The sequence below is a fragment of the Myxine glutinosa genome, unplaced genomic scaffold, assembly GCF_964187855.1.
Source record: "Myxine glutinosa unplaced genomic scaffold, kmMyxGlut1.1 SCAFFOLD_2793, whole genome shotgun sequence".
NCBI lineage: Eukaryota > Metazoa > Chordata > Myxini > Myxiniformes > Myxinidae > Myxine > Myxine glutinosa.
Window position 1 is genome coordinate 1 of NW_027618887.1, and position 58,278 is coordinate 58,278.

The 58,278-nt window shown below is 43.3% G+C and overlaps 1 protein-coding gene across 1 annotated transcript; it reads left to right on the forward strand.

Moving 5' to 3' along the window:
* Positions 1-1,910: 1,910 nt before the first annotated feature.
* On the forward strand, positions 1,911-53,176 carry LOC137424763 (excitatory amino acid transporter 5). The gene is given in 14 exon segments (XM_078769495.1): positions 1,911-2,045; positions 13,884-13,963; positions 23,316-23,531; positions 24,272-24,314; positions 24,437-24,650; positions 33,927-33,955; positions 33,957-34,002; positions 34,005-34,026; positions 34,151-34,254; positions 34,257-34,386; positions 41,059-41,253; positions 43,068-43,202; positions 43,478-43,580; positions 52,915-53,176. Coding segments are annotated over 14 exon segments (1,689 nt in total). The 3' UTR covers positions 53,152-53,176.
* Positions 53,177-58,278: the final 5,102 nt, after the last annotated feature.

The following is a 58,278-nucleotide window of genomic DNA, read 5'->3' on the forward strand; positions in this document are numbered from 1 at the left end:
AGTAGCGCGCTGATTCGACGATTCGCGTGCCCTCCCCCTCCCCCCTCCACTTCCCCTCCCCCCTCCTCCTCTCCTCCCTCTCCCCCCTCCCCCTCCCCCTTCTCCTCCCCTTCCCTCCTCTTCTCCCTCCGTTTATACACGGAATGCTGGGTACTTCCCCCTCCTCTTCTCCCCCTCCCCCCTCTCCTCCCCTCCCCTCCCCCGCCCGGCAATGCCGGGTACTCCCCCCCCCTCTTCTCCCCTCCCCCCTCCCACTCCCCCCCCTCCCTCCCCCTCCCCCTCCCCCATCCACCCTCCCCCCTCTCCTCGCCTCACCCCCTTCTCTCCCCTCCCCCCTCTTCTCTCCTCCCACCCCTCTTCTCCCCCTCCCCCCCCTCTTCTCCCCTCCCCCCTCCCCTCTTCTCCCCTCCCCCCTCCCCCATCACCCTCCCCCTCCCCTTGCCTCCCCCCTTCTCCTCCCCTCCCCCCTCTTCTCTCCTCCCCCCTCTTCTCCTCCTCCCCCCCCTACCCCCCCTCTTCTCCCCTCCCCCCCCTCCTCCCCTCTCTTCTCTCCTCCCCCCCCCCCTACCCCCCCTCTTCTCCCCTCCCCCCCCCTCCTCCCCTCCCCCCCGTTCCCCTCCCCATCCCCTTCTCCTCCCCCCGCCCGCAATGCCGGGTACTTCTGCTAGTGTGTGTGTGTATATGTGTATATGTGTGTATGTGTGTGTGTGTGTGTGTGTGTGTGTGTGTGTGTGTGTGTGTGTGTGTGTGTGTGTGTGTATGTATATATATATATTATATATATATATATATATATATATATATATATATATATAATATATATATATATATATATATATATTATATATATATATATATATATATATATATATATATATATATATATATATATATATATATATATATATATATATATATATATATATATACATTCATATTCATTGTTTATGCCCCACAGTTCTTGTCTCTACTCTTTCCCCCCTCCCACCCCACGTAAATGTAAGCGATAAACTGATAGGATGGATGAATGTGTTGATGGAGCACAGGCATGATGGACTGAATGTCCTCCCCGTGCATTAAATTTACTTCTATTGGGTTTGTCTCTTACTCCTGTGTTAATGAATTTTATCTGCGCTTACCAGTTTTGTAAGCTTTTCAGTGCTCAGGTCAATCCATAAATTTTGAGATATTTCGTACTGCAGCTACCTGTCTGTTTGTGAATCGTGAAATTACCTTCCACCTGTTTTACACCAGCCTACAGCCTACATTTCTGCTTTTATTCCCCCAGTCCGCAAAAAAAAAAACAAAAAAAAAAAACACAACACATGGAAATTAACTGCAGTAAATTACAAACGTCCCTCATGGTTTCTACTCTGCATCACTCACAATAATACTCCAATTTTAAAACCATGAAGTTGAAGCTGCGCACCTGGTGGATGAATTTTCCAGATGGCTCCTTGTCGGTATTAAAGATATGAATTATCACCAAGGAGAGCTGGAAATGAAAGGAAGAACCATGTTGGTGTTTAGATTTGATGTTTATGATTTGAAGACATATTTGTTTTTCATATTGAAGCCTTTATTCAGGCCTTATCAGCAAGTAAAATACAATGCAGGTTTCTACAATAAGAAGAATCCAATAAAACAATTGGATGGAACTAAAAATAGACTTTGAGAAATTTGCCACTGTGAATGTTTGTGAAAGTAGTCAGAGAGGTATTTGAGATTCTATTGTAAAGAATTGAGCCACGAGTGACACTGAAATCACCTTTGGCCAGTCGCTGTGTCCGAGCCGATAATAAGCTTAGCAGATAAAAACGTCCAGCTGCAATGCACTTTAGGGGAAACCACTTCATGCATCGAGCCCTCACACTTCCTGAGAAATACAGTGGGATGTGTTGCTATTGAGTATGGAGTGGAGTCAGATACGGAGCAGACTGTTGGAAGGATGGAGGAAGAACGGGCTGCTGGTACTCTCTGTTTTGTCTGTTGTACTGGGATGCTTGTTGGGATTCTTCTTGAGAGGACACAAACTTACAGAGCAGGTAAACACATTTTATAATTTGCTAAAATTCAAATCTATATGTCGTTTTTCTCTTTTATGCAGAAATGGAAACAAAAAGGTTGTAATGTAGGCCAGTGTACAACAGGTGAAAGGCTATAATGGGATGAGCGTTGATAACAAGCAGGATGATTAAAATGTGAAAACATCATCAAATGGAAGACCAAATACTACATTGGAGTCATCAGAAGGAACCCGAAGAAGCAAAGAGCAAAGATGGAGCCATCAGGAGGAACCTGGTTAGGATTCGAGTTTTAGATATTCAGGGAGAAGTGCCACAAAGATTTACATCTCTAAGGAGGTGCAAATGAAGACTTGTGTATGAATCTCCTGCTAATATAACGAGCATCTGTAGATTATTGGACTATTGGTCCCTTGGTTTGCCTCATTAACTCGTCGGTCCGCACAGCGGGAGACCGGGAATTTTTGTCTCGTTTTTTTCAATGTCTCATTTTGTCTCTCTCTCATTTTTGTTTTTAATACTTACAAATACGCACTGAAAAATAGAAATAGGTGCTCACTTACCATGAAAACAAAATATCAAAAGTGAAAATGACAACTAGATATCTGTGATAAAGAAGCAACAACCAAGGGTAAGACGGCCCTGCTCCACTTCCCTCCTTCCGCGATCCAAAGATGGCCATATTTTTGGTCCACCATTATAACCTTGAACTTCAACATTTAGGGATCGAGTGTAAATTAAGAAAATGTTTCATCTGCAATCTATCCATAAAACTCAACATCGTGAAAATCGGAGGAAAAGTTATGAACAAAAAGGTGTTTTTTGTTAATGAGGTCACAATCCCCAAAAAAGGAGGTGAAGGACACTTGATCCGATCAAGAATTTCGGTCCGATCAGACAAACAAACCTAAGTCGAGTTATGGTAAAAAAAAAAATTTAAATGTCTATAATTACATCATGACCTTGAAAATTAGGTCAAGGTCAAAAAATTATGTCAACACACGTACTTTATATTCCCATTATATATTGATGTAAAATCGCATTCCAAAAGTCCAAGTCGGCTCCGAGATACAGCTTTGACATTGGCAGAAAAAAGGAATGGAAAAACTTCCTAAATGGTGGGTAGGTAGTCCTAGGGGACTATGAAACTCTGAGGTGCTATTAAAAATCGGGGGCACTAATTGTAGAAAAACTCGACAACAGGTACACGCCCCCTCCTACCTTCTAAGGGGAGGCTTAAAAAAGAACCCATAACATTAAGTGTTTTAGGATTTAAGATACCTGTGAGCTCCTTCACAAAAAGCCTTCTTCGTGTTGTTGTTGGGTGACCGACAGTGGCATCTGGTAGGGTTGTTCCACACAGGTATTATTGCACATATGCATGATCATACTGAGCAAGTGACCAGTGACCACTCTCCATCTTGCCAGTAAGACCCTGCACAGCCGAGCTTCCACCTGCCCTGGTGGACCTTATTGGAGTCCATGATGGCATGGACTTCAGAAGTGTTGGAGCTTCCACAGTGTGTAGTCTGTACTTCAGATCCAGACCTGTTACAGGTCTCCTGTGTGTCAGGGGGTCGATGTTCAATTCCTGTGCAGGGGCCTTGCTGATGCATAGAGCCCAACGTTGCATATCGTCCCGCTTCTTAAGGTGCAAGGTACTTGCAGGCATCCATGCACATGGAGCATACTCTATTGTGCTCTCTCTCTATAGCTGGATAACCACTGGACCAGCTTACCGGAAACAATCCAGCTTGTCCAGCGAAACCTTGTGCCTTATTCCATCAAATGCAGCTTTGCTGTCAAGTGCCACAATTCTACCCTCTTGACATCAGTTTAGACCAAACATCCACTCATGACTCAGGTATATGAGTAAATCTGGGGCCAAATGACAAGGATGGAAGACAAACTGATTGTAACTGATGAGGTCATTTCCAATGAGATTCTTCCTCTGTGCAGTGCTGATAACTCTATCCATAACCTTGCTAATGCAGCTTAGGAGACTGATGGGCCTGTAATTGTCTGGGACAGAGCATGAGTTCTTCTTCCACACTGCTACTATATTGGCTATCTTCCAGGGGAGGGAAGTGGCCATGGTTAGAGTAGAAACGGAACATGGGTTTGGCAAGAGATGTGGAAAAGCTGATGCACTCTCTTTGAGAACTCGATATCCAATTCCAAACGTTCCGGATGCCTTGTTTATTTCTAGGTTCTGTAATATCCATCTACTGTCAAGAGGCCGGAACTTCATAGTGTCCGTGTGAGTGTTGGTGCAAGCTGTAAGATCAAGAAGGTCATTTTCCGCGTAATCAAATGTACACTTTAATCATAATGCAACATGATCACAGAGGATATCCGCTTTTTCCTGAGAGATGGTGAAGGTCTGACCATCCTTCTCAAGTTTGGGATACGAAAATGTCATCTTTTCATATATCCTCTTCACTTCCCACCATCTATCATGGGGTTTGTTTACTCCATTGGTCATACGATCTTTTGTCCTCCGCAAATGTTGTCATTTAGCTTCCTTCTCCACTTTCTGATTGTTCTACCTTGCCCCTATCAGAGCCTTGTGGGAAACAGCACATGGTCTCTCACTGCAATTGTTATACACAGCCAGACAGCTTTGTCAGCCATTTGGCTAGCTTCACTAAACAATAGGATATCGGTCGGTAGAATAGTAACGTCAGGATCTCCAGTGTTTAGGGGTTCATTCCATGCCCTGCTATGCAGATGCTGATTGAAGGATTCCCAGCTTGCTTTTTGTCATACCATAATGGTATGGTTTACCCAAGACTGGTGGCTTTTGTAGATAATCTCCACTGAGCTATGGTCATATGTTCAAATGTTGGCCTTCACACTTGCAGTGTAATAAGCAGCAGAGTCAACGATGACCAAATCCAGTAGATTATCACCACAGATAGACTCTTTCACCAAATGGTCAACGCCATGCATCAGACAAAGGTTGTAGCATGCAATTCCAGCTCTATCAGTTGTGGACTTGCTGCCTAGCCATTACTGGTGATGCACATTGAAATCACCAAGGATCATCGCACGATCTAAACCAGTGGTTTGGGTGACAGAATCCAGATTTTCAGACAAGTAATCACTAAGACGACAGGCAGTTCCAAACAGGGAGCCAGAGCGATACACAGCGCCGATTAGTAGGTATACCTTAGAGATTAGTAGGTATACCCAGTGCCGATCAGTAGTGTCCCACAGGGTTTGAATACCGCTCCTGACACCACTTGTCAGGGTATCAGAAAGTTCGTATCCCACTCCTGATCACCACTTGTAGTATCGCCGGTGATTAAGATCACGGGCGGCAGATAGCCGAACAGTTTTAACTCCGAGGCGGTCAAGCCGAAAATTTACGATCAGTCTGTCGTGCATGGGCGAAGGAAACCAGGGTGCTTACCTGCACAGACGAAAGCCATGGGGTTTATTCCTCGAACCCATAAACACAGACACAAGACAAGGAAATTCAACAATACGACAATGAAAAATGCCACAATAAGAAATTTAATAAAGGTAAGACAATAAAAATGAATGCTGAGGTAAAACTATAAATCTAACTCAAGGGACCCTCCACACTGACACAAATATGGACAAGGGGAAAGATAAAAGAAAATAAATGTTCTTAGTCATCCGACACTCAGCTCCGGCCTCAATGAGGACTTTTGGATGCTTGGTGGTCGTTGAATGGATCCGGTCAGTCGGCGAAAGGACCGAGCATTGACACGTCCACAATGGTGCCGGTCAACCACGCGAGCACCCCAAGACGCGAAGCGGCAGCAAGACCTCCTCCTCTCTCACGCCTCGCTATAAAGCACAGCGCAGCTACAGCTCACCCAAAGAGCACCACAGCTCACCCAAAGAGCACCACAGATCAACCACACCTCCTTCCACTTTTATTCCAAGGGGCACAAAGGCTCCGAAATTCGCTCCACCAGCAGCCACGGGCACAAAGCAGCCGTCCGCCAGTGCAACCAGGACAAAAAAAGAGGGAGAGGGAGAGAGAGAGAGATCCCATGTCTCCACGACCAATGATGAAGCTCGGAGCGTGGCTTGTCCGTTACGATACCTTCAAGGTGGAGTTTCGTCTCTTCAGGAATGTTCGGATTACGTCGGCCGTGGTGGGTGGGGTTTAGCCCAATGTTGAATGTGCTGGATTTCCGTTGGCAACATGTCGGTGTTGTTGGTTAATGGAGCTGAATTTTGATGGCCAGCCGTGTGAACGTAAAAACGTAGGGGGTTGATCACAGGGGAAGCACACACTGGGGAAATTATCCTTAAACCCTACCTAATTAGCATGTCTTCACCCCGTGTGAAGAACACATAAGCAACCTTAAGCTCAGTTTCCCTGCGTATGTACATCAAAGTGTCTCATACGCATCCACCGTCCATGCTAATACTACACAACCCTATCTCCACTATGGTATGTCATCACCTACCCCCACAAACGTACCAGTATCAAACAAGCCCGGCCACGCCGATGTTAGACTTTCGGTCTTGTTTCATTAAGATGCTTAGGATTCGACCAGGTGAACTTGTCCTCTTTGAAAATTAATTGTTTACGACTCTCACATGATCCATCAGGCTGATAGGATAGCCTAGGCCTTAGAGTTATGCGCACCTATCAGTGGGATACAAACCATAAACTGTTCAGTCTGGTGGATACAAACCATAAACAAACCATAAACTGTTCAGTCTGGTGGAAACAAACCATAAACAAACCATAAACTGTTCAGTCTGGTGGAGGTATGTGCTCTTCCGAGTGCTATTATAGTTTCTATATGTGCTCGCAAATTGTGTAAATGGCAAAAATTGTAACTGGGTGCTGAGGGAAAATATATATGAATGTTAACAGAGAAGGCCACCTGAATAAAAATGCCTTGGGGTAACTTCGGCTCGAGTTGGAGACATAAATGAAAAACCAGGCTAAAAGGAAGAAAAATATAATGGTTAAGTAAGAGAGTGCAATTAAGAAAAATATATGACTTTTAAAACAGGAGACATGCTTGACTGAACACAGACGAGCAAAAGCAAATGCGGAATTGGTCTGGGAGACAGAAATAAGCTTCAGTTTAATAACATCGCTTTCAACAGAGAATATAATACATGAACAAAGTCCAATAATGGGATTGAATTTTTTATAAGGGAGAAATGAAAGTTTTCTGAGTAATGATGAAGGCATGGCCATGAGCAAACGTTAATTATTTTAACATTCATAATTAAAATTATGAAATAAAAGAGGCTAAGAAACGAGCTCATAAGGAGGTGAGCGAACACCCAAAGAGGTTATAATGAGTGTGATGGAAGCAGGCAGGAAGTTCTAAGTCAGAGAAAACTTTACAGCCATGGTTTATCCATTATTCTTTCGGTTTTAAGAAAATAAGTAAAGAGTAAAATTAATTTTGCTAAATTGCTCAGGTTTTATTTTGGTTAACAACTACCTGCTGTAGTACATAAACTAACGATACATTTTTACAGGTTTTTCTCATTTTCATCTATAGGAACCTCAAAGGTAGTGGTCAGAATTTTTAGGGTCAGATGCCCTAAAACTGTCAAAATGAAATAACAATTGTCTCCGACACATGGCATTAAAAAACGAGGGTAGCAATCACCTCCACAAAAGCTTAAATGGAGATTACTCAGCAATTAATGTAAAATTGCTGATTCCTTTTATCGATTCATCCTTGTCACTCATCCAACCTATCCACCAATTTCGTACGAATCTGTCCATAAGTTTTTGAGATATCGAGCTATCTATCGTGCTATTTCGCCCTATCACGCAATGGTGAAAAATCATTAAAAAAATTAAATGATCTGGATTCAAATCTTCATAGACATTGAAACAATTCTTCCTTGTCACAGCCCCAACCTGTACACCAAGTATCGTCTGAATCCGTCCACAAGTTTTTGAGGTATCCTGTTCACAGACAAACAGACACACACACACACACACACACACACACACACACACACACACACACACACACACACACACACAAACAGGAGTGAAAACATAACCTCCACCCACATTCGGCGTAGGTAATAACCACATGCAGAATGGGAACCAGAGAAGTGAAAGAAGAATAAACATGGAAAATAAATATAAGTTCAATCTCAAATAAATTGTCTTTCACTTCGACAATTGCCAAAAGTAAAAAAAGATGAAACAGGTGAACATTGTCAAAGGAAAAGATCAATATGAGAGAAATCCGTCATGAATTTTCACAATTGAAGTGAATCACAAGTGAATTTTAATTATTTTAGACATAATTATTATCAAGCATCTGCCATGATAAATAATGTGGTGGATTAACAAAAGAAGGAAAAACTGCTTAACTAAAGCTTTCTCACCACAATAAACCGTAAATCCCAAAGAGATCCGAAAATTCATCCACTCGTACTGTATACAACAAAGCACCAGAAAATGCAAATATATATAAATATACATACAGTCACGTGAAAAAGTAAGTACACCCCATGTAAAGTTTTGACTTTTTCAACATATTTCAACATACAGCTATTTGATCTTCATTTCAACAATATTGATAGATAAAGGTGATATAATATAACAAATATCATGAAACATTTACATTTTGTAGTCCATTGTATAATTTAAATAAACATAAATGCAAATTTCGCATGTGGAAAAAGTAAGTACACCCTTGGCTCTAATAGGTGGTATTGCCCCCTTTGGCAGAAACAACCTCAAGTAGGCGTTTCTTATAACTGTCTACCAGTCTCTGACATCGACTGGGAGAAATTTTTGCCCACTCCTCCATGCAGAATTCTTTCAGCTGTGCGATGTTTGAGGGGTTTCTTGCATGCACAGCTCGTTTCAAATCCCCCCCACAACATCTCGATGGGATTTAGATCCGGGCTTTGACTTGGCCATCCCAGAACCCTCCATTTCTTTCTTTTCAGCCATTCCTTGGTGGATTTACTGGTATGTTTAGGGTCATTGTCATATTGCAAGGTCCACCTTCGGTTGAGCTTCAACTTTCCGACAGATGGCCTCACATTATCCTCAAGCACCCTCTGGTACAATGAAGAATTCATGGTGGATTCTGTGATGGTGAGCTGCCCAGGCCCTGATGCAGCAATGCTGCCCCAAACCATAATATTTCCACCACCAAGCTTTACAGTTGGTATCAGGTTCTTGTGGTCAAATGCTGTCTTTGGTTTTCACCAAACTTGTCTTCTGGTACAGTGGCCAAATAGCTCTACCTTTGACTCATCTGTCCAGAGCACATTGCTCCAGAAGTGCTGGTCTTTGCCTATGTGTTCATTGGCAAACTTTAGTCTTGCCCTAATGTTCTTTCTGGACAGCAAAGGTTTCCTCCTGGCACACCTCTCATGTATATCAATTGTGTGCAGCCTCTTTCTAATGGTAGACTCATGCACTTTGACATCAACAGTGGCAAGAGCTACCTGAAGGTCCTGTGATGATATTCTGGGGTTCTTAGAGACTTCTTTCAGCATCTTGCGGTCTGCTCTCGGGCTGAACTTGCTGGGGCGGCCTGCCCTGAACAAGTTGGCAGTTGTTTGGAATCTTCTCCACTTGTAGATGATCTTCCGGACAGTCGAATGATTGATTTCAAATTGTTTGGAGATCTTTTTAAATCCCTTCCCAGACTCGTAGGCATCTATAGCCTTCTTTCTGAAGGCCTCAGAGAGCTCTTTTGGTCTTGGCATGGTGACGCCGCACACTTCAACAACAAAGAACAAACCAAACTAAATGTCTGAGGTTTAAATAAGACAGGTTCCTCCAAGATCCTCTCTAACGATGTTGTAATCATTTGCACCTGAGCTGGTGCACCTGATTCTAATTTTAGGTATTTGAAGTAGTGATAAATGTATGGGTGTACTTACTTTTTCCACATGCGAAATTTGCATTTATGTTTATTTAAATTATACAATGGACTACAAAATGTAAATGTTTCATGATATTTGTTATACTAGGGCATGCCCGTACTATATCTATATCTAAAATTATATCCCCCCCCTCTATTTACATGAAATGGTTTGGTCCAAAGCGAACGGCTTGCGAGTGGTGACAATCCCCCCCCTCTATTTACATGCAATGGTTTGGGCATGCCCGTACTATATATATGCCCGTACTATATATCTATCTAAAATTATATCCCCCCCCCTCTATTTACATGAAATGGTTTGGTCCATTCGCAACGCCAAAGCGAACGGCGAACGGCTTGCGAGTACAGTGACAATCCCCCCCCTCTATTTACATGAATGGTTTGGTCCATTCGCAACGACCACAGAACCCCCCCCCTCTATTTACATGCAATGGTTTGGTCCAAAGCGAACGGCTTCCGGAGTTTGGTAAAGAAATCGCCATCGCGTGCACAAACGCGCAGGAAAGCGAATGAATCGCAAATTCGTTTTTATTAGTTGTAAAACATAGTTTAACGCCAACATAGTTTGCAAACGTGAAATAAATGAATACGCTCTCAAATGTGCCATCCGAGGCAGAGTGTGCCCGCCACGTTCGGCACACGCGATCGTTCGCTGCTCTCTGATTGGTTGAATCGTTTTTTGGACATAGCTCGGTAAGTAATTGTCCGATTAATATGAAACCTTGAAAAGGCACATCCTCGGGTCCCCAGCAATATACCTGGCAAGTGAAAAGTATATCGGACCCGTGGTTGTCGAGAAACAGCGGTCACAGACAAACGTACAAACGTACAGACAGAGATTACTGGAATTATAGATAGATTATATCACCTTTATCTATCAATATTGTTGAAATGAAGATCAAATAGCTGTATGTTGAAATATGTTGAAAAAGTCAAAACTTTACATGGGGTGTACTTACTTTTTCACGTGACTGTACATATACTCTCACAGACAATGAAACTTTATCAGTTTCATTTTGATGAACATGCTTTACCACTGGTTTCTGTTATGCATCTCCACCATGAGCCTTGACACAGTTTTACCAAAATAATATCTCATAATATATTATTTACAAAGGGCGAAATTGGCTCGTTATTAACGCACAGGTTGTAAACCTGGTGCGTTATAGCGTTTGCCTGGGAATTTCTGTCGCTCCAAAAGTGAAGCTCCAACAGTGTAGACGTTTCTGTCGCTCAGATGTGTAAACATGACGTCATCAAATCTATATTTATAGGATAGGTTATAGGAGATATATATGTTATAGGATAGGAATATAGGACCCAAATGACCCAGAGGACCCAAATGACCCAGAGGACCCAAATGACCCAGAGGACCAAAATGACCCAGAGGACCCAAATGACCCAGAGGACCCAAATGACCCAGAGGACCCAAATGACCCAGAGGACCCAAATGACCCAGAGGACCCAAATGACCCAGAGGACCCAAATGACCCAGAGGACCCAAATGACCCAGAGGACCCAGAGGACCCAAATGACCCAGAGGACCCAAATGACCCAGAGGACCCAGAGGACCCAAATGACCCAGAGGACCCAAATGACCCAGAGGACCCAGAGGACCCAGAGGACCCAAATGACCCAGAGGACCCAAATGACCCAGAGGACCCAAATGACCCAGAGGACCCAAATGACCCAGAGGACCCAGAGGACCCAGAGGACCCAGAGGACCCAAATGACCCAGAGGACCCAAATGACCCAGAGGACCCAAATGACCCAGAGGACCCAAATGACCCAGAGGACCCAAATGACCCAGAGGACCCAAATGACCCAGAGGACCCAAATGACCCAGAGGACCCAAATGACCCAGAGGACCCAAATGACCCAGAGGACCCAAATGACCCAGAGGACCCAAATGACCCAGAGGACCCAAATGACCCAAATGACCCAGAGGACCCAAATGACCCAAATGACCCAGAGGACCCAAATGACCCAGAGGACCCAAATGACCCAGAGGACCCAAATGACCCAGAGGACCCAAATGACCCAGAGGACCCAAATGACCCAAATGACCCAAATGACCCAGAGGACCCAAATGACCCAGAGGACCCAAATGACCCAGAGGACCCAAATGACCCAGAGGACCCAAATGACCCAGAGGACCCAAATTCTATGTATGTTTCTATGATGATGTATGTTTTGGTGAAAGTACATAATGTGAATACTAGTAGCAATTTTACAAAAACCATGGCATAATTTCAAATCTTGACCCGAGATGATAATTATGCTACATCATAATTTCCATGTGCCAACCTGGGCGGAATCCAAGTGGATTCACTTGACTTGTTTCCCATATCAATTAAATGTGAACTGCAAATGAGGTAACAACAACATTCAAAATTAATAATGGATAAGGAGGTGTAAGGGTGGGAATGAAAAAGCAGATCAATTTCGCAAAGGTAAACAATAAATTCAACAACTTGTATTAGAGGAGTTTCTGAAATTAATTATCATCGAGTTTGTTCCTTGGGCTGTCAGGACAGCTGAGAGGTAGACAGGTAGTGTATACCTACCTGCCTTTAATCAGTCGTCTGGATTATTTTTTGGCGTGGATAGAAGATCCGCCATCCTGGTGCTTCGCTAGCAGAAGGGTGCTGCATCCGAGTGTTGGGTGTACCTTCGGAAGTATGCATTTAAAGGTGTGTTCCACCTGCTGGCATTCGCTGGTGAAAGCGAAACAACACATGGTACCTTTCAAAAAGAGTATGCCATTGTGTGCTGGTATGTCGACCAAATTCCAAATTCCTGCCCCAGCTAGTCGAACGTTACTCCACCCCCAACTTTGGCTGGACCCCCAAGAAAATAGTGGCCGTTAAATATAAGAAGTATTTACATTTATAATATCATTTATAAGAACTAATTTATAATATCTTACTATAATTCACCAAATGTCCATCCGTCTGTCTGTCTGTCCATCCATCTGTCTGTTCGAAAGTACCGCAAAAACGGCTGAACCGATCGCAACGATATTTTGGGTGGGTAATCCTGGGATGTCCTGGAGTAAAATAGGCTATATTGTTTTTCCAATTTCAGCTTTGGCCTCCAGCATTTTCAGGTTTGGATTCCCGCATAACGTTATTTTCCTGGGTGCCGCACAACTGGCTGCACCGATCAGACTCGGTCGGACAAAGACCTTTTATAAGGACATGGGTTGAATCCCTGCTTGAGAGAATGCCAACTCCCTCCCCGCCATCACGGCCGTCTCTCCAACTCACAATCCCACGAGATATGTGGAAAGGACGACTCAAAACCAATTATCTTCTTTTTGATTCGTATATAAACATCATTAAAAGTAAATAATGACCTCGGCCAAAGTTCAAACGATGTGGGTTTAATCTATACATGAGAGAATTCCACATAGCTATTTGGGCGGTGTATAAGCCAACAGATCGCTGTCTCCATCGATCTTGCCGAGGTCGTAACACATATCGGCTCAAAATCCTTTTAACTGTTGACTTGGTAGTTTTTACAATGAAGGAAACATTAACAATGTTGTTAAAAGTTTATTTTGTGATTAATTTGTGATTGGAGTTATGTTGTTTGGAATGAAAAAAGAGATATCGAGTTCAAGTAAATGACGACATGCCGTGATGGTTTCTACTTTCTAAACGTGAACTTGGCGGATCGCCAAATGCAGATTCGCCACGGTCCCACGATCGATGTTTCCATACGTGAACATACCCGTTTGTTTGCGAACGGGTACGTTTTTCATGGAAGTCCTTCACGAACTTGCTGTCCATATCTGATGTGCGACTGAAGGTGCTATAGGAATGTGGAATGTATTGGTTTCATGCTTTAGCATTCGCGGTATCTGCATTGCCTGTTTGCTTCTGGCCTCCCACCCGTGCGTAGCTCGGGTATCTCACTCGTCTATTTAATTACACATGTCTAAAAAAAACATTGTGTGTGATGTGATTCACAGGAGATTAACTATTTATTATTTCCTGGAGAGCTGCTCATGAGACTTCTGACAATGCTCATTCTACCTCTGATCATTTCCAGGTGTGCAAATTCTCTCACTGCTCTTTTTCTTTCTTTCATATGCAGCACAAGGCTGCGTTGCAACATCATTGACTGAGGGTGTGGCTGCACTGCTGATGTCATGCCCTCTGCTGGTTGGTGCAGGAATTTGTAATTTGTCCTGGATTTTTTTTTTTTTTGTATACAAGATCGAGGCTCGTGTAAAAGCTAACATTAATCACAAAAAAAAATGGACACATAAAAAACATATAATAAAGGGAGTGGGAGACAAGATGGGGAGAGAGAGGGAAGCACACAAGTACAACAGTAGAGAACAGGGACATCGGGAGATCTGTGGGAGGGAGAGGGCTTGGGGGGAGGAGGCATGGGAAGAGGGTGGGGGGTGGGAGAGGTATAAAACACATGGACACTGCTAGGACTTCCAGGAAAGAAGTTGGTATTTCAAAAAAGTGGATCTGGGGTGAATTAACGGGAGTAGAAAAGATAAAGGTTTTGGATGGGGGATAAGAGATGGTGGTGAACAGCTGTTTTAAAGACCTGGAGGGAGGAGTGGGATTGAAGAGAGTGAGGGAGTTTGTTCCAGAGGCGGGAGAAAAGAGGAATGAAAGAGTGAAGGTGAATAGAGTGTTGATTTTGGTAGTGCAAAATTTTGACCTCTTCCGTCAACATTTTGCGAAGGACACCGTGGGATCTTTACCATCCACCAACTAATGCGAGCAGGTGGGACACCCAATTTAACTTCCATTCGAGGGATAGCACACACATTGACAGTTTAAAGCTGGGTCGGGATTCTGCATTGGATTTTTTTTTGAGGTTGCCAGATTTGTTCTCAGGTAGGGGCAATCATCATCGAGTTGTCCAGCATGGGTTTGAATCAGGACCCATCCTGGTGTCTCAAAAACAGGGTGATATATCAATGTGTGTGCCCCTTTGGAAGGACGTTATGTTTGTTAAAAGTTTGTTAACTGATTGTTGGTGGACTTTAAAAATCGAAGGGACTCTTTCCTAAAGAGTAGGCGAGTAATCGCAGACACCCAGAAATGACAACTTCCTGAACCTTCAAATTAAAATGTCAATTTGTGAAAGATTTGGCCCAAAAACTTTCCCCAGGTAATTAAGGTTGGTAAATACGTTGAAGATGTTTATTTCTCCATCGTCAATTGTAATGCTTTAAACTTCGATAATGACGAATACAATCATGAAAATTGCATCGTTGATGATTCAGCTCCCTAATGCAGACAATAATGTGTGTATTATGTTGTTTATGGTGATGTATTATGTGGGTATTATGTTGTTTATGGTGATGTATTATGTGGGTATTATGTTGTTTATGGTGATGTATTATGTGTGTATTGCATTTATGTGAGAACTGTCGGTAGGATGCACTAGCGTACTAAAGGCAGTGACACTGAAAAAACTGCATTAACCACACAAATAATGCCGTGCTACCCTCTGCCATCTTGAGCAACGTTGACTGAGTAATCTAGAGCTAGAATCACGAAACTTTCATTCAAATATATTTACCTGTTTTGGAGAAGAAAAAAATGTAAGGCATTACTTTTCAGCATGGCTTCATATATACATACGTGTACGTACATATAGTATATATATATAGACGCAAATACGCACACACGTCCGGGGTGGACTGGTCTATACAATTGAGAATTAAACTATTTTCCCAGTATTGGCTGCAGTACAATCCTACTTGGAAGTAGGGGGCTGGAGCTCTGCTAAGCCCACGCGTAATTGGCAATGTCTATGCAACTGCTCAGCCAGAAGAGTCTTTTTAAAATTCGAATTGTCCCCTGCTAACCCCAGAACTGTTTTGTGCACCACAGATAGGTTAATGTGTGGCACGCATTTCCTGTTGGCCAGAATGCATGCAGCAATAGCTGATGCGGCACTTGCTTCCTGGTACTATCTCCAATCATGGGACCTGATCTCGATATATATATATATATATTGGTCACTGAAGCCTGGTGTAGACTTAACGGTCAAGGTGACTGGCTTAAGATATTAGTGTCCTGAGTTCAATCCCATGCCATGCTGTTAAATTAACACCAGGTGTGGTGACTCAGCCTGTCATCCTTCAGAGGTCGGCAAAATGAGTGTCATGTTCCTGGGATGAATGAGCCATTCAAGCATCCTGCACAAGAGTGGCCAGGATTGTGCCCGATAGCCAATAAACTGCTTTGGCAGCCCTCTGCATCTGAAGATGCAAAAAGGAATGGTCATAAGATTTATTGAAGTTCGTTGACCTGGCCAAACACCATGATGATACTGGCACGACAGAATCATGACTGCAAACGCAGAAGGGCCTCCAGCGGCACAAACATGCCATGGTAAAATGCTGTCACCAAGCAGATGCAAAGCAAACCTACCGACTAGTTTCGTCCTTATTGAGGCTCATCAGGGCACCGCGTTGGTGTTCCATCCACGTAGTGACTTTGAAGCCTATCGGCTTATATAGCGATGTTTACCGTGATGTCACGTACCCGATCACGTGACCACGCTCTTTGTTTTGGTTGGCAAAACACCAACCATGCTGGCCGTCTCTAAGTGGTGACGTTTTACGATCATTGACGTGACACCATTTCAAGGACAATGCCTGTGAGCTGCTGTGTTGTTAATTGCACAAATAGATTTGAAAAGAACTCGGGAATAAGTTTCTATAGAATTCCAGAGCCACTCTCCATGTACGGTCTCGAAGCTATAAGTCTTTATTGTTGAAAGAAGAAGAAACGCACTATTTTGTCCTTCCAGGACGTGATCACGATAACGCGATCTCCCGCGGTCATTTGAACCTCAAATAAAATTCCAATTGCAGATTTGTCAATAGATGAGGTATATTAACAAACGAATGAAACAGATTTGGTCAAATTCTGACTTTTTAAAACTTGATCGCATTTCACACAAAGTTGTGAGAAACTAAAGAAGAAGAAGAATCGTTTGGCTTCTCAGATAAAATAAATAATTCTGTCTCTGCAATTTCAGGTTAATTTTATTTTTAAAATGGCTTTTTCTGCAATCAGTGCATGGATTGGTTTTTCTGCAATCAGTGCATGGATTGACATGTGTGGTTGTGTGTGTGGGGGGGGGGGGGGGAGGGATGTGTGTGTGTGTGTGTGTGTGTGGGGGGGGGGGATTGGTGTGTGCGTGTGTGTGTGTGTTAGGGGTGGGGGGATGGGGGTATGTGTGCGTGTGTTTGTGTGGGTGTGCGTGTGTGTGTGTGTGTGTGTGTGGTGGCGGGGGGGAGGGTGTGTGTGTGTGTGTGTGTGTGTGGGGGGGGGGGGGTTCTGGGGATGTGTGTATGTGTGTGTGTTTGTGTGTGTATGCATGTGGGGATGTGTTTGTGTGTGTGTGGGGATGTGTGTGTGGGTGTGGGGGTGGATATGTGTGTGTGTGGGGAGGGGTAGGGGGGATGTGTGTTTGTGTGTGTGTGTGTGTGTGTGTGTGTGTATCGGGGTTGTATCCAAGGGGGTTGTGTCAAAGCATGTCCAATGAAAGTGGGGTTGTATCAAAAGTGGGGTTGTATCAAAAGTGGGTGCGAGTAAACCGGTCATCACTGCCAGCAGTTTTGAAGTGGCAGTTCTAGTGGCAGAGTGGCAGTGGCAGTTCTTCCTTCTTCCCCACACACACCCAGGCCTCATGAGGTTTGTTGTTGAGATGCTGTGATGGTATGACTTTGCCTTTGATAAAGCAGAATGGTACATCATTCCCGATCGCATACCACAGTGGCTTCACATGACCACTTTAAAAAAAATTGCATGCCTCTAGTGACCTGAATGCCTTCAGTAACTCCCTTGTGTAGATACCCGGTGTGTCGATCAAGTACGTGTACACGTCGCCGTAGTTCAAATCTGGCCAGCAAGATGGATTGTTTTGCCATCCTTTCAATGCAAATGGATCCGGACGAATATCCTCACCATTCCTATAACTCAACTTCGATTTGTACCGAGATTTTGCAACAGTGTCAAGACTATTAAAATACTCCGAAACGATCACATGTGTGTCGTGCGACGCCATTGTGCAAAACAAAAACACTGTGCTTTTGCCAACCAGGCTGCTACGCATGCGCGGGTATGGTGGGTTTGTTTATAAACAGTGAACATCGCTATACTGGTTAATGATACACCTGTTAATGTGATTGGTAAGGACGCCAGATCATATCTGGAATGAACAAGTGACATCTGCCACCAGGAAACATTGTCTTTTGCCCCACTAATCACAACCAGGAGGCATCACCGATGTTTTAAGCATTTGGGAGTTCTACAATTATGATTATTGAGGTTCTCTGACCTGGACAAATTCCGTGATGATACCATCATGACAACTTCATGCCTGTATACCCAGAAGGGCCAAGAGCAGTGCAAAGGTACCAATATCAAATGCTGTTTTTTAAGAGAAAATGTGCATCCAACCAAAAAAATAACAAGATCCAATTTGCTACTCCAGTAATAAACAAGTAAAGAGCAAATCCGGTCTCAGGCGATGTTTCATTGAGCTTCCACAAACTGATAGACAACGAGCCCCGGGAACATGTCCGCTTTTATTCCCAGAGTGACAATTTGTTTCTGGTCATGTGCAGTACCGCGAGGTCTTACACTGATTCCACACTCACACATTCTCACAATGCATGGTGTTTCCAAAAAAAAAAAAAGTGGACTATTTGTGCAGCCTGATATTCTGTGGTTTCTGATGCTATACCGATCACTCTTTCAGGTTATGATGATGGTGATGTGCCATTTCTAACAAGTAGTCAGTAGGACCCTACGTCAACTATGGTGTTTACAGTGGAACAAAAACTGAAAATTGTGACTTTGTGGTTTGAGATAAAATCCTATGTGCCGGTGCGCCGACGATACTGTCAGTATTACAATGTTCACACCCGTAATGGGCCTTCCAATGGGAGCATTCAGCAGTTTGTGGAGCACTTCCAAGCACATGGTAGCGAGAAAAATCAAAATTAAGACAACAGTGGCCGCCCACCAAGTGCTACCAAGGACCAAGGGAACATTGATCTTGTGAGAGATTCTGATATCGAAAGTCCTTTGAAATCCCACTGTCGGCGTTCCCAAGAACTGGCGATCTCAAATCTGTCTGTGTGGTGTGGTGCATTCTCACTTCAGACCTCAAGCTCTACCTATACATCGTATCTGTAAGGAATAAACTAACTCTGATTGACATGGCAAGACGAGTAACAATGTGTGATTGGTTCAGTGACCGAATGGAAAGGTACCCAAATTGGATCAACTCCTCGTGGTTCAGTAATGAAGCACACTTCCATTTCAATGGGGCTATCAACAATCACAACAACATCTTCTGGGGTGCTGAGCCTCCTCAGGAGGTGTCTGAGATGCCTCTCAACGTCCCCAAGTCCACTTGCTTCTGTGCATTGAATGCCAGAAGGGGTATGCTGGGACCGTATTGGTTCGAAGATGCCAATGGTAATACGGTGACAGTCAATGTCAATGGGGAGCGGTACCACGAGGCTTTACACCGATTCCACGTTGATCTTGCGCAATTATCTTCTCCAAACCAGCTCAGACTGGTTCATGCAGGACGGTGCCCCACCGCACACTGCAGGTGAAACCATCGACTTGCTCCATCAGTTGTTTAGAAATCGTGTCATCAGCCCAGGCACAGCGCATGAGTGGGCACCCCACAGCCCGGATTTGAATCCATTGGATTTTTTTTATTTTGGGGTGTTGCCAAAGGTCCAGTTTACGCCAACAAACCTTGAACCCTGGCTGTCCTGAAGCAAGAGGTGGAAGATTACCATCGGGGTACCACTCCAGCCACTTGCAGACGAGTTGTGAGAATTTCGGAGTAAGGATAAAAGCCTGTTTGAACAGAGACGGAGCGCACATTGAAAATGTCAATTACAAGCAGTTTATTGTGATTTGAAAATGGCATGGTGTATGCTTTCCATCAATGCATCACTGAACTTGCTACCTTTTGTATTATTTCTACAATAAAACGTTCAAATAGGCCATTTTGTTGAAACACCGGGCATATATTATATATATATATACAGACTTGGCATTTAATATGGAATATTTTTTTTGTGGGGGTGAACTTACTTTTCAAGATGACTTAGAACCAAAAGTTCATTGGAATTATGTTGAAATTATTCTAGATTTTGTTAATGTGACCTTTAAAAGAAACAAAAACCACATTTGACATTTCGAAGCAAATAAATTGATCCTTGAAAGTGATGTAAACTGATATCGAACTCAATTCACGGACAGTACTGTGTTAAACTTCTGTACGTTTTCCAGAAGTATCTCTTTATTTTGCACATTAGCCAAAAAAAATTTCAACAAAAACAAAAGCTAAATTATGACTGGGATTATGGACAGTAAAATTACAGTTCAGTACTTCGTGTAACCCCCACGAGCATTCAGGAGAGCACGTACACGTCGAGGCATGCTGTTCACGAGATTTGCCAAGGTTTGGATAGGAATTGCTTGCCATGCAGTGGAAATAGTCTGCTGCAATTCACGCACAGAGGTAGGCTGCTGGTCCAAGTTGTCGATTTGACGCGTTAATTCTGCCCACAAGTTCTCTTTCGGATTCATATCCGGGGACATGGCAGGCCACTCCATAGTCCATATGCTCTACACCACGGTCAGCAAGAAAGTGTTGGATCATGCGAGCACGATGAGGCCATGCATTGTCATCTTGGAAGACAAAGTTTCCTCGAAAGGCTGCACGAGCAAATGGAAGCAATGTTTCTTCCAGAATGACCCTGTACTTGAACTGGTTCAGGTTTCCATTCAGAACAACCAGGTCAGTTTTGCCCCCTGCATGAAAAGCAGCCCAAACGGTCACCCCACCACCTCCAGCTTGGACTCTTGGCACTATACAATCTTCGATGTGGGCTTCATGCACTTGTCTGCGCACTCGGACGTGGCCATCTTGACGATAGACTAGAAATCTAGACTAGTCACTGAAGGTCACGTGAATCCAGTTTCCTGGCTGCCATTGACGGTGCTCTCTGACCCACTGCAATCGGCGCTGGCTGTGTTGTCTGGTCAGGCGTGGCTTTCTCAGGGGACGCCTGGCACGATAGCCTGCTTGAACCAGTCGTTGGTTGACTAGCCTTCTGGATACAGGCACATTTGTCAGTTGCTGCTACTCAGCCCTAAGCTGATTAGCTGACTTGGTACGGCCATTGCGGACTAACCGGTGTGGCTGGCGATCATCCCTCCTTGTGGTTCTGCGGGGACGTCCTGGCCTCGGTATTGGAGTAGGGACACCCCTCTGAGCATTTCGTTTCAGGATCTTTGACACCTGACCTTGAGTGATGCCATACTGCCGAGCAATAGCACGCTGTTTCACACCAGAATTTCGTAAAGCCACCACTCCATGACAAACAGCATTGTCAAGTTTGACAGACCATCTCCAGAGGAAGCGGCAATAACTTTTGTAGACATGCAGCAGTTGTTTTCCACTAATACAGAACGCAACAACCCTTATATACCCGATTGTGAAGCCAATCGTCAAATGTACCTGTCCTTACATTTTGTCACGCCACCTGTGATATAATCCTGTTATTGACTTCTTGCTGCGAAAGACAATCAGTGACATGGTTCTTTCAACAAAGACATCACTGAAGCGTAAAAGAAACTCACCAGATTGATATACTGAGTTCAGAAAGTAAACCCAAGTCAAGAAAAAAAAATATTCCATATTAAATGCCAAGTCTGTATACTGGTTAGCAGGGTAGCTGTTTTTCAGCTACCTTAGGGAGTGACGACCCTGCTCTATTCGAGTCCTGGGCTCAGCTGACTCTGGCTGATAGTACCTGGTATGGGCCCCTTGTCCAGTAATGGATCCCCACCGCCTTGTGGGGGAAGCCTCTTTAGGCTAAGGTGATGAGAAGGATACTCAGACACCAGACCACACCTGAAGGTCAGCTTGGGCAGCGCTACATCGTGGATAAATGTGCCCATGAAAGTCAGTGGTGGCACCAATGTCGACATCACTGCACAACATCTGCAGACAGCTGTGTCTACTTTGGACATCTAGGGCAGCCGTCATCTTACGGACGACCTGGCCAGTTTGCTGGGTCTATGTGCATCAGACTTCGCGTTGCATTTACTGCACCTGCAGCCATCGATGCTCACAGGAATAGAGAGTGGGAGAGCGATGGCACACACCTCTACCACTTTAATCGCTTCTCCGTGCAGGTTTATTCCTTCATTTGCACCTGTCTTACATAATGTCAATATTTTTCTTTATTTTCACAACCAATAAATAATCTGCAGCCACGTTTTATTAACTGCTTTTCTACTTTCAGTGAATGTAGCTTCGCTTTTCTGCAGAAAGTTGGTGGCGTTTCATCACACTATATTTCTCTTGAAAGAAAGCAGATGCATTTTACATATAAATATACTTGAATTTTTGACATTATGGAATTATAATGTGAAGATGAAAACTTGCCTACTTTAAACTAGATCTTCAAGAATCTACATCCAGCCAAAAACGTCTGAAACAAAAATGCAATAAAAGTACAAATGATAAAAACCAAAAATGCAAAAGCAAATCCACAAAGGTCTCTTTGTTAGGATTTCTTTATATACATTTTTAACTAACTAGCAAGTTTCCCATGCCCGCATGGTATTCTAAACAGGGACCAATGGAACATTGGGATTGTGGCGGCAAAAATGCAAATGGCGTCTTCTGTCATCGAGCCAGCAAGCTGGGAGAAGCCATTCACATTTATTGCGACATCTGATGCAACTTAAATGTTCCAATACGAGCTCTTACATGAGCCTCGATCTTGTATAGAAGAAGAAAGAGCCACCTTTAGAGGCCATTTTTCCCCCACAGAGCAGGGGTTGGCCTTTTTTGGGCACCTTGGTCCCATTTTCGAAGCAATGTTTTATGGCCGGATGCCCTTCCTGCCGCCAACCCTGTTAGTCGCCTCTTGCGACACACAGCGAATTAATTACCAGTGAACTGGTACTCAATTTGCCGACTTCGGAAGGATGCCAGGCTGGATGCCTCAACCCCCCTGGTGTTAATTCAGCGATTGACTGGGGTTCAAACCCAGGATCCTAGAATCCCAAGCCGGCACCCTAACCGCTAAGCCAACACCAGGCATGCCTTGATCTTGTATACAATATATATATATATATATATATATATATATATATATATATATATATATATATATATATATATTAATGACAGCGAGGTGCTCCATTTGAAACTGTTTGTTTGATATATATGTAGCTTTTTGACGCATAAGGTCCATAATAAAAATTGTACTGGCATCAAAGCCAGGGACCAATTGCAAATGAATAGTAGGATGAAGAATTAATGAGGTTTGTAAAGAATGGTCTTTTCAACATTCTTTGTACAGCCTGGTGTCAGGACTGGCTACACTAGACCGTAAAGCCTCAGGACGGTTGGGAGTGATCACTGTGGCTTACTACTTATTGACCACACTGGTTGCTGTGGCAGTGGGCATAGCCATGGCGACTGCAGTTCATCCAGGGGGTGCTGCTCAAAAAGCAGGAAGGCCAGCTGGAGTCCAACCCCTGCCCAGCTCTGCACATGCTCTGCTGGATCTCATACGGTAGCTATATCCAAGTTAATCATGCCTTGGAAACAGTGAAAAGGCAATTTAATGCACAATTTCTTCACCCATCTTCAGATATGAAATATTAACAGTACATTCATTATTTATTTTTTTTGGTTTCATAGTATAACATTTAACCTGACATTGCATCACTGTGCCATTAATACACCAAGTATTGATATGGTGTTACATATAACAAGTATTAGAGGAACATTAACACATTGTTGTTAAGAATAAAAAAGCAAAACAAATTTGCCCCCCCTCCCCTTATCCATGTATCATTTGTCCTGTGGGTGGACACAATGGGCAGGTCAAGTGGCATTGAAATCATGGTCATGGGCCTGGGTCGGAGGAGGGTTGGGATGAAGTACTGCATGGGAATCTTTTTGCCATATGTATTATTCACCAAGTCAATAACAAACGACATTTTAATGGCCTTTGCAAACAAATTAACAAAGAGCTGAATTGATCATGGCAACAACTGAAACGTATATTGGATTTTTAACATCCTCCAGTGAGTGTCAGCATGCAGGATGGCTAAATGAACATCCCTGCTTCTCAATCAAATTCCTTACCTGCACAACACCAGCATCAAGTCCATTGACATGTCCCACTGTGGCAGGAATCAAAAACGGAATCAGAAAATTTTGTAGCAAGCATTGTACCACCGCACTTTACTCCCAGTGGCTATGCCAATCTAATACAACTTCCTTGTGCAATGTTTTTTTTTCCTGCAGAAACATGTTTCCATCTAATTTGGTTGAAGCTACATTTCAACAGGCAAGTTTCTTTTTCTAACATTAATTATTAAGACACCAGAAATGTCGGACTGTATTTATTTTTAGGTTGCATTGACTCACCTTTTTTCCTCTATAACACACTTTGCACCTGCCGTCCCATAGTACAAAACACAGATTGTGCCAATGAGAAAGTTGGAACAACCTGGATTGGAAGGCACACAAATGCAAGGAAATGTTACTGGGGCTTCAGATGTCAAATCTGTTGCCAAAGAGCAGGAATCCACAATGTTCATGCCAGGCATTACCTATAAGGCTGAGCCTGGCTCCAGCGAAGGGACCAACGTTTTGGGCATAGTAATTTTCTCCAGCACAATGGGTAAGTACATAATTTCACCCTATTCATGCCTTGGCTCATTTTGTACACCGTGCTCAGCATATCAATAGAAACCGACATGTCTGCCAATGAAAAACAAACAAAAATAACAACAACAACCAGACACACTCCTGGCAGAATATCTCAATTTGGTAGGGTGTTCCATTTTTAAGAGGTGTTTATGGGCTTATTACCTTCCAGAGTTGAATTTGAATTAGGTGGAGAATACACCTGTCAAATTGTTGGTGGCAGTATTCTGCTCCTGGTCTGGTGATGGGTTGTGTAATTTTGAAAATTAACCAATTGGAGCCACTTGCACCTGCCGAACCATCATGCATGGATTCAAAGACTTCCTTAACCCCAAATCCGAGAGAAGTTGTATTGTGGAATTTCTTTGAACAATAATTCATTTCATTTTCTTTCTCAACTTGATAACCTACATAATTTGAATATTTTTTTATTTTCAATGAGGTCTACGAACAACAAAGAGTTTACTTATTTAAACTTATTACTTATCAAATTATTAAACTAATTAAACTTATTATTAAATTAATTAAATAAACTTATTAAATATAAATATTAAATAAATAATATTATTAATTATTAAATAACTTATTATTAAATATAATATTTATTAAATATTTATTTAATTATTATATTAAATATTTTCTATTAAAGAATAAAATAAAATAAAAATAAATAATTAATTTCTATTTTAAAATAATTTAAATATTAAATAATTTTTATATTAAAATAGAAATTATATATTTTATAATAAATTAATTATTATATTAAATATTAAAATATTTATTAAATTTAAATATAAATATTTATTAAATAAAATTAATTATTAAATAACTTATTAAAATATTAAATAAACTAATTAAACTTATTAAACTAGTTTACTTATTTAACTTAAATTTTGGTTTTATTTGAAAATATACCGAAAAAGTAAAATGTTCAGTTTATATCAAACTAGAAAATAAACAACATGAATTAATAATAATAGTAAAATAACAAAATTAATGATATGATTATTTCATTTTTTTTTTTTTTTTTTTTTTTTTTTTTTGTATACAAGATCGAGGCTCGTGAAAGAGCGAACATTAATCACACAGAAAGACAAACAGACACATACAACAAATAACATCGGGAGTGGTAGACAAGATGGGGAGAGAGGGGGAAGGACACAAACAAAACATTTGAGAGCAGGGACCGAGAGACATGGAGACATCGAGAGATCTGTTGGAGGGAGAGGGCTTCTGGGGGGGAGGCATGTGAAGGAGGGGGGGGGGGGGGGTGGGAGAGGTATAAACATATGGACACTGCCAGGACTTCCAGGAAGGAAGTTGGAATTTCAAACAAGGTGGATCTGGGGTGAATTAGTGGGGGTAGAAAAGATCAAGGTTTTGGATGGGGGAAGATAAGAGATGGTGGTGAACAGCTGTTTTAAAGACCTGGAGGGAGGAGTGGGATTGAAGGGAGTGTGGGAGTTTGTCCCAGAGGCGGGAGAAAAGAGGAATGAAAGAGTGAAGGTGAGCAGAGAGCCGAGATTTCGGCAGTTTAACCATCAGAGGGTTGCTGGCAGATCTTGTGCGACCTGTAGGAATATTTGGGGGACAGAGCACAGAGAGAGCTGGGGGAGCAAGGCCGGAGAGGAGTCGGTAGAAGACAGAAAGACCACCTACCTGCCTGCGGTGAGTGAGTGAAAGGCCCTCAGAGATAGCTTCATCGCGGGAGATTCCAATGATTTTGAAAGCTTTGGATTCAACAGCGTGAAGCCGAGCAAGGTGTGAGGCAGGAGCACCAGCCCATAGGGGAGAACAGTATTCCATTGAGCTGCGGATGAAAGCCTTGTATGTGGTGAGGAGCTCAGGTGTGCCGAGGAAGGACTTCGCACGACGGAGGATGCCCAGTCGGCGACTGGCTTTGGAGGCCAGCTTGGAAATGTGGTTTTCCCAAGAAAGATCATGGCAGATAGTGAGACCCAAAAGCTTGAGTGACAGAACTTCATGGAGAGGATTAGTTGAGAAAGTAGATGGGAGGGTTGTCCAGTCGATCTTTTCGGAGAGACATAGTAAGAGAGTGAGATTTGTCAGGATTGAAAGACATGTTCCACTTGTTTGACCAGTCTGTGATTTTGTCCAGGTCTTCAGAGAGTGAGGAGGCTGCAGACTGCCGATCTGAGGGAAGAGGAATGGAGCGGCAGAGAGTGGAGTCATCAGCAAAGAGATAGAGAGGATTTTCCAGAGAGTCGGAGAGATCATTGATAAAGACCAGAAAAAGCACAGGGCCCAGCACACTGCCTTGGGGAACTCCAGCCTGAACAGGAAGGGGAGATGAGAGAAATCCATTCAGGGCCACACGTTGACTACGACCGGAGAGGAAGTCCGCAAGCCATGCATGGAGATTTCCATGGATACCATAGGAGGAGAGTTTGGTGAGCAGAGCTGGGTGCCAGACCGTATCGAAGGCACGTGATATGTCAAGGGAGACAGCTCTGATTTCCTGTTTGGCATTGAGGACCTCCATCCATTGTTGAGACAGCAGAAGCAGCATGTCCAGAGTAGAGTGACCTGGTCTGAAACCAAATTGATGATCAGAGATCAAGCCATTGGAGATGCAGTCTGTGGCTGCTAATTGCAGCATTTCTGTGAGTGCGGCTGTGCCGCTGATGCATGCCCCATTACCAGTAAGGCGGTGCTCATTGTGCCGACCTCCGAATGATGACAAGCTAAGGCAACCCACCTGATGTTATTTTTAACGGCATGACAGGGGCTAAAAATCAAGACCCTAATAACTTAAGCCAACTTCCTTAACCGTCAAGCCACACCAGGCTTGACATTAATGATGACAATCATAAAAACAAAGAGATAATACAAAATCTGAATAACAAAGCAGGATTCTAAAGATTATCACATTGAGCAACTGAATCATAGATGGAATGGGGGATTGTTTGCATATTTGAGTTATTATCTGGGGCATGTATAGTTGTTGGAAATTTCTAAGACTGACCAGACATGATCAGACGAGTTTGGGGCAAAGTCTGAGTGCCTCCACTCAGAGGTGAGAAAGGACTTGGCAAAACTAGTGGTAATTGAATTACGCCTATCAGAACACGAGTCAACATTGACAGTGTTCAGCAGGTCATCGGAGGGGAAGATGTTCGGAAAAGCAATTACATGTCGCGCTCTGTTCTGTATGCATTTGATACATTAGGCTTGGGCTACAGTAATACCAGAAGACCATAAAGGTGCTGCAAATTCAAGCATTGGGAAAATATACATTTTGCAGACAGAAACCAGATCTTCAGCTTTAACTCCATTTTTCTTCAATTTACCCAAGACGCTAGAGATCGGGCAAAGTGGTTGCAAAGTATTGCTGGCAGGTATTGCACTTGTTGATCCCACTTGAGGTTCTTTTGAATGATAACACCGAGGAGTTTAAGAGAGGAGACAACTTAAAGTGGGACATCATCGATCTCCAGTTGAATGGGAGGTGGTGTATTGTGCAATAATGAAATCTGCCTGGATTTACACTTCACTGGGTTCAGTTTCATGTCATGACTGCAACACCAATCAACAGCAGAGTTGAAATGAAACTACATTTTAACGTTTTGTCTTGGGCACAATAACAACAAAGCTAAGATCAACAACATATTTCCAGCGATTTGCAGAGTGGGTAGCTGTATCGTTAACCATTGCCAAGAAGATAATGGGACCTAATTCATACCATGTGGTACTCCACAAGTAAGATCGAGACAGATGGACGATGATCCGCGGTATTGAACGGACCATTGTCGAGTTGACGGACCATCTCCAGGGGAAGCGGCAATAACTTTTGGAGAAGTGCAGCAGTTCTTTTCCACTAATACAGAACGCAACAACCCTTGTATACCCGACTGTGAAGCGAATCATCAAATGCACCTGTCCGTACATTTTGCCACGCCACCTGTGATATAATCCTGTTGTTGACTTCTTGCTGCGACAGACAATCAGTGACATGGTTCTTTTAACAAATAAATCACCAAAGTGTAAAAGAAACTCACCAGATTGATATACTGAGTTAAGAAGTAAACCCAAGTCAAGAAAAAAAAAAAATTCCATATTAAATGCCAAGTCTGTATATATATATATATATATATATATATATATATATATATATATATATATATATATATATATATATATATATATATATATATATATATATATATATATAATATATATATATATATATATATATATATATATATATATATATATTGTTGTGGATTTGAGAATCCTGTGTGTAAATATCACCCTCTGTAAGTAATGTCATGATCTTTGTAAGTACCTCCATTTGTGTAAAGGTCAAAGGTCGTCCCCTTAGTTAATCCATCGCATGCACGTAGAAAATCATATACCCTTCTAAATAGTTATTTCTTTATTATGTGTTGCAATTTAAGGCTCTGTTTCCCATTAGTTGACACTGCATTGCACCGAATCGAATAAGATAGATCCCCTTTTTCAAATTCCCCCAAAGCCTCCCTTTCCAACTGCATTTATTGCCAACTGCATTTATTGCCAACTGCATTTGCCGCCATTACGGCGTGGTCAGCTCGGGGAAGAGGGGCGTGCCCGCCCATCGTCATCAAGGGTGGAGCCAGAGAGCCCGTGCCCACCAATTGGCACTGCGGAGAGCGACCCGATGGGCGTTTCCAAAAAGCCGGTGGCTTGATCGCCACGCGCCTAATAAAAGGAGGTTGGGAGGGACTGCTTAAGCAGATGAGTGAGGAGTCCACCACAGCTCGGCCAACCGCGGCCTCGACCGGGCTCGTCACCTAGCCTATCACCTTCCCGGGGCCTGTCCCGACATTTTTGGTCTTTTTGAATGAATTTACTACTATAATTTAGGTTTTATTCGCAGCCGTAGAAGATTGACTACTATAATTCAGCTAAGCTTTTAATTGCGAAATGGGCCCAGCCCGGCCGAAGCGGCCTCGCCACCTAGCCTAAAACCTTCCCGGGGCCCGTCCCGACATTTTTTGTATTCGAGGTTTCCTCCTACCTTTCATCGTTCAGATTAGCTTGCACAGACAAACAAACAAAACTTTCTTTTATAATATACTAGCAGAAGTACCCGGCATTGCCTGGCGGGGGAGGGAGGGAAGGGGAAGGGGAGGGGAACAGGGGGGAGGGGAGGGGGATGGGGAAGGGGTAGGGCAGAAAGGAAGGGGTAGGGGGAAAGGGAGGGGCATGGGGGAAAGGGAGGGGGAGGGGAGGGGAGGGGGAGAGGAGGGGAAAGGGGAGTGGGGAAGGGGAGAGGGTAGGGTGGAGGGAGAAGGGAGTGGGAAGGGTAGGGGAGGGGGAGGGGGGAAAGGGAGGGGAGCGGGAGGGAAGGGGAGGGGGAGGGGTGGGGGAGGGGTGGGGGGGGGGGATGGGGAGGGGAGGGGAGGGGGAGGGAGGGGGAGAGGAGGGGAAAGGGGAGGGGGGAAGGGGAGAGGGTAGGGTGGAGGAGAAGGGGGGGAAGGGGAGGGGGAGGGGGAGGGGGAAAGGGAGGGGGAGCGGGAGGGAGGGGGAGGAGGGGAGGGGGAGGTTGGAGGGGAGGGGAGGGGAGGAGGGGGGAGGGGGAGGGGAGGGGGGATGGGGGGAGGGGAGGGGAATGGGGGGAGGAGAGGAGAGAGGGGGGAGGGGGGGAGGGGAGGGGAGGGGAGTGGAGGGGAGGGGGGAGGGGAGGGGGAGGGAGGAGAGGGGGAGGAATGGGAGGGGGAGAGGAGTGGGAGGGTGGGGGGAGGGGGAGAGGAGTGGGAGGGTGGGGGGAGGGAGGAGGGGGAGGTGGAGGGGGGAGGGAGAGGGGGAGGGGAGGGGGGAGGGAGAGGGGGAGGGGAGGGGGGAGGGAGAGGGGGAGGGGAGGGGGGGTGGGCGAGGGTGGAGTGGAAGGGGTAGGACAGAAAGGAAGGGTAGGGGGGAAAGGGAGGAGCATGGGGGAAAGGGAGGGGGAGGGGAGGGGGAGGGGAGGGGAGGGGGAGGGGGAGGGGGATGGGGAAGGGGTAGGGCAGAAAGGAAGGGTAGGGGGGAAAGGGAGGGGCATGGGGGAAAGGGAGGGGGAGGGGAGGGGAAAGGGGAGGGGGGAAGGGGAGAGGGTAGGGTGGAGGGGGAAGGGAGGGGGAAGGGTAGGGGAGGGTGAGGGGGGAAAGGGAGGGGGCTGAGGGAAGGGGAGGGGAGGGATATAGATGGTTACTGGCAATTGATCACATCCAGAAATGATGTAATCCACACAATTTATGTACTTTACATAACGTCAATAGGAATACATGGCCGTGTAGATGGAATACAGCTTGTTTGAAATAAATCACAAATATCAGATGAAAGTGAAAAAAAACCTATGTGGTGTGAATGGCAATGTTCCTCGCTGAAATGTGAAAAAACTGAATTACGTGCGAACGTATAACTGTGAGATTATGGCGGCAAGTTGGAACATCACGTGATCCTAGCAGAAGTACCCGGCATTGCCGGGTGGGGGAGGGGAGACCCATACATTCCCAACTCGTACATTCGCCCTCTCGACTCAAGCTCGTATTCGAAATCGAAAGGAGAAAGGGGAAATCCTTCGTATTCGAAAACACGAAATATGAATTAAAATTTAATTCATATCGCACAAAACACGGTCGCATAAAGGTGAAAAACGCAATGGCTTTTCGCCCTGAATCACGTGCAAACGTGTGACATGTGACGGGGATGGAACATCACGTGATCGCTCTGAGCGAATCAGCGAGCTGCTCGCACTGGCTGAGATTAGCGGGTACTTCGCTGAAATGCGCTGAGGTAAATATGAATAAAAAATATGGATCTCGTCAAATATGGTCTCAGCATGTTCGTCCCAGGCTCAATGGCCATGTCTATGCAAATATCAAGTACGTGAGCCTCTCCGTTTCGGAGTCTATCGGTAACATCACACACACACACACACACACACACACACACACACACACACACACACACACACACACACACACACACACACACACACACCCACACACACGCACACACACACACGCACACACACAAACTGTGTTACATATATATATATATACTAGCAGAAGTACCCGGCATTGCCGGGCGGGGGAGGGGAGGGGAAGGGAACGGGGGGGGGGGGGGGGAGGGGAGAAGAGTGGAGGGGGAGGGGGAGAGGGGAGAAGAGGGGGGGGATGGGGAGGGTGAGGGATGGGAGGGGGTGGGAGGGGGGAGAGGGGAGAGGGGAGAGGGGAGAGGGGGGAGGGGAGGAGGGGAGGAGGGAGGGGGGAGGGGAGGAGGGGAGGAGGGAGGGGGAGGGGAGGAGGGAGGAGGGAGGGGGTAGGGGAGGAGGGAGGGGGGGAGGGGAGGAGGGAGGGGGGAGGGGAGGGGGGAGGGGGGAGGGGGAGGGGGAGGGGGGAGGGGGGAGGGGAGGGGGGAGGGGAGGGGGGAGGGGAGAGGGGAGAGGGGAGGGGAGGGGGGAGGGGAGGGGAGGGGGGAGGGGGGAGGGGAGGGGAGGGGGGAGGGGAGGGGCGAGGGGAGGGGAGGGGAGGGGGGAGGGGAGGGGAGGGGGGAGGGGGAGGGGGGAGGGGGGAGGGGAAGGGGGCGGGGGAGGGGGGAGGGGAGGGGAGGGGGGAGGGGGGAGGGGAGGAGGAGGGGGGAGGGGGAGGGAGGGGAGGGGGAGAAGGGTGGGGAGGGGAGGGGAGGGGAGGGGAGGGGGAGAAGGGTGGGGGAGGGGAGGGGGAGAAGGGTAGGGGAGGGGAGGGGGAAAAGGGAGGGGGAGGGGGAAAAGGGAGGGGGAGGGGGGAAAATGGAGGGGGAGGGGGAAAAGGGAGGGGGAGGGGGAAAATGGAGGGGGAGGGGAGGGGGAGGGGAAGGGAGGGGTAGGGGGGAGGGGAAGGGGAGGGGTAGGGGGGAGGGGAAGGGGAGGGGTAGGGTGGAGGGGGAAGGGAAGGGGGGATGAGGGGGGAGGGGGAAGGGGGGACGGAGGGGGGAGGGGGAAGGGGGAGGGAAGGGGATGGTCAGTCAACAATGACGTTGCAGTTCTCATGGTCGGAGAGCAGCACAACAATCGGACATAGTCCTGCATATTCGCAACAGCACGAAGCGGATTTTGGAGACTCACCGATCCTGTGACGTCCTCCAGTACCGGCGTTGCCGGGCGGGGGAAGGGAGACCCGTACATTCCCAACCCGTACATTCGCCCTCTCGACTCAAGCTCACTCGGACAAAAGCCTCGCACAAATTACACCGTGAAGGCCCAATGGTCATGTCTATGCCACAAATCACGGGCGCACTGAATTGAAAATATATAGAACGCTCATACTCCGTGAAAAGTGAAGCCGCCGTGTCGCCATCTTGGTCAGCTCGACTCGACCAACTCGCTTCGCGGATCTCGTTTTGTGCGGCAATAAACTGCTCCAAACGGTTACGGAAGGGTTGTGGAAAGACGTTTCACAGCTGTTTCAAAGACATTTAATTAATATCACACAAAATCGATACAAAACACGATCGCATAAAAGGTGAAAAAACGTGTGACGGGATGGAACATCACGTGATCGCTCTGAGCGAATCAGCGAGCTGCTCTGGAACCAGCTGAGATTAGCGGGTACTTCGCTGAAATGCGCTGAGGTAAATATGAATAAGAAATATGGATCGTCAAATATTTTGAGTTCGGCCATGTTCGTCCCAGGCTCAATGGCCATGTCTATGTCAAATATCAAGCACGTAAGCCTCTCCGTTTAGGAGTCTATCGGTAACATTACACACACACACACACACACACACACACACACACACAAACTGTGTTTTATATATATATATATATGAATGATAATCTGGGTTCATTTGCACGAAAGCTTCTATTTTATTTTTTACTTCGTTGATATTCAAATGAATCGTGATGTGGATTAAACGAGTGCGGTATTAGGGATGTGACACAGACATGAGGATGAGGAATTGAAAAAAACACTCTTTTCTTTGTCGAAATTTGCTTGCATTATCCTGTGTGACGGCTTCAAATTGCAGGTCATGTTGGTTTTTCTTTTATTTGTGCTTCTGCTGTATTTACTTGCATTTAAGTTTCCGATGTCTACCATAATTTTACATCCTCTGTGCAGGTTTCTGCATTAGATTTGCATCAAAAGTTTTGCCCGTGATAAGGGCAATCAGTTGAAAACAGCATTGCCCCTTTTGAATGGTGCCTGTGTGGAACTGTCCTATGTATTGTACACTGTATAAATGATAACTCCATGAGGGATGACCACACTAATGCTCATATGTGCAGGCATCATGCTTGGGAGAATGGGGCAAACATGGCTTACCTTTAGTGAGCTTCTGCCAGAGCCTCAACGAAGCCATCATGAGATAGTTGCAATCACTGTATGGTCAGCCAATACACCGACCTCACTGTGAACACAAGCTCTGCATTCCCAAACACATATAAAGGAAAAGCAAATATTTAATCATTTATATCGAATGTAAGAGAATTTATATTGCTTATCTTTGCAGGTATTTCCCTTTCGGGATTGTCTTTCTCATTGCTGGAAAAATACTGGAGATGGATGATCCAAAACTCATGGGCAAACGGCTGGGATTGTATTCTATCGCTGTAGTTGGGGACTCATTGTGCATGGAATGGTAATTTTACCCACTCTTGTTTTTCGTCATCACAAAAGAAGAATCCCATTGTAGTTTATCCGTGGGATTCTCCAAGCTCTGTTAATTGCCCTCGCAACATCGTCAAGGTAAATATGCCTATAGGATACAACTTATCTGATATGCACTAACACAGAAATCTTCACACATATGAGCACACACACACACACACACACACACACACACTCTCTGTCAGCTAACAGCTCTCGCAGAGGGCTTAGGGATTAAATGACTCTGCAGCTGTGGCCCCAGAACTAATCTTTGGACACAACTCGCATATGTTACAGTGATAATGCCAGGTGATAATGGAGTACCACAGAATACAACAACAGGCATTTTAAGGCCATTTCACTGCTAGAGCGGGGTTAGCCTTGCGGTCCCCATGACAATCTTCTCCATTTTGCCCTATTTTCTGCATCTCTCCTTGTTAACCCCCTTGCCCGCTTTTCTTCTTTCACCATCTTTAGCCAAGTCTTTCTCGGTCTTCCCAGTCCTCTACTTCCTTCAACATTCATTTCCATCACTCTTCTCAACCAGTCACTTTCATCCTTCCTCAACACTAACCAAACCATCTCAACCTGTTCCTCTTCACAGCATCCATCACAGGCTCTATTCCCATCATCTTTCGCAATTCATCATTTGACTTCCTCTCTCCGAACGATACTCCGCACATCCACCGAACCATTCGCATTTCCACCTTCCAGCCTTCGTTGCTGCTCTACTAGTCAGGTTCACTATGTAACAAATATAATTTCGTTCAAAATTTTGGTATATTAGCAAAACTATACATTTTTGGAATATTCAGAGCATGAGGAATCCAAAAATTAATGTTTACATTTGCGTAGACACCTTTGCGAAAATGACACTCAGGACAGTGATGAAGATAGTCAGGTTCACTATGTTAACAAATATAATTTCTTTCAAAATTTTGGGATTAGCAAACCTGAAAATTTTTGGAATCTTCAGAGCATGGAGAATCTGAAAATCAATGTTTGCATTTGCACAGACACCTGCATGGCCGCCATTTTGGATTTTGAAAATGGCCACCATAAAATACATATTTTGCGCGATCTCGGCTTCTAGTCAACCTAGAGACTTAATTAAATATGCTAATCCTATGTTTTCTGGGTCAAGGAATCCAATAAAGGCCTCAAAATAGTGCTCAGGATTATAGAAAAGCAACAAACAAGGGTAATTGAAAACCATTGTCTTTATATTTGTGATATAACTGTATTACATAATACATGATATCGCAAGTCCTTTGAAGTTATAGGTTGTTATAGGAAGTTATAGGTAGTATCAGATTGAACTATAAGTCCTATACACAGGATCTATGAGGTCTATACCGTTCAGGAATATGCTTTTACAGATCTTCATCAATGTCCTGAGTGTCATTTTCGCAAAGGTGTCTACGCAAATGTAAACATTAATTTTTGGATTCCTCATGCTCTGAATATTCCAAAAATGTATAGTTTTGCTAATCTACCAAAATTTTGAACGAAAAAACATCGTGAACCTGACTATACGTGGAGCTACTTCTCTGCAGTACCACAGAATGATTAATAGTAAGGGCATTTTATGAGATATTTCACAAATCTGTTAACTAAATTGTTACCAAAAAATTTCTTCACCAATATGTTTGTAAAGGTGTGTAATAACATGTGTTAAAATGTTGAAGGTCAACTCCCGTGGGAAACCCAGAAAAAAAGCTGTTGAATTCGGGTACCGAAAAATTATTTTCGAGAATTTCTATTTTTTTTAATCGGCCCTTAAGTAACTTATGAGGGGTCAAATAAGGGTTTTTCATGATTCTGAGTTGATTGTTAACATTTATATTTTCACTTTTACATTTACACACAAAGTAGCTTTTATTTCACATACATATATAATACTCAAGAGTTATTTCTCATTCACAATGTCAGAAGTTTCAACAGTCATTGTCTATGTCTTCTTCAGACTCAACAACATCATGACTGCAGTCTCTATTCTCCGTGAATAGAGACAATGTTTAAATCTATATTGTCTCCAACAAACTGAGTGACTGCATTGTTTGTTTCCCCAACCTCCACAAAGACCACCTGATCATTACTTGACAATTCACTTTCACTGGCTGGCACTTTGGCTGTCATCACTGATTGATCCTCAAGCGCAGCATCAACCGCAACCTCATCATTGATCTGTTCATCGGTTTCCTCCACAATGGTGTCAAGAGTGCCAGATGTATCTGGAACATCATCTCCACTCCTACTATTAAGGAAGCAGTATTTGTAGTTTTGTGTCTCCGTGTAAGACTCAGTGTATCCCAGCCGGTGGAACTTGTTGAGCATCCATTTTGACCCAAATCTATGATCAAGTTGTATGGCAAGCCCCATTTGGTGTGGCAATACTCCAGACCGAGGTCGACAGGCCTTAATAAAATTCTGCCCCCAAACGGCAACTCTTTCGTCTGTCTTGACAATCGGTCTCAAGAACATCTGAAGGCTTGCAGGAACAAGTGTCAGCTGACTATCGATGTCAGTCATACTGTGTGTGGTGGGGTATGACTTTGGACCTAAATCAATCAAGGCAATATCATTGGATATGAACTTGAGTGCCGTCTTTATGATCTGAGTCTTCTCATCTCCATGGTCAAGATTAGCATGATGCTCTCGCAGAATATTGTCGGTGCCATCTTTGAGACAGAGTACATCTGCCCTTCTTTCCTGTGTTGTGAAATACAAGGTGTCTTCGTATTTCTCTAGAAGTTTTATCTTTAGCCAATGCTTTGAATAAGAAAGGCTCTTCTCTGGTGACTGATCAAACTCCTGCAGCTTTTCATGGACTTGGTCCATGTTCATTACCCCATGCTCTAATTCTGAGTCTAACCATTTGCAGAATTCAATAAAAACTGCCTCTCACTCCTCATCAATACTCCTCTGTCCTCTCTTCCTTTTTCCTTCCTCATCAGTCTTGGACAAACTGTAACCCTCTCGCAAACATAAGTTTGCATCGCAAATGGTACAGTGTTTCTTCTGCTACCAAGTCGTTGATCCCTTCCAGGCGTCCAGTGACTTCAGTGCCCCAGTCATCCCCGCGACTCCGTGCTGTCTTCAGCAAGCTTGCCTTCAGTGTATCTGCAGTCAAATTATCTGGCACTCTGTATTTCTTTCTAGCTTGTGCTGGATTATTTTTGTAGAGCTGGGCTGGTTGGTTGCAAAGAATGCATACATCCTTATACAGGAGGTCAACTGACTGTGATCTTCTAGAACTGCAGCCAGTTGATGAACTGAACTCACAAGTAGTGCGTCTTCTCTTCAACTTTGATGACTCTTTCTCTGCCTTTGATGCTTGAGCTGACTTCTTGGTGGTTGCAACAAAGTTGTTGTACAGATCATTTTTACACTTCTGGTGGTACCTCAGTTTTCCTTCCTTTTGAGCCTCCTTCATACGTTCCACAACAGTAACATTTTCGACAGTTTCTGCTTGTTTCAATAAAGTTGAGTATCCCTTTGGAGTTGCCTGTATGAGCCTTTCAGCTGGTGTATCGGAGCGTGCACAGATGAAGCAATTGAGCACAGGTGGAGTAACGTCTTCATCCATATTGCTAGACTCCATGTCCTGCAAAGTAGAAAATGAGATATATTTAGAAATTATTTTTCCACAAAGGAGTGTCTGTGGTGAAATATAAATGTTAACAATCAACTCAGAATCATGAAAAACCCTTATTTGACCCCTCATAAGTTACTTAAGGGCCGATTAAAAAAAAAAAAAAATTCTCGAAAATAATTTTTCGGTACCCGAATTCAACAGCTTTTTTCTGGGTTTCCCACGGGAGTTGACCTTCAACATTTTAACACATGTTATTACACACCTTTACAAACATATTGGTGAAGAAATTTTTTGGTAACAATTTAGTTAACAGATTTTCATATGTTTCCCTTACTATAAAACATTTTTTAAAACATTTTTCCCACTAACTTTGGTTGTACTGTATAAAACAATCAGAAAATAAGACCAATACTCGTAATTGTGTTGTACTTCTTCCATGACGTAATATTCTGATGGGGTCAGAGAACCCAACGGGCAGGGATGGGTCATGGTGCCGATGATGAGATAGGAATTTAAGCAGTGACTTTAAGACGTGGTCTGCATATAATCAATTGTGGGGTTTATAAACGTTCACAAGCTAGCACCATCGGCGGAATAGCCAATCTTACACTTCCTTGAAAGAATTTCTTACTCTATGACGCAAAGATTTCCTGAAAAGCACAACAGTTTCTGCAGTACTCGGTATGTTTTCAGTTTGCATTAAAGCTCGGACTATATAACTCCGAAGAGACTGCACCGAAAAATGAGTGGACAGTCAGTGGTATTAAAATAGTAGTGTAAATATCTCACTTCATTCGTTTTATAGGAATGCTTTGTCTATCCACTGAAAAAAACAACGCATGCTCATCGTAATGTATTGATACTAATGTGATTCACAAATTTTATTGCTGGAACAGATTCCCTAAACCTTGAAGTCATACAATTTAGCCCTTATTTGGAAATAAAATCTGGGATCATGGAAGAGTATGGTGACAGATGGTAAAAGAGCAAAGTATGATTGAGGGTAAATTGGGATGACTAATGAAATTAGATGGTGGCAGACTACATACTTGAGGCCCTGGAGGAAATTGTGTAATGGAACTGGCTTCTTGAAGGCAGTTCCACAAATGGGAGAAAAGAGGAACAAGAGAGGTGTGCTGTGTGCAGGAAGGGTGTAGGAGTGAACTCCATTCAATGTACAATGTGCGCTGAGTGGGTTCATCAAAAATGTAGTGATCTGAGGGGGGTCATTAACCAGTGTGGCAGCTACATTCAAATGTAAGGTGTGCACAGAGGGAGCTGCAGATGGAGGAAATGTTGAGTTGGATCTTGGAGACGGCGTGAAGCTGGAAGGTGTGAAAACATTTTCCTACCTCAGAGACATGCTGAATGGAAAAGGTGGATCAGACTCGGCAACGGTTGCGAGAGTGAGATGTGCATGGAAGAGGTTTCGGGAACTGAGTGGCGTGCTGACTAGGAGGGGAGTGTCGTTGAAGCTGAAGGGAAAGGTGTATGCTGCATGTGTGAGAAGTGTTATGATTTATGGGAGCGAGACATGGGTAATGAACGTAGAGCAGCAACGAAGGCTGGAAAGGGTGGAAATGCGAATGGTTCGATGGATGTGCGGAGTATCGTTGAGAGAGAGGAAGACAAATGATGAATTGCGAAAGATGATGGGAATATTGCCTGTGATTGATGCTGTGAAGAGGAACAGGTTGAGATGGTTTGGTCATGTGTTGAGGAAGGATGAAAGTGACTGGTTGAGAAGAGTGATGGAAATGAATGTAGAAGGAAGTCGAGGACAGGGAAGACCGAGAAAGACTTGGCTAAAGATGGTTGAAGAAGAAATGCGGGCCAAGGGGGTTAACAAGGGGAGATGCAGAAAATATGGCAAAATGGAGAAGATTGTCATGGGGACCGCAAGGCTAACTCCCGCTCTAGCAGGGAAAATGGCCTTAAAATGCATGTTGTTGTTGTTGTTGTTGTAATGAGGAGGGGATTGTGGGAGGAATGCATGCGTTTTTGGGAGTGCTGGGGAGGGTTGAGAGAGCAGAGTGAATTAGACTGGAGGAAAAGTGTTAAAAAAAACAAAAAACAGAGAGGCCACCAACCTGCCTGTGATTTGAGAGCAAAGGGCCTTGTATTTCAGCCTCATAATAGGAGATGTACCAATATTGTTGAGAGCTTTCGATTCCACAGATTCCAAGAGAGACAAATGTGATTCTGGGGAACCATGCCATAGGAGAAAGCATTATTCCATGAAGCTATGGTCAAATGCCTTGTGCACTGCAAATAGTTATGATTTGAAGGGCTGACCCAGAACAAACACAATTTACCCCTTTTGCTCTCGAAGATCTTTGCTAAGCAACCAGTTTAACAGGAAGATTCGTGATTTACCTACCAATTAGCAGGTTTAAAAGTACCTTATAATGACAATTGTTTTGGGAGAGGGGAGAGGGAGGGAGATGGGGAGACCTTGAAAACATAGCATTCATCAGCCTTTGTCTGTTGGCCGTGTGAACCAAAACAATAATTAGTTAGAAACAGAAATCTGAAGAATATTAATCAGTGACAAGCATCGAATGGATGTTAAACTGGGTGTCACATCTGCCGGCATTAGTTGATGTACGTTAAAGATCCCATGGTGTCCTTCATGAAGAGTAGACGAGATATCGCTGGCACCATGAACAAATTCCAAATTCCTACCCAAACTTTCGTCGAACGTCAGGCCTGGCCAGTCGGTTCGTGAAAAACTTGGGCCAGGTTTCCCCATGCCAACCCCACAAGAACATGGGAATAATTGTGGCCCTGAAAGAAGAAGAAGATTCATCAGTGACAATATTCTTTTAGTCATTTGTGCATTCTGGTTTAAAGAGAACACTGCAGGCTTGCTTGCTGATCTTGGCTTCAGACCAGTTCTAATTTCTGATAGGTCTGAAGTCAAGTCGATTACTGTGGTACTGCTCTACTAGCTGCAGGAGTACAATAAAAACCAAAACACCAGATTTTCAAGTCGATATAGCAAACTGCATGCATCAAGTATTTTAATGAGTTTTGTTGACAAGGCCTGAAGTGTAAAAGGTTCACCATCAAGAAAACATTAATCTCAGATATCCTGTAAGAAGGAACGGAAAACAAAAGCAAGGTGTTCTTAGTGCAAACAGACTTTTACTAATAAATTGTCTCATCTTCAGCTCTGCAACATTACCGATAACCTTTAAGTGTCTGCTGGAGAACAATGGCATTGACCGGCAAATAGCAAGGGTTGTTCTGCCCATCGGTACCACCATCAACATGGACGGAACAGCCCTGTATGAAGCAGTTGCAGCACTATTTATTGCACAGGTCAACAACTATCAGCTCGACTTGGGACAACTCCTCACTATCAGGTACCTGGCAGCCTGGCTGCATAATGCCAGCCACCTTTTCAATCACTCTTCGATCCCACTCCTCCCTCCAGGTCTTTAAAACAGTTGTTCACCACCATCTCTTATCTTCCCCCATCCAAAACCTTGATCTTTTCTACCCCCGTTAAAACACCCCAAATCCACTTTTTTGAAATACCAACTCCTGTCCTGGAAGTCCTTGGCGTCCTTGTGTTTATACTTCTCCCACCCCCCCCCCTTCCCACGCCTCCTCCCCCCAAGCCCTCTCCCTCCCACACATCTCCCTTCTCTCAAATGTTGTGTTTGTGTGCTTCCCCTTCTCTCCCCATCTTGTCTTCCGCTCCCTCTTTTTATATATTTTGTTTGTCTGGTTGATTTGTTTGTGAAGTAAATGTTAGCTCTTTCACGAGCCTCGATTCGGTATACAAAAAAAAACAAAAAAAAAACTAGGGAATGATATAGAATGAATCAATTTCTGGGAAAACCATTAAGCAAATGTTCTACATTGAGGTTTTGAAAACATCAATGGAAAACAATCTGCCACAATAATTTCTGGAAATGAAACAAATACGCTGCTGAACAGTTAGTCTTGTCTCGTGAAGCGCCCAGACGCACTGTGATATTCCTTCACCACTTTCTGTATAAGTGGGTTGGCAGGACGACCGAGAGGTACGCACACCTTCATCTAAGCTGTCTAGCCTGGGTTTGAAACCAGACCCAGATAAAAACTGTCGTTCCGGTGTTTCACGGGCAGGGTGATTCATTAACGTGTGTGATATTCCTCGGACATTCCGTCTAAGATCCCATGGTGACATGGTGTCCTTGGTGAAGAGTAGGAGAGCTATCACAAACACCATACCAAATTCCAGCCCTAACCTTAAAGTGGAATGTCAGGCCTGACCAGTTGGTTCCTGAAAGCCTTGGGCCAAGTTTCACCTGGCCAACCCCATATGAGCGTGGGAATAATTGTGGCTGTTAATTTTCGGCACAAGCATTGTATTTTAGTTGTCAAGCAATGAACTTACTCAGGAGATATTTACCTCCACCACCGAAGGTGGACGTAGGTAATGGTTTCACCCTTATTTGTCTGTGAGAAGTATATCTAACAAAAGTTAAGGACAATTTTGAATGAAACTTAGTCTATAGGTTGGGTGTGCCAAGGACGAATTGATTACATTTTGGTGAAGGTCCGGATACTATAAAAATTTGAACTGATTCTTCATAATTGAGAGATACGGCCAAACACGAGATATATCACGATATCTCAAGAAGTTATGGAAGGGTTATGACAAAAGTTGGTGGATGAGATGAGGTAGGTGACAAGAACAAGCCAATTAGATTTTGGTTTGAAGGTCCAGATGCAGATCCAGCCTATCAGCGCGATACAAAATGTAAACTGTTCAGCCTGGCGGAGGTATGCTCTCTACCAAGTGCCATTCTAGTACCCCATGTTACGTTATCCTATTTTCAAATGTAAATGGTCCACTGAAAAAATGCAAATATAAGGTTGTGATGTGTGCCACTATTGTGGCCAATAGTGGTTCCGCAAGGGATTCAAAATCAGGGTTACCAAAGATGTTGTTAGGAGTTGGTCATGTTTGAATAAGTGGTATTGATCAGTCAGAGAAAACTTTTTAGGAGATAGCTCTCACTCATCTGTGTTATACAAATGGAATAACAAAATCATTCCAGAAACCTGTTTATTGTATTAAGTATGGATCTGTTCAGAATCAGCTTTATTATGGCATATTGTTTGTTGATTATTCCTTTGGAACTTTATTGTATTCTGGTCTATTGTAAGCTTGTTTGCATGAAAGTGTTACAGCAACAGCAGCAAGCATTGGAGCTGCTGGCATCCCTCAGGCTGGACTCGTTACCATGGTGATTGTGCTGACGTCAGTGGGCTTGCCAACAGAAGACATCACTTTAATCGTTGCAGTGGACTGGGCATTGTGAGTCGCAATGCACTGTATGTAACTGTCTGCAATGATACAGTGGTATTGACATCTCCCTAGAAATCCAAAGGTCACTAACCGAAATCTGACAACACCAATGTCCTAACAAACATCTATCTGGCAAAAAGTTGAAAATGCTGCTGAATAAAGTGAATAACCTACAAGCCTGGAGGGAATTGCATAAATTGTAGAATTTGGCCAAAAAAACAGGGCAATTGAACTTGCTTGTTCATGCATTTTATATTCGGGTAAATAAAAGGTGTTTGTGACAGGGATCGCTGTCGTACGATGATCAACGTTCTGGGAGATGCGCTGGCAGCGGGGGTTGTGGCACACCTGTGTCAACAAAACTCCCAGAAGGAAGGCAAGAATCAGGTGTGTTATTTCCTCAATTACTGCAGTTGTCATTCCCACGAGAGTAAGAAAATAACAAAAGGTACATCAGTGTAAATGCTAAAGGTTTATTAATTTAAATGGCATATACCAGTCTCTGTGAAGGCCAGTTTCAGTCTGCATTGATGGAATTCAATTTATCACCTAAAGGTTGGTGAAAGTATGTTTAATCGTACGTCAATGTGAAATGAGATGTGGCCGATGTTTCCAGCATTAGCCCTTCATCATAGCGAAAGAGCTCCTTCGCTATGATGAATGGTGAACACTCAAAACGTCAGCTGCACCTCGTTTCCCAGAGTGGTAAACATACCTTTACTTGATAAAATCCACTTTTACAATTGCAAATGATGAAATAATTGATGTTTCTTTGTCAGTCATTGAAAAAAAAGTACCGTGAAATGGGGGGAATAGGGACAGCAAGGTGAATAGGGACACAAACTGAAAAAAAGTTCGGAAACTTTTTTCGCTGAAAATTGATAACCATACTGACTAGCCGAAACCTGTGGAACATCCACGGAAGGGAGGATGTGGTGTAGGGATAGAGTGTACCATTATGGATGGCATAGGGGATTTGCTTGTCCGAGTAAGAGTTAGGAAGAAAGATGAGAATGAAGGTTGTAAATGAACAACGATCGCCGACACCGGCACAAATGCATGCTCTGGATTGTCCACTCAGTGGACGGCTTGCTTTCGCCTTCGCCTGTCCAATCAGCGGACGGACGGCTTGCTTCGCCTTCGCCCAGCAGACGCCAATACGATGGCGTCGTATCGGCAGTTAATCGGAAGCTTTTGGGCCCCAACGTCGGCTAATTCAGATTTTTCGAGTATGGCTGTACGTGATAAACAAAGAGCGCGGTTCGTAGATCGTAAATCAATTAGTGCCGTGGGCATCGGGTCACTGGGTGCGGCGTAAAAGGGATAACAAAGTCGAGTCCTTACGCTATTATTATATAGATTTGTTGATATTTGGGTTGAAAGTGTTCTCTTGTTTTTTTTAAAGCAACTTATAGTCCCTATTAACCCCATATATGGGTTAAATAGGAATAAATAGGATTTTTATGGCTGTCCCTATCTCCCCGTTTTACGGGTGAATAGGGACGGTCACTAATACAAAAAAATAAGAATCAAGAAACAATCCTGAGTTTCCAACTTATTGCTAAATTGATAGCTCAGATGGATGCACATAATATGCACCCATAATATAAACCACGGTGCCAATGAAAAAAAATATGGGATAAAAAGTTTCTCCAAACTGTCCATATTTCTTGATTATTATTTTTTTGTATTAGTGACTGTCCCTATTCACCCGTAAAACGGAGTGAATATGGACAGCCATAAAAATCCTATTTATTCCTATTTAACCATTATATATGGGGTTAATAGGGACTATAAGTTGCTTTTTAAAAAAACAAGAGAACACTTTCAACCCAAATATCAACAAATCAGTATGGTTATCAATTTTCAGCGAAAAAAGTTTCCGAACTTTTTTCAGTTTGTGTCCCTATTCACCCCCATTTCACGGTAATGAAGCAACCAACATCACACCTCACAGAGAGCACAAACTCCATTCTAAATAATCCAAAAAGTGTTTTGCTCAATTTGCATAATTATCTGACCTCAGAAATTGACATGCCACCTGCATAAGAATATTTCCGAAATGAAAAGAGTTTCCAGACTTTAGCTCTCTCAGTCCTAATATGAATGGGTTAGAAATAAACAGAATCATACACACAAAGTTTTGCAGTCTGAATCAGTGGTAACCTTTGAGTTAACCTAACCCTAACCATAACAAAATGACTGTATCCGAGATGCTGAACAGCCTGAAATTGCTCATCGATCCCAATTTGTTAGAAGTTAAAATGTGGCAAATGACCGATTACAGAATGATGGGAAAGAACAAGGAAGTCGTTTAAATGCTGAAGAGAAGAACTGATATTTGCTGTCTTCAAGAAAAAATGTGCAAAGGTCAAAGTACAACGCTTATTGGCTGCAACAAATAAATAAATTCTGGTGTGGAGATGAAAAGGTTATTGGTGTTCTCATCGCAGAAAGATTTATCCAGAAAGTGGTGTTCGTAAAGTGATTCAATATCAGAACAATGACGCTAAAAACTATTACGGGAGAATACATTTGGAATATTGTCGGTGAAGAACAACAAAGGCCATTTTGAGATGACCTGGATGATTTGGTTCAATAAAAAAGCTGCAAACGAGCTCTTCTGTGTGTATTAACTCTAATACGAGCCTCGACAAAGCACAGTGCCTGAAGAAAGTATTCACACCCTTGACTTTTTCACATTTTGTTGTTACAGCCCGAATTTAAAATGGATTAAATTCAGATTTTTTTTGTCACTAATCCACACATAATACCCCGTAATGTCAAAATGGCATTTTTTTTCTCTTTAAAAATTTTTTTTTTTGAAATTCATTAAAAATGGCAAGCTGAAATGCCATGAGTCAATAAGTATTCAACCCCTTTGCTATGACACTCCAAATTGAGCTCAGGTGCATCCCATATCATCATCCTTGAGATCTGTACAATTTGATTGGAGTCCACCTGTGGCCAATTCAATTGATTGGACATGGTTTAGAAAGAAACACACCTTTCTTAGGTCCCACAGTTGACAGTGAATGACAGAGCAGAAACTCTATCATGAAGTCCAAGGAACTTTCCGCAGAACTCAAAGATAGAACAAGCATTACGCCTAGGTCCCCCGTCGGTGAAGTGATGCGAGTTGACAAAGTGGAAGACGCAAGGCGGCCATCTTGGATTTTGACGTGGTGACCCAATTTTCAATAGCGTTCTCCCTGATGCGTAGATACACCCACACACCAGATTAGAAGTTGGTACTTCGCTTATTTTTCAAGATATTTCGCTCACAAGGTTCAGACATATATATGGTGACGGCCATCTTGAATTTTGACGTGGCGACCAAATTTTCAATAGCGTTCTTCCTTATGCCGAGGTACACCCACACACCAAATTAGAAGTTGGTACTTTGCTTATTTTTCAAGATATTCATCTCACAAGGTTCAGACATACATGGCGGCGGCCATCTTGGATTTTGACGTGGCGACCCAATTTTAAACAGCGTTCTTCCTTATGCCTAGATACACCCACACACCAGATTAGAAGTTGGTACTTCGCTTATTTTTCAAGATATTCAGCTCACAATGTTCAGACATACATGGCATCAGACATACATGGCGGCGGCCATCTTGGATTTTGACGTGGGTTGCACCCACACACCAAATTCGAATGCGGTCCTTCGCTTACGCACGCATGCACGGACGGACGGACGGACGGACGGAAGGACACACGGACGGAGGGGAAAACCATAGTCCCCCTTTCGCTCCGCGGTGCGACGGGGGACAATTACGAGGAAGCATAGATCTGGGGAAGGGTATAAAACACTGTATGGAGTGTTGAAAATTCCCAAGAGTGAGCTCCATCATTAGGAAATGGAAAGAATATGGAACTACCCAGACTCTTCCTTGAGCTGGCTGTCTGACCCAACTAAGCAACCAGGCAAGAAGGACCTTGGTTAGGAAGGTGACCAAGAACCCAATGACCACTCTGACCAAACTACAGAGTTCCTTGGCAGAGATGGGAGTACCTGCCAGAAGGCCAACAGTTTCTGCAGCACTTCACAAACCTAGGCGTTATGGGAGAATGGCCAGACGGAAGCCAATTCTGAGAAAAAGGCACATGACAGCATGCCTTGAGTTTTCAAACAGACATGTGAAATACACAGAGCATAGGGCAAAATATTATATGGTCTGACGAGATGAAATTTGAACTATTTGGCCTGAATGCAAAGCGTTACGTCAGGCGGAAACCGAGCACAGCTCATCACCCATCTAACACCATCTCTACCGTGAAGCATGGTGATGGCAGCAGACATCATGCTATGGGGATGCTTTTCAGCAGCAGGGACTGGGAGACTTGTAAGGATAGAGGGAACAATCAATGAAGCCAAGTACAGGCAAATCCTCGAAGAGAACCTGCTTCAGAGTGCAAAAGACTTACATCCCAACAGGACAATGACCCCAAGCATACAGCCAAAGCAACATTGGAATGGCTTCATAACAATAATGCAAAAGTCCTTGACACTTGAATCCCATTGAGAATCTGTGGGAAGGCTGGAAGATTGCTGTTCACTGACACCCCCCATCCAACTTTCCAGAGCTTGAGCACATCTGCGAGGAGGAATGGGAGAAACCCCACAAATCCAAATGTGCAAAGCTGAGAAAGATTATACCCAAGAAGCCTTGAAGCTGTAATCGCTGCCAAAGGCACTTCCATGAAGTATTGACTCACAGGGCTAAATACTTATGTAAATTAGATATTTATGTATTTCATTTTCAGTAAATTGTAAAGATTTCTGAAAACATGTTTTCCCTTTTTCATTATGTGGTATTTTGTGTAGATGGATGACAATTTTTTTAAATTTAATCCATTTTACATTCAGGCTGTAACACAGCAAAGGGGTGTGAATACTTTCTGAAGGCACTGTATACAAAAAAAAAAACAGTGATTATAGGTAGTGAGAAATCAAACAGAGGAATGAGGCAGAAGAAACGATATTAGAAATGGCAGAAGTGATGGATATTCGTGTCTTCAACACCTACTTCAAGAAAAGAATAAATTGTGGCTATTACAAGGGGAATTGCAGAAAATAAGATTGCTCATCTATTTGTGTGAAGGAGTTTTAAAATAAGGGTAAGCAAACGAAAGTAATAGCTGGTGAAAAATGTTTGACTCAGCATCAGATGATATTTGGAGATTTTCAGATCACAAATTAAGAGAACACCTTAAGCAGCCCCCCCCCCCCCCCCCCCAGCAAAATTTGCATGTAAAAGTTTGGAACCTCAAATATGTGAAAACAAGAAAAGAATTCAAGAGGATCTGAAAAACGAGATGAAATATGCAACTTCTGAAGATATATATGGGAGGCGTACTCAAATGAAAAATACTTGGATGACAACAGCCAGCAATATTTGTGGAATAACCACTGACAAGCTTCAAAGGGAAAAAGAAACAATGTGGTGGAATATTGAAGTCCAAGAAGCAGTCAAGCAGAAGAAAGATTACCAATAGTTATGAAAGAGTACTTACGATCCTCAAGATAAAGAGGATGATAAACGTTTGAAGAAGGAAAAGAAAAGAGCGATAGCAAAAAAGCTATGATTTTATGACATAAACTGACAAAGTTATGGCAAGTTCAAAAATGGCACTCGTTAATAGAAGAAGGAAAAGCAGTGAGCGATACATTCATGGGATTCAATATATCAACAACTCATGTACCAATTCTATATTGCATGCTTCTATGATGTAACATATGGTCATAAAGATTACGAATGCGATAAAGGGTGAAACTAGCCTGACAGAATGTATACACATCAACAAATGAACAAGCTACCACCAAGCAAGATATACTGGGTAATGTATTCAATATAATGAACGGGCACAGAGTTAATTCACTGATGAACATTGTCAATCTTGATCACCATCAGTGCTGTCTCCACCAAACTGATATGGGATATCTGGCAGTTCTGCATCTGAGTCATCTGGGTCCACATCCTCAGAATCTAGTGGATCGTCTATGATACTAATGAGCTGTTGTGGCAGAACATTTCCTACATACCATAGTTGCTCTAGCTTGCCATCCCCCAATTCCCATCCATAACCAACCATTACATTTGGAATATCTAGTTTAGCGATATGGGCCCTCTTCCAGTTTCCAATCTGATAGTTCACCCACCTTATGTGCTGCTCTATACTTATTCTACATGGTGGTAATGTTCCCAGATCCACAATCTTTCAAAGGATGAGTTGGACCAGCTTGGCACATACATCCTTTATGTGGACGTGTCGCAGTTCAATGACCTTCTGCACTGAGCACGACCATAAATGGAACAAATGAACACCTAGTTCATCAATTTGGTCTCCTGCCACATCCCATATTTTTCCCAACCTGGACAGTACAGCTGAAAATTTTGGGGTTTTCTGAAGAGTTTACATGGGCTTGACCTTCCCTAATCCCTTTAAGGCACTGGTTGTGTCACATCCAGTGTACGCGTGAAGACACATGAATGCTGTACAGTGCTGCTGTGTGTAGCCCTCTGTGAGCTCAGTGATGTTGTTCAGTCTTTGCTTATTTCCCGTGCCAGTATCGAAGAGAATGACAACCTTTTCCAATGTGGGGGCAGCAGGATGAAGAACACATCGCTGTCTGGGCTTTTGATCTGGATGTACTTGTATCCCTTGTCTTTCCCATACACGCAGTGTAGAACTACTCTGGAGCCTGTTTTCTCTTTGGATGAATGCAGAGTTCAAATTTCCATCTTCTTCATGGGCATCCTATCTTCAGACCTCAACTGGAATGCAACTCTGACAGATCAGGAAGACTTTTCTTCACAGGAGCTTGCTGGCATACATCTGATGACTCCATACTTAACAGAGGAGCTTGATGAATTGTGTCTTGTTCTCATCGTTTGTTAAGAGCAGCTTCCAGTCGGGGGTTTCTTTGTGCTTTCACCCTTGACTATGAGTTTCTCAGTGCAGCCTCTTCGTTCACGTTCCATTGATTTCACGGAATTAGCAGAATACATATATGCGTTGAACACTGCATCTCTTGTCTTTTGATACTATGTCAAAAATCTTGTGGCAAATCAGACTGAAATTTGCTGGTATCTCCTTCATGCAGTGGAAGTAAGCATTCCGATCATGGACAACAGGTGTAGACTCCACTGATGGTACTGGATCATTTTCATACTCTTTGGTCAAATACTGTAAACATTTCGATATGTCTGTCTTTTCTAGAAAAAAAACATCAGCTGTCCCAATGCCATATGGAACCGGGGTCAATGTGTATTCAGTTCCTATTTCTCACTCGCAGTGTACTGCTCTTACATCTCCCAAACCATATGAGTACCTATGGCTACGTACGGCTTCCCCTCTGCCCCAACCTTTGTTTATATGTGAGTTGTACCGTCCACCAAACAGTGATGACTCCATATACATCTCGCTGTCTGAGAACATGGACCAACTTCTATCCAGTCATCTCAACTCTCTCATCCTAATATGTGTCGATTTCAAATGTCATCATGCCAGCTGGATGGGTGTGGGTACCTCTCACACCAGCCATGGCACCTCACCAAAGGACCTCTGCGACTCATTGGGACTAACACAATCTGTCAATTTCCCGACCCTGGACTCCAGACCAGGATCTCAGTCAATGGTACATCATCTCTTCTCGACTTGGTTATGACTAACTTCCCTGCAAATGTCTGCTGTTCTTCTTCTGGTCCAATTGGTTCATCTGATCATATGCTTGTTAAAGTGGACATCTCTCTGGCCATTCTCAGAGAGCCTCCTCAGTGCCGACGAGTCTGGCAGTTCACTCAGGCTGACTGGCATGGTCCTCAAACAGGCATAAAAAACTTCTGGACTGGTCTCCCATCTCTACTGTCTCTAGCATCAACTCATCCTAGAAATTCTTCCAAAGAAATTTGCTCTCTCATGCACAGATTTATCCCATGTCATCTTCAGTTTCCATACCCTTCCCAGTTTCCATACCTTTCCTCCCGTCCATGGTACACTGAATCTTGTGGTGAGGCAGTTGCCCTTAAACAACTTACCTTTGCCTCATGGAAGGCAAATCCAAATGAAGGCAATCTCAGTTCCTTCCACAAAGCTCAGAATAAGTGTGTTTCTACCCTCAGGAGAGCCAGGAAACGATATCTCTCTACTCTCAAGAATGAAATATCAGACCTGTCTCCCTCCTCCAAATCCTGCTGGTTTCTGGTCAAATGTGTTTCTGGTGTTTGTTCCCCTTCCATCCCCTCCCTTACCTCAAACGGCTACACAGTTGACACCGCACGTGACAAAGCCGAATGCCTCAACTCTGTGTTTGCCTCAAAATCTTGTGTCCTAAACCCATCTCTCTCTGTTCCCACCTTACACAGTCGACAACCAGCTGCTCCTCGACTCTGTGTCCTTCTCTCCTGACAAGGTGGAGAAGTGTCTGTCAAACCTCGACTGATTCTGCAACTGGACCAGACGGCATCAGCCCACGGGTCCTAAAATCCTGCTCTGCCGCTAGTTTCACCCTACATCATATTCATAATCTTTATGACCATAAGTTACAACAGAGAAGCATAAAATATAGACTTGGTACATGAGTTGTTGATGTATTGAATCCCATGACTATATGCTGGCTGCTTTGCCTTCTTCTATTAATGAGTGCCATTGTTGAACTTGCAATAACTTTGTCAGTTTATGTCATAAAATCATAGATTGTGGTATCAAATGTTAGGTATATGGATACAGTATATTTTAATATATGACTTGGATGAATAAAGTCTCACATTTGCACTTCAAACAAAAGTAAATGTAGAAATTTTATCATTTTTCGAACGCACCGGATATGTACACATGGTGCGGGCATATTTAGTACAATAACTCACATGAAATATTTATGAAACATGATAATATTGATTTCAGAAGAACGAGTAGAAGGTAGGCTTTCATTTGGTGCCTCGTGTGTATGTATTGCTGCTGTAATGATCACACAAATTACCAATGTATGAAATACGGAAATTGAGTGTGACATGAATCGAGCACGGTCGCATTTTGAGGGCAACTCCAAATATTGATCCAAAATGACAAGTTTGTTCCAACTGATGTAATGTTAACATTTGATTTTATGTTCAGGATGATCTAGGGCATCAGAAAAATCTAGCGTCAGAGGTTTATGTGGGGTAGTGGGGGAGGGAGTAGTGTACACCAGCAGCTATAGTAGCCCATGGCCTATATGGAATATTTGGGTTTGCACGAATCTGACACAATGGATAGCATTTGGGAAAATGCATCATTCGACCAACTCCTGAAAAGATGGGAAAATGGTCGTAAAATGTTTGTTGCTGTTGGTGTTGTTGTCTATTTACTAGTAATAGGCATCCACAACTATCCTTGACCATGTTGTGAGGCATCAGCAGAAGCCTTCACTTTTATATTTGTTTTATCCACAACCGTTTGTGTGATTGACCCAACACTTTCAACACAGGGGTGCCTACCTATGGATAATTTTTATTTTTTAAAGTTACGTGATGATTGGATGGAAAATGCAGCTGGCGTTCAAAAAAGTCTGTTTTCTGTAGGCAGTGGTTGCATGGTGTTCCATGTATCAGGAATAAACGACCTCGACCTCGCTTCTCTCAGCCGAATTAAACAGTTCACCATCATTGGTAAACGATACTTCCACAGACTTGATTACCTTAACTTACAAATCCCTTTCAACTCATCTTTACAGCGCAAGGAAGCCACTGGAAGAGAGAAAGTGGACAATGAAGTGAGACTCCACTATTCCCACAGCAATGGCATTTCAATTGACGTCCCATCAGCACAAAACATGCCGCAAGGAATTGTGGGTCCCAATAATCTTCTGTCGCCCATTGGTCGGTGCAATGCAAGGCAGGGTTTAGAGTCGACATTTTATCGAGATAGAGAGTTCATTATCAAGGTAGAACAAATGGAAACCAATTTTTAAGAGGTCACAGCTCATACTGCTTGTGTACTAAAGAATGAATGCATTGTAATGCAGTGGATATAACATGAAATTGACAACTTTATTATGTCTCATTTTAAACTTGAGAATTCATCAGCAACCAATAGCAGACAAATGATGAATCATAACCACCCAAAGGCATAACTTTTATGATTATATTTACGTGCAATAATCATGACTTGTAATACCAAATTAATATACAGGAAAACAAACATGACATAATGACAACAACACCGAACCTTTTCGTTCTGTACTCTTCAAGGCGATTCACAGCAAAGAGACCGGAAGAGATGAGAACTGGTGCATTTACAAGCATTTTTTTTTTCTCATCTCTTCCGGTATCTTTGCTGTGAATTGCCTCGAAGAGTACAGCACGAAAAGGTTCGGTGTTATTGTCATTATGTCGTGTTTGTTTTCCTGTATATTAAAGTTCTGTAGTACCAAACATCTGTTTAAATACCAGATCGAACACTTTTTCAATTTCATGGCAAGACAAATGGTGCAGACTACCCAGACATCAAATCGCATGAACTGCAGGTGAACAATAAATCATCAAGGACCTTTCTTCAATTATTTTTGCTGTATTCAAAATACTCCTCCAAAAATGTTGCAAAACGCATTCATGGGATCATCTGTTTCGTTGTGAGCGCCAAAAAATCTGATGCAATGGAAAAATAAACAAAGGGATAAAGAAATACAACAAGCTGAGTAATTCCACAGCATTATTCCAGTGTCATAAGGATTAGTATGTAATTCAAAAATTATGCATATCCAATGTTCCCGAGATAGAATGCCAGTGATATTTTAATTGATTTATAGACAACAAATTCATAATTGATTTATTAGACAACAAATTATAAATATACAATAAATTATAAACAAAGCCAGACTGAGGAATGTCAAGTTATTGGGATAGAAACTGAAATAAAAGGCAAAATTGTATAGGTAGCAAAATAATATAACACTCACATGCAGCTTTCCAGGCTGGTGTCGCTGGGTTTCTGAAAAATGTTGGATGCTGGCAGGTAGTCATAGGGTCCTTTCACATCATGTGATGTTGACGCAATCGCGGGCATGTCATCAAATTGTTCCTAAAAAAAAAAACTTTATTACCTACAATAAAGCTTCTTTTACCCCCTCTTGCTTGATTGCTGGGCTTTTATTGGCTTCCATTCACAGCATTTGTAGCATACTTCATGCCATTCAATATCCTCTTGCTCCCCTCACTCTACCTCTGGCATGACATAATAGCAACATACCTATTTTCACACAGCGATTATCGTGTCGACCTTCATACAACGTGAAACATTTTTCACTGCGGTGCCAAATGTTACTGTGATAACTTTTTTCACCTCTATGTCTTCGCTCATTACTCAACTCACTTTCACGCATTAATTTCTCACCTTGTATATCAGTTATTTTACACAACTCTAGTTAAATGAAACTTACTATGACGCACCGACGGTGACTTCTATCCAGGAAGTGGCAAGTTAAACTCGGTTATAGAAGTTAGTCACCACTCCAAAGTTAGTCTCAAAGGTCAAATGCACATGGATTTAATGCACAAGGAAAGCTGGCGTTATAGTGTCAATGTTGGGGTCCAACACATTATTATAATCATCATTGTGTCGATCTCAATCGGACATATTATAATCAGATCACAGAAAATCGCTGTTTTTTTAATAGAGGTAGAAACTCATGTTGGGCTGAATGACAGATGTGAAGAAGTTGGTTCAGGAACAATGAAGCAGTGGAACAGGCAGACAAGGAATGGGAATTGCTCAATAAATAATAATTCCTCTGGCGACTTCATGGGGAGGCATAAAAAAAAATTGGATAATAATTAGGGACCTATGGAGAAGACAACAGAACAGAGGAGGGTAAATAGAAAGAGAACAAGTACAAAAAGTTTTAATTAAAACAAAAGCCGCGTCGATGTTACACAATGCCTAGATGCAGCTGTGCCTATAACGTCGATGTTATAAGCACAGGACATTCCTATTGATTCGATAACTTGATGTTATTTTTGTGCAAAGTGAAAATATATCTCGGCAATTTCCCGTGTGTGGCGACGAATTTTTAATATATCTCGGCATTTTCCCGTCTGTTATTTCAGGCGGTGTATGACTGACCATGCCGCGATTGAAAAAAAAAATATCTCGGCAATTTCCCGTGTGTGGCGACACGTGAACGAAGCTATGCTCCTCTCTCCACATTATTGTGACGACGTATAAATTAAATATTTCATCGTGACGATTGTCATCAAATGGACGAATTTTTAATATATCTCGGCATTTTCCCGTCTGTTATTTCAGGCGGTGTATGACTGACCATGCCGCGATGTAAAAAAATATATATCTCGGCAATTTCCCGTATGTGGCGACACGTGAACGAAGCTATGCTCCTCTCTCCACATTATTGTGACGACGTATAAATTAAATATTTCATCGTGACGATTGTCATCAAATGGACGAATTTTTAATATATCTCGGCATTTTCCCGTCTGTTATTTCGGGCGGTGTATGACTGAGCATGCCGCGATTTAAACAAAATATATATATATCTCGGCATTTTCCCGTCTCTTATTTCGGGCGGTGTATGACTGAGCATGCTGCGATTTAAAAAAAATATACGTCAATGGACTTGAAGTTACAGGCCTTTGAGAATTCATTTCGTTCTATAAAGGGCAACTTTCATCGCATTTTCTTCCCGTTTTTTTTCAACCGAGTCTAAAACTATGTTGGCGACTGTGAAAAATGAAATGATATATCGAATTTGATTTGAAAGAAAACTGTGTGAGAGGAAGACACCACGGGCCTACAAAACAGGCCTCAAAGCTATGCGAGTTAATAAAATGGTGGATATTTGTTTATATGAAGGCTCTCCCAGAATGGGTGGAGCTATGGTTCCCAGAATGGGTGGAGCTTTGAGGTTTTGTCTTCTCTGCAAGAACAAGAAGAAGAAGAAGAAGAAGAAGAAGAAGAAGAGGTGGTAATAACAACAACAGAGTGCACTCTATGAGCAGCGTCTGCGACGCGGCTAAAAATCAAGCCAAGGGGATGAGATGACAAGCAACGATACAGATGACAAGTATGGAACAGTGCAGCAGGACTGGAACCAATAGAATGGATAAGATGAGGAATACAAGATAAGATGAGGAGTATATTATATATGTATATATATATATATATATATATATATATATGTATATAAATATATATATATATAAATATATATATATATATATACAGTGGAACCTTGACTTACGAGTGCCCCAACTTACGAGTTTTTCGAGATACGAGCCGTCGCTCGGGCGGTTTATTGCTTTGAGATGCGAGCCGAGATCTGAGTTACGAGCTTTCGCCACCCGGTCACGTGGTTATCTTGCCGTGCAAGTACAGTATCTCTGTCGTATAGCGCTGCATTTTTGTTTTCGCATGTTGGTTATTTTGAGTTTACGCCACCAGGTGGGTTCCGGTCACGTGGTTATCTTGCCGTGCAAGTACAGTATCTCTGTCGTATAGCGCTGCATTTTTGTTTTCGCATGTTGGTTATTTTGAGTTTACGCCACCAGGTGGGTTCTGGTCACGTGGTTATCTTGCCGTGCAAGTACAGTATCTCTGTCGTATAGCGCTGCATTTTTGTTTTCGCATGTTGGTTATTTTGAGTTTACGCCGCCAGGTGGGTTCCGGTCACGTGGTTATCTTGCCGTGCAAGTACAGTATCTCTGTCGTATAGCGCTGCATTTTTGTTTTCGCATGTTGGTTATTTTGAGTTTACGCCACCAGGTGGGTTCCGGTCACGTGGTTATCTTGCCGTGCAAGTACAGTATCTCTGTCGTATAGCGCTGCATTTTTGTTTTCGCATGTTGGTTATTTTGAGTTTACGCCACCAGGTGGGTTCCGGTCACATGGTTATCTTGCCGTGCAAGTACAGTATCTCTGTCGTATAGCGCTGCATTTTTGTTTTCGCATGTTGGTTATTTTGAGTTTACGCCACCAGGTGGGTTCTGGTCACATGGTTATCTTGCCGTGCAAGTACAGTATCTCTGTCGTATAGCGCTGCATTTTTGTTTTCGCATGTTGGTTATTTTGAGTTTACGCCGCCAGGTGGGTTCCGGTCACGTGGTTATCTTGCCGTGCAAGTACAGTATCTCTGTCGTATAGCGCTGCATTTTTGTTTTCGCATGTTGGTTATTTTGAGTTTACGCCACCAGGTGGGTTCTGGTCACGTGGTTATCTTGCCGTGCAAGTACAGTATCTCTGCCGTATAGCGCTGCATTTTTGTTTGCGCATTTTGGTTATTTTGGAAAATTTCATGTTCATGTCGAACATTTCATGTTCATGTTTTCATGTTCATGCCATGCCAGGCCACAACTTGTTCAGAGTGCCGGCGATAGCTCGCCTTCTCTTTGTGGAAAACACGGTGAGATCCTTAACATCCAACAACTAATGGGACGCAAACGGGGCGCCCAGTTTAGCGGTACACACATTGATGAATCACCCTGCCTGTGATTCACCCATGACAGGTTATAGCTGGGTCGGGATTCAAACCCAGGCTGGACAGTTTAGACTTTAGAGTCAAGTGTGCGTACCTCCAGTCCAGGCCATCCTGCCAACTTGTATGCTGCATACAGGTGAAATATAAAGCGCGAGATATTTTTATATATACTGTATATTTTAAAAAAATTGGTGTGGTTTTTGGCGGGCTGGAACGGATTAATAGCATTTCAATGCATTTTAATGGGGAAATTTGATTTGAGAAACGAGCAATTTGAGTTACGAGCTCGGTCACAGAACGAATTAAACTCGTAAGTCAAGGTTCCACTGTATATATATATATATATATATATATATATATATATATATATATATATATATATATATATATATATATATACATACATATACGTATATATATTATATACACACACACACACACACACACACACACACACACACACACAGGCAAAGTGATGGGGGGGGGGGGTGGGTGGGTGGAGGGGGCGACCACAACAGGTGCAAGGCGGATAGGGTGCCAAATGTCACCCTCCAAAAAAGGTTTTCCTGCTCCATTTGGTTCTATTGTATATAAATTACTAGCAGAAGT